At 44.7% G+C, this 71,762-nt stretch overlaps 3 protein-coding genes across 3 annotated transcripts; 1 reads left to right on the forward strand and 2 right to left on the reverse strand.

Annotated features, from left to right (window-relative positions):
- Nucleotides 1-2,450: 2,450 nt before the first annotated feature.
- S100A11 (S100 calcium binding protein A11) lies at nt 2,451-9,912 on the reverse strand. Its single transcript, XM_089483299.1, has 3 exons — nt 9,775-9,912; nt 3,726-3,884; nt 2,451-2,780 (listed from the first exon to the last, which is right to left on the reverse strand). The coding sequence occupies exons 1-3, from the start codon at nt 9,775-9,777 to the stop codon at nt 2,628-2,630; spliced, it is 315 nt and encodes a 104-aa protein (XP_089339425.1). The 5' UTR covers nt 9,778-9,912; the 3' UTR covers nt 2,451-2,627.
- A 4,911-nt stretch (nt 9,913-14,823) lies between these two features.
- On the reverse strand, nt 14,824-21,013 carry LOC149301834 (uncharacterized). The gene is made up of 3 exons (XM_089483595.1): nt 20,876-21,013; nt 19,342-20,343; nt 14,824-15,225 (listed from the first exon to the last, which is right to left on the reverse strand). The coding sequence occupies exons 1-3, from the start codon at nt 21,011-21,013 to the stop codon at nt 14,824-14,826; spliced, it is 1,542 nt and encodes a 513-aa protein (XP_089339721.1).
- Nucleotides 21,014-35,279: 14,266 nt separating this feature from the next.
- LOC149301835 (uncharacterized) lies at nt 35,280-46,358 on the forward strand. The gene is made up of 3 exons (XM_089483596.1): nt 35,280-35,417; nt 36,376-37,047; nt 46,146-46,358. The coding sequence occupies exons 1-3, from the start codon at nt 35,280-35,282 to the stop codon at nt 46,356-46,358; spliced, it is 1,023 nt and encodes a 340-aa protein (XP_089339722.1).
- Nucleotides 46,359-71,762: the final 25,404 nt, after the last annotated feature.

Genomic DNA, 71,762 nt, shown 5'->3' on the forward strand with positions numbered 1-71,762 from the left:
TTTGTGCGTTTCAGGGTGTGATTTTTTTGTGCTTTGTTTTCTGTGGTTCCTGGCTGTGATTCTTCGGCCGACTGGGACTGGGATTGTTTCAGCTGTTAATCCTGTTTCTAAGCTCAAGGAAGGATGAGCCCACCCATCAAAGGCAGGTGGAACTGCCTTGGCTTGTTCTGCCTCATATTTCAAGGAATACGACAACAGGAGGGAAGAAGACGGAGAATAAAAACCCTCTGTGGATATCAAAATCCATGGGTGCTCAAGTCCCATTATATTATATTAGCGGTGGTTCCCAACGTATGGGTCGGGACCCCTTTGGGGGTCGAACGACCCTTTCACAGGAGTCGCCTAAGACTGTCGGAAAACACATATTTGCATGTAGCAATGAAAATAATTTTATGGTTGGGGGTCACCACAACATGAGGAACTGTATTAAAGGGTCGCGGCATTAGGAAGGTTGAGAACCACTGTTATATCGCGAAACGGTGTCCCTTGGATAAAATGGCAAAATCAAGGTTTGCTTTTGGGATTTTTAAAAATATACGCTTGCCCCTTAGAACTTGCAGGGGATTGTTCCGGACCCCCACGCGAGTTCCAAAACTCGCACATATTCAAGCCCCATAGATTTGAATGGGATGCGTGAATGCAGGGCATGAGCCAGAGGCATGCGCCCCATTGAGGTTAATGACAGTCGCCCCTCCGTGGATTTTCAAGTCCACAGATCTCAAGGCTTGGAGGGGCGACTGCATTTTCAAATGAATGATGGTTGAATCCGTTGATGCAGAATCCGTCGATACAGAGAGCTGACTGTACTGTATCCCAATAAACTATCTCCATGACATCGGTGGAGAACATGCGACACACGAGGTGTGGTTGGGTTGCAGCTCCCATGAGCTCTCACCATGGACTATGCTGGCTAGGGATGATGTGGTTTTATGTATATATGTATATAGATGTATGTTTTAAATTTGTATCCACCTTTCCTACCACTTTGTGGGGAAGTTGTAGCTCAGTGCTTCCTGTATGGGGTCAGAATAGATGGCCTCTAAGCCCCTACCTAACTCTAGGAATCTATAACTTAGAGGCACAGATCAGCAGCATGCATTTATCAGAGCTTTAGGGCAATTCTTCCTACTTAATGGAATCACCCTCCTGTCTTTCTGACCGGCAACTACTTTAAGTTCCTCCTAGCCCCAAATAAATCTCTCATCTTGTTTGCTCAAGGATCAAACAGCTGCTGTTTGATCTTGTAACCAGTGAGCTTTCTTTCTTTCTTTCTTTCTTTCTTTCTTTCTTTCTTTCTTTTGACTGAGCTTTAAGCAAACATCTTAAAACTGGATTTTAAATCATTAAATATGACGCAAACTTAACAAAAATTGGTAGGGCTGGAAATCTTCTCCAGCTTTTTAAAATCCTTCAGGTGGGTTTAACTACAAACCTCATCAGCATGGGAGTGGTGAGGATGATGGGAGTTGTAGCCCATCACATTGGAAGGGTATGGGCTGGCTAAGAGGTTGGATCCGGTTAAATTCTGGCTGGGTCGCTGTAACCTCAGTGCCAGGGCTTTTTGTTCCTGTGGTTTTTGCCTAAGGATTCCTGTTTGCCTTTCGAGGAAAGCTAAGGGCTGGACACTTTATATACTTACTGCTTTTATTACAATATTTATAGCATGCCCTTTATCTGAAGATCTCAGGGAGGCTTGCGGTAAAGTCAATGCAAAACTTGCACAATATGAGAAATGTGTTACAGTGGGCCCTTGGCATTTGCTGGGGTTCGGTTCTAGGATCCTCCAATGGATTACCTCTTAACCTTCTCTTCTCCAGGCTAAACATATCCAGCTCCCTAAGTCTCTCCTCATGGGGCTTCATGGTTTCCAGACCCTTCACCATTTTAGTTGCCCTCCCTTGGACATGTTCCAGCCTTTCAATATGCGTTTTGAATTGTGGTGCCCAAAACTGGACACAGCCTTCCAGGTAAGGCCTGACCAAAGCAGAATAGAGTGGCACTATTACTTCCCTTGATCTAGACACTATACTTCTATCGATGCAGCCTAGAATCGCCTTGGCCTTGTTAGCTGCTGCATCGCACTGTTGACTCATGTTCAACTTGTGGTCTACTAGGACTCCTAGATCCCATTCACATGTCTTTGCATTAAACCAGGTGTCCCTCATGTTATATGTAAGCATTTCATTGCTCCGCCCTAAGTGTAGTACCTTACATTTCTCCGTGCTGCAATTCATTTTGTTAGTTTTGGCCCAGCTTTCTTATCTATTAAAGTCATTTTGAATTTTGATCCTATCCTCTGGAGTATTAGCTCCTAGTTTGGTGCCATCTGCAAATTTGATAAACAAGGCTCTTCTATTCCTTCATCCAAATCATTGATATTAGCCTAGATTGCTTCTGCCTTTTACCATGGTTTTGCACAACCTGAAGATCCATTCACAAGAAGCAAAGGGTTCTTTTTTGTTCAAAGTAGATTGATTTTATTGAGAAAAGGAAATAGAGAAGATGGCGGCCAGTGCACTCGCCTTTAACGCCAGCTGCAGCATGTACTTGGCGTCAGATGCGGCGGCGCATTTTGGAATGTTTGCAAGAAAGTTGGTCGCTGCTCGGAAAAGACCAAGTTGTGGCTTCTAGGGTTTGGTTGGAGATGACAGCGCATGACTGTGACAGGCTTGTGCAAGCCCCCCGATGAGGTTCAAGAATTCCCCAAAGTCAATTTTTCCATCGCTGTTTATGTCGAGTTTCTTCATCATGCGGTCGACGACGCCGGGGTCCTTCTGGTTCTGAAAGGCATCAGAGAGAGTTATTTGCACAGTTTGCAACAGTTAAGGTTGGTTTGTGGTCTTTGTGTATGTGTGGTTTTTGTTTGGATGACATTGCTCAGAATCCCCAGCTATAGCATGGCCAGGAATGGAGAACCTTTGGACCCTCAGATTTTTTTGGACTAACATCCCCATGCTTCCTTTGAATTAACTGGGATGGCAGGGCTGTTTTTGCCCAAACCTTAATAGTGATGCCATTAAGCATTGTGCATTAAACACCAAGAGCCAGTGTGGCATAGGCCTTTATCACACGAGGGACTTACCGCGCTGGAATCGTGGCCCAAATGCTTCAGAAACACGGAGGTGGGATTGCTGGTTGCGCTTCTGAAGCGTCACTGAAGCGCATCCCACTCTTCTCCCATCGACAAATCGTTCGTGGAGAAGCCATTTTTTGAATAACAGAAGAACCTGTTGTTACAGAAATGGCTTCTCTGTAAACTATTTGTCGATGGGAGAAGAGCGGGATGTGCTTCAGTGACGCTTCAGAAGCGTGACCGGCAATCCCACCTCCGCACTTCTGAAGGGTTTAGGCCACAAATTAGTTGCCATCCCTTCTGCAGTTGCCCACCCTCATTTGAACCCAGGAGATAACGCTAACGGTCAAGGATGATGGGAGTTGTAGTCCAACTACAAAGACCCCCCCCTCCCAGCCACAGCTCACTTTTGTCACCATCATCAGTGTTCCTTGAACTTAACAAACCATAAGGCCAAAACAAAAGCATTAAAATCCATTATAAAACGCATTATCCATGCTTTAAACAAAATTGCGTGGTTCTTAACGGCTAGCACGAAAAATTTTGCTACTTTTTAAATCGTCTAATAAAATATTTAAAAACCAATTCCAAGATCTTCCTATTATTATCTTTTTTTAAAAAAAGGCAATATGGCTTGATCTCACAAACTCACTTTTGTGAAAGAGGCCAGCTCTGTGTTCATGAAGGTAATGAATTCCTGCTTGGAGAGGGAAGTGGCGTTTCCGTCGCGGCCGGCATAGCGATGGAAAACGGCCATCAGTGACTCGATGCAGCGCTCTGTCTCCGTGGGTCCGGCGGTGTATCGCGATGACTGGAAGGACAAAAGGCAGGTCCTCATTCTCCTTCTTGTAAAGATCACCATGGACAAGTTTTACATTGACTGCAGTTACATGAATCCCCCATTCTGTGATTCCCAGGAACCATTTACAACAGGTAGCAAACTTTTGAGCTAGTGTGGCATAGTGGTTTAAGTGTTGGACTATAACTCTGGAGACCAGGGTTCGATTCCCAGCTTGGCCATGAAACCCACTGAAGGCAAACCTGTGAACGACTCGTGCCAAGAAAAATCCCATCAAAGGTCCGCCGTAAGTTGGAAATGACTTGAAGGCACACACAACAACCACAACAGACAATATTTAATAGTTAAATAAGGGCAGAGGACATGGATGGAGAACTGATGGAAACATTAATCATAATTGAATGAATTCCACCTTTCTTCCAAAGCAAGCAAACGGGATGCTCATTGATCCACAGAGTTTGGAAAGGTGATATTTAAAAAAGTAATGTTCCAAATATTAATTACCCTCCAAGTTGCAACTACCTTTTAAAACAATTTGGCTTGAACAGGTTTAAATGATCCTGGTTCCCACTTGAACCGAATCGCTGAAGCAATTCGGAGAGGGGGGGGGCACGCTTTAGACCCATTTAACCCCGTCTTTTTGATGCTGATTTCCCCCCGCATCTTTTTGGATAAATCAATTCTGCACAAGTGTGAACCAGATGCGGATTGGAATTGATTTTAATTTGCCCTTTGGCCGGCTGGAGTGGGTCCATTTTGTATCGATTTGTTTGTCAATGTGAACCACAAGTGGGTTGTTTTATTTTCTTTTGCAGCAAGAAAATGCGATCAGGGTAAATGTAGTGAGAACCATGCTCTGCTGCTGAACCCGATCCATTATTTGGATTGCAAAGCGATTTATTTGTAAGTGGGAATGAGGCCTCTGACAGCAACTCCCATCTGCCCCAATGAGCTTGTGGCCCATTGCCCAGCAGGATGGGGAGTGTAATTGCCAAAAGCATAGGAAGAAAAGGGATTTGGGGGGAAAAGTAGGCTGATGCCACCCTCTTGTGGCCAAGCTGGGAAATGAAGGCAGAAGATTTGGGTGGAGGACTCCAGGGAGGGTGGATCTGATTTTGGGAACTGGCCCAGCTCCGGACCTTTGCCAAGAGGAACTGTGTGAACCAGCCTGTTTGCTTGGTGGAAAGGAATGAGCTCAGGCTGTAGGAGGAGGGGAGAGCAGGGTGTGTCTGCTTCACAGGAGCAGCGGCTCAGTAATATCCTATTTTCACCTCTCTTTGGGCTTTGCAGATGCATCTGATCTGGGTTTAAGTCTGAATGCTAAAGGAGCTAACCAAGATGTTGGCACTCGCTCTCCAGAACCAGGTTCTGCACCCCTTGGGATGGCGGTGGGTTTTGTTATGTGCCTTCAAATTTATTTGCCAACTTATTGCAACCCTAAGGCAACCCTAACACTGGGATCAGCCTCCCAGTGTTAGGGTTGCCTTAGGGTTGCAATAAGTGTGTGACATGCCCAAGCTCACATGGCCAAGTGGGGAATCAAACCATGATCTCCAAAGCCATAGCCCAATATCCAAACCACTACACCCTGCTGGCCTCTTTGGGATAATGTCTTTAAAGTTCACACTAAAACCCGGAACAGATTGACTGTCCTTCTGACCTGGGAGCCACTAGGTCCACCTCCATTTTGCCTGAACAGAGGTAAAGGAAATGGAGGACAGAAGAGGAATGATCTGCACGGGGCCTCCTCTCTTGTCATCATATGTCAAAACTGCAGAAGGAAGAACGTCCCAGAGACCAATGGCTATGACTGACTCCAGTGCTTCCATGATAATGAAAAAGTTGACATTCAACCAGGGCCACCAAAGATATTTGGTGACGTCTCCCACTCAGTAGCGTACGAGTAGATTGGACATCCAGGATGGATCATTTTTTAACAGCCCTCTTTCTTCAAAAGCCAGTGGCCGCTGGTAGAAATGGGTGGCTCATGCTGAACCACATCCTTTCTGGGTTGGCCAGAGCTGATGGCCGGGTGGGAAAGAAAGGAGATTCACTTTCTGGCATGGCTAGCAGAGCCACCAGACATGGAAGGTAGTCCAGTCACATCTGCACACAGGTGAAATCCCTTTCTAAGGTGTCACCCGGTATAATCCGCACCCATCGCACCTCCCTAGTGACTCTCCTGCTGCAACTATCCTGTTCTAAGCACAATTGGACTGGCAGTAATGTTTGACTCTGATACTTGGGATGAGGATGCTGGGAGATTTGGGATGCATCAAAGGAAGACCTTCACATAGCATCAAATGGTGGAGAGAGAGATGGCCCTTGACTTGAGGCAGCATTAAAAGCAGGGGAAGGATTTGGCACATTGTTTTTTGTAGGTTTTTCAGGCTATGTGGCCATGTTCCAGACGAGTTTATTCCTGATGTTTCGCCAGAATCTATGGCTGGCATCTTCAGAGAAGTGAGAATACGCATTCTCTAAAGATGCCAGCCACAGATGCTGGTGAAACGCCAGGAAGAAACTCTTCTAGAACATGGCCACATAGTCCGAAAAACCCACCAAAAACTATGGATGCCAGCCATGAACGCCTTCGGCTTCACATTTGGCACATTTATGCACTTCTCTTGCCATTTGCCCAAGAGGGCACACAGCCCTCCCGATTTTGTTGGACTTCAAATACCAGAAGCCTGGGGAGGGTGAACAAACTCTAGGTCTTGCCATTGCAAAATGTCCGTTCATAGAGGAACTCCCCTGCAAGAAGAAGGAACTCACACCCATATCAGTCCTCCCCTGTTTTCTCCACCTGAGGAAATGCACATAGCTAAAATAACTTGGCCTTTTTTGGCTGTGAATTGACGTCAGGGGAAACCGGAACACCACTTCTCCTTGAGATGTTCATAATCCAGTATTTCTGGTGGCTGAGGGGGATCTTTTAGGTATCTATGTAGAAACACTATGCCTCTCCTACTGCAAAAATCACTCCTTCCCAGCAGCTGAAATTGTTTGGTTCAGGATCAGAGGAATCTGAGAATCACATACCTTCCAGCATTCCCAGTTTGGAAGGGACAAAATCCTCTGCCATCCCACTTTTCCAACTGCCTTCAAAATGTCCCGGTTTCTCACTCTTCCTCCCACTTTCCCCTTTTGTCTGCAGCTTGCTTCCATTTCTGCAAGCTGAGCTCAAAGAGGAAAAGTCATGCACAGCTAACAGATTAAGCTTCGCAACATGCAGCAGTTCTTATCAGGAACACTATATAAACCATAGCTTATCATACTAAGTAAAGCGAAGGTCGTGCAAAATGCCGCTTAGTTTCAAGCTGGGCTGTTGTAGGGTCAACAAACTACACTTGTAATTTACATTGACCACTGCACTATGATTACAGAGTAGCATTATATATAACTTTCTACATAACCGTGAGGCTTAAGACTATTGCTATATCAGGATTGTGACTGAAAAGTCAGTTGCACTCATTAAACTTAGCAAGGGAGAGAAGAAGATAGCATGGGATCTTGCCCTTCCCTGTAGGCTCAGGCAAAAGCAAACTGCTGCACCCTCTTCTAGTTTGTCTATTCTTTCTCACTGGTAACTTTTGCCATCTTGACCACACTATGATGGGGTTTAGGGAATGAAAGATTGCTTGGGACTGCCAAGTCAGGACTGTTGGAAAGCACATTGCAATGTCAGGGTGGGTCAGATTAGCTGACCTTTGGATATCCCTCCAAACACTACAATTTGGCAGACACTTGACACACACATACACACATGCATGCAAAATGTTAGTGCACTGTTGGATACCTATCTAGACAGATATTCAACAAATGAGGCTTGTTGGTCTGGAAGGTCAACACAGTGATGGGACAGGCAGTACTTTTCTGACTTTATGCAATGGCAAGCTCTCCTCTCCCCATCTGTGCCACTTTAGCTTAGCATGGCAAGCAGAAGTCCAATAGGTACAATCTTCCTCTCCTTGCAGTGTCTTCTCACATCAGGGAAGGCTTGACCTGTTGAATTTCAGCCAGAATGGCAAGCCTCCTTCTCCATATGCTTTCCCAGCCTGTTGCAGTGGTTCCCAAACTCTGGTCCTCCAGGTGTTTTGAACGTCGTCTCAGAAGCCCCAGTAGTCAGGAATTCTGGGAACTAAATTCCAAAGCGCCTTGGGAACCACTGTGGGGTTGTGTTCCCCTCCCGTAACTTCCCACCGCCGTTATTCTGCCATGCATAGAGGTATGCAAGTTAGCACATTATGCGCTTAAGGTGTGCCCAAAGGACCACACCCTTTGGCAGACACCTCTTGCGATATGTGGCTCTCACACCATGCTTGGATGGTCCTGAAAGCTCAAAAGTGGCGCAGTGGTTTGAGCGATTGAAGACCAGGGTTCGAATCCTGGCTCAGCCATGGAAACGATTTGAAGGCACACAACAAAACCAACAACCTTTGTTAAATAGGATTCTGACTACAAAGCAGTCCCAGTGATTTTTGGTTTGAGTCGTAGCTATTTTTGCTCTGAGACAGGGAAGGCTTGCATCTCCATGTGCCAAGTTTGGCCACATAAGAGGAAACAAATTTCTCCAAACAGTGCAGAGTGGGTTTTAGGGTTGCCAAAACGAACATTGAAGAGGGCTTCTCTCCATTTAATGGTTGCATGGGACTGGGAATCACAGCAGGGGCTACTTGTTACCTAGTTGCATGGCAAGCAACACCTGCAGAAATCCCTTCTTCTACACAACCATTAAAGGAACAGGAGCCAACATCAGTTTTCACTCTGGCATCACCAACGCAGCCCTGAATTTGTTGTTGTGTGTGCCTTCAAGTCATTTCCAACTTGTTGCGACCCTAAAGTGGAACCTATCATGGGGTTTTCTTGGCAAGATTGGTTCAGAGGAGCTTTGCCTTGCAGCCATGAATGGCCTTGACTTTTTAGAAAAGGATTTACCATGCATTTTGTGAGTTTTTTGGGCTGTGTGGCCATGTTCTAGAAGAGTTTATTCCTGACATTTCACCACATCTGTGGCTGGCATTTTCAGAGAAGGTTATACATGATTCTCTGAAGATGCCAGCCACAGATGCTGGTGAAACGTCAGGAATAAACTCTTCTAGAACATGGTCTCATAGTCTGAAAAACCCACAAAAAACTATGGATGCGGGCCATGCAAGCCTTCGACTTCATATTTACCATGCCTTTCCATGCGTCCTCCCTTTATGGCTGTCCCATTTTGCTGTTACTATTGGTGAGCATGCAGGAAGCATGCACTTTTCTATTCTTCTCTTTCAGAGCAAAAGTGAATTTCCTTTTGGGACTATAACTCATTCTTCCACAGAGACCAGGCCAACCTTCTCTGTATTGTAAAAAGAAGGAACGTGGGGGTGAATTTGGGACAACAACTCCCAGAATCCCCCAAGCAGTAAGTCTATCAGCTAGGGTCAGTTATGGGAATCTGAAAGGTCACTTTGTTGGAAAGTGGTTCTTCTTCTTTCAGAAGAAAAGACAAGGCAGTTCTTACTAAAAAGACACAATGTAAAAGGTAAAGCGGGGAGGAGGGAAAAGGAAAAAGAAGGAAACATAACACCAGTTATGGCTTAGGAAGGAAACACTGAATGAGGCCCATGCGGTGACATCCCACTCCTCCTTTACAAACCTTCTCTCCATCTCATAACTTGGCGGAGGAAATGATTGCAACCTTGGCAAGGTTACTCCCACTTTCCTGCCAAAAATTGCTTCTAGTTTTCCACCAAATGAAACTTTTTTTCAAGAAATAAAAATAACCCCAAACACTTTGGCTCCTGTTTTCTCCAAGAAGAAACCCAGAAGGAGGAGGAGAACCTCGCCCTGCGCATGACGGTGCCTGGTTTCGTGGTCCCACAGAGTGCCACCCACCCAAGACGGGCGTTTGACTTACCATGGCTGCGAAGGGGGAGAGATGACGATGATGTGGACCAGAAACTTGGCTGGAGAGTGGCGAGGCTGGTTGTTTCTTGCTCTGAACAACGATGGATCTGATGCGCAATGGGAGGTGCTCGCCCTTCCCCTCCCCGGCCGACGCCTCGCCCTCCCTCTTCCTTTAGAGACACACAGCTTCTCGGTTGAGCAACGGCTTTGTAACGGCGAACCTAGACATGCCTGTTGGGAGGGTTTGTTGCTCCACCTTACTCATGCGCTCAGGAATGTGCTGGAAAGAGAGGGGGGATTAGAGAGTTTATTTTTCTTCTCTTATCAGCGCCGGATTTGTGCACAAACCAAAGGGATGCACCGCAGGGCCTGGCACTGTGTTTCAAAATTGTTTCTGGGTGACTTCAAGTTGTTTCGGACTTATGGAGACCCTATGGATGAGAGACCTCCAAGGTGTCTTTAAACCATTCCGCTCAGGTCTTGCAAATTCAGGACCGTGGATCCATCTGGAATGAGGAGAGCCAGCATGGCATAGTGTTTCACAGCCGGCCGAAGGGCAAATTTAAATCAATATCGATCTGCATCTGGTTCACACTTGCGCAGAATCGATTTATCCAAAGAGACGTGGAAAAAAATCAGCATCAAAAGATGTGGGTTAAATGGGCCTAGTGCATGGTCCCCCTCTTTGAATCGCTTCACCGATTTGGTTCAAGTGGGAACCAGGGTCATTTGACCTGGTTCAAACTGATGTGAACCAGATGCGGATCCGGTTTAAAAGGTAGTGGGAATCAGGTAGTGGGCATCAAACCATGGTCCTCCAGGTGTTTTGGACTTCAGCTCCCAGAAGCCTTAGCCATCTTGGCCAGTGGTCTGGGATTCTGGGAGCCAAAGTCCAAAACATCTGGAAGACCAGAGTTTGGGAACCACTGCTGTAGTGGAAGGTCCCACATTGAGCTGGAGGTTGGATTTGATGCCCAACGGAGCCCCTTCCCAGACTATCGTTCTATGAAGACCCATGAAAACAGAAGACTCAGGACTAGGTCCTGAGATCCAGCAACCCTAGTCAGAGAAAGGCAAAAACAAATCTCCTCTGAGTAAATCCTGCCAATAGAACCCCATGATAGGATTGCCATTAAGTCAGCCTTGTTTTGGAGGCTCACAACAGAAGGGACAGATGTCCTCATTGCTTCTTTCCCCATCCGCTCTGCAATTCAGCTGCTCCGCTTGCAAAAGATGCTTGTGTTACAAAGGGGAGAAGTATTGCAAGAGCAGGAAGGCCTATGGAAACTTCCCCAGTTGGGTAAAAAATTTCAGCATGCTTGCTAGCGGTCAACCAAATCTCCTGGGTGCATGATTTTAGATGTAGTTGGTAAACAGATGCAATTGTTGGATGAGTCTGCTAGCTGCTCATATTCTGGCTTCATATGAGATTTAGCCATTCAGTTCTTCTTACATCCCGAACTTCATAAAAATCACAAGGTGGATGTCAATCAGAATAAAAAGGACACAACCTTTTATGCATTTTGGAGAGGCCTGTGGCTAGAATCATAGAGTTGGAAGAGACCACAAAGGCCATCCAGTCTAATCCCCTGCCATGCAGGAACTCTCAATCAAAGCATAACCAACAGATCGCCCTCCAAGGAAGGAGACTCCACTACACTCCGAGGGAATGTGTTCCACTGTCGAACAGCCCTTACTGTCTGGAAGTTCCTCCTAATGTTGAGGTGGAATCTCTTTCCTATAGCTTGCACCCATTGTTCGGTGTCCTTTTCTCTGCAGCAGCAGAAAACAAGGTTGCTCCATCCTCAATATGACACCCCTTCAAATATTTCAACAGGGATATCATGTCATAAGTCTGAAACGACTTGAAGGCACACAACACACACAAGGGGAGACCTATGTCACAGAGGACAGTGGAGGAAACCGATCTCTCCCATTGAAAGAATAGAGCCATAAGTTCAAAATCTCATTATGATCTTTCTTTGCAATGCAATGAGGACTAGAATCTTGTCGCTTTTTCTGCAAGAAGCAGAGATATGGTTTGTTGCACGAAGGCAGATCATGCGGGGATGTTTTCCAAAGTGTGATACGAGTCACAAAATTGGAATAAGGTTGGGAAGAATAAACTCTGCACCTGTGGTTGCTGGAGAGTTTCCAGGGTATTGTGGAAAAAAATAATAATGGGGAGTGCCTAGAGACTGGGAAAAGAGAGACTCACATCCTGTGGCAGAGGCACACAACAGAGCATTGCAGATCGACACCAGAAACTAGGTGGGGAGGCATAGAAGAGCACATTGTGATACTTAAGAGCAGCTAAACTGAGCAAAGAAGAGGCGGGTGGAAAGCGAGGGAAGCCTTGCTTTTGTGTTCCTCTGGTTATTTGTGTTTTCCATTCCATGGAGACAGGTTCTGACTCACTCGGACAAAGCACACACATTACACACACATACACAATCCCTTGGACAAATTCCCCCATGACTCACACAATGAAGCATTTCCTCCGGGCGACAAACTTAATTTTCTGCAACGGTGAGCTGGTATACTCTCTGCTGTCACCTGGTGGCAGAGGGACACGTTCCTGTCTCAAAGGCTGCATCCGCACTGCAGAATTTAATGCAGTTTGATACTGCTTTAACCACCCTGATGATGGCTCTGTGCTATGGAATTCTGGGACTGGGGGTTTTGTGAGTTGTTTCACCTTGGTGAACTCTGGAGAACAGATGGTTAAGAGGTGACATGATAGCCCTGTTTAAATATTTGAAGGGATGTCATATTGAGGAGGGAGCAAGCTTGTTTTCTGCTGCTCCAGAGAATAGGACAGAGCAATGGATGTAAGCTACACAAAAAGAGATTCCACCTCAACATTAGGAGGATCTTCCTGGCAGTAAGAGCTGTTCAACATTGGAAGATGCTTCCTAGGAGAGCGATGGAGTCTCCTTCTTTGGAGGTCTTTAAACTCCTTTGTATGATAAACTGCTATGCCTCTGTTCATGGACCCAAACAGGGCATGTTTTCCTTTCCTTACTCTACAGTTCTCTGATTTTACCAGGGAGAGCGTACAACAGAAACGAAGACAAAGAACGAAACTGAGATATGAAATGAATCAGTCCAGAGCAATTTATTGAGAATCATCATGAAAAGAAGGAAGATCTAAACTAGCACCATTCGATTATGATCCACGCACCCCTTGTAGTCCAGGGCTTCTTTGAAAGATCTTGAATAGCAAGCATTGAAAAACAGATGGTTGCCCGCTTCGTGTTTTGATGGCCGCCAAATCCAACCCAAAGGCAAGAGTAGAATCTCTCATTCAGACGTGGGAGAAACTTTGGCTTTAATTCCACCGATGGCGACCTTTGTAACCCAGTCGGAGCTGTTTGTTGATTTAAAGAAGTGGATGCATCATCTACGTTTAGAGCGGATTTATTGCTTGCAGGAGTTTAAGTTGGTTAGAAAAGCAAATTATTCGATTAAATGCTAATAAATTTGCCAAGCGTACAAAGAAGGGAAAAAGAAGAACACACATTTTGGGTTGCATTTGTTTTGTTAGGTGGCTCATATCTGCAATAATTCAGCTAGTGGTCCTTATATCACAAGGTGGGAAACGTGGTCTTCCAGATCTTGTTGGAAAGTAAACTCCATCATCCCTCACCGTTGTCTATGATGGCGTGTGCTGATACCACTTTGGATGCCATGGACCCACTCTATAGGTTCTTGGGATCCGTAGCTTTATGAGATACTTAGAATTATCTCCCAGATTGCTCTAGTGCCTTCCCAAACTATAAATCCAAGGGCTTTACAGGATAGACCCATGGCTGTTTCAAAGCGCTGTAACTGTATAACGTGAAAGAGACCATAGTCTGGGTGAGGAATGGGAAACTGCATATCTCCTAACCACAGCTCCCATCGTATTTGACCATTGGTTGCACTGGCTAGAACTGAAGGGACCTGTAGTCTAACAATACGAGGGAGAGGTATCTGAGTAGTTCTAGTCTAGGGGTGCATCTGCACTGTAGACAGAAAGCAGTTTGACACCACTCTAACTGTCATGGCTCCATGCTACAGAATGCTGGGATTTGCAGTTTTGTGAGGCACCAGCACCCTTTGGCAGAGAAGGCTGAAGACTGTGTGAAACTAGATATCCCACAATTCGATAGGCTGGAGCTCCAGCGCTTAAGGTGATGTCAAACTGCATTTTTTCCTACAGTGTGGATGCACCCTAGGTCTGCCACCTCCTTTTTGTTCCTCCAGTTATGGCAGATTGAGAGCTGATAAAAGTTACTTTCTGAACCACAACCCCCAGAATCCCCTAGGCAGCATGCCCATCGGACATAGCACCTGAGTATTCTGGGAGTTGTAGTCTAACAAGTAATATTTCGAAACACTGGAGAGAAGCCAACCTCACTTGGCTTTCTTAAATTTTAACTCCATAGACACTTACTCCAGAGCAAGCCTTTTTGGAAGTAATGGGGCTTACTCCAGCATCAGCATGCAAAGGATTGCAGTAAAGTGTAAATTATTCCTACCCAAAACCTATGAGCACCTGTTTTCTTTTTACAGTTAAGACCTTTCAGTGCCCAGGCATGATTCTTAGCGTATTACATATGAGAAAGGGCTGTTTTTAGATCTGATTAAAAGAACCGATTAGAAGAAATCCCACAGCTCCCTAGACACTAAAGCAAGGTCAGGCAAAGTAACAGCCCCTTCAGTGTTGCTGGACTCCAACTCCCAGCATCCATCACTCATGGCTGTGCTAAGTAGGGCTTTTGCACTGATCTAGTGCGAAAGAACTGATCTGAATGAAAGAACTGATTGAAAAAATACTCAATAGGATCGTAGACAACTTAAGGTTCCTAGCCTTTGGTTCTCCAGATGATTTGGACCACAGCTCCCATAATCCTTGACTGTTGCCTAAGTTGTCTGGGTGCTGAAGTGGAAAACAAGTTGAGGACCAATGATTAGGAACCACTGATCTAAAAGAAAAGGCTGTTGTCAAGGTGGACAGAAGGACATGGAGATGGTCGAGGATCTGGGGTCTGGATTTGGCTCCCTCCTGGACTACCTATGGTTCCTCCACCTTCTTCTGAGCCAGTAGGTATTCATAGAGTGGGTTGCACACAGGAGGAACTTTTTCACACAAAAAACTTGGCTTCTCTTGGGAGGCATCAAGAGATTCAGGGATCTTCTCAGCTCCATGTTGTGGTCCTTCTGTATCAGGCTGGTTCTCCTCCTCTTCGTCCAACAGCGGCTGAGGTTCTCTGGCCCTTGGACTGCCTCCATTGCCCTCCTCCAACTCCGTTGGTACAGGATGGTCACCATCTCCTTCCTGGGTTATGTCCTGGGCTTCTGGCTTCTCTTGTGTGCCAGATTGTTCCTGAGCATGTTCTCTCTCTACGGGTTGAGATGCTTCAGGCTCACCTCCCGCTCTGGCATCTTGTGCTGTGCTTTGCTGGTCTTTAGGGATCTGTGGGTCACGGGACAAGGAGGAAATGGTCTTACCTTCAGTGGCCCCAAACTCTTGTTCCCGCTGCATCCTTGATTCCCCTTTCTGGGGCTCAGTAGGTTGACGTAGTTGTGGTCGGCTTCTCTCAGACTTTCTGAGTTCTGGGCCACACAGACATGGACTTCCTCTTGTAGCTTGTCTCCACGGAGGCATGGATGCAGGTGACTGGCGTTGCTCTCCCTCACTTTGTTCAGGCTTCTTTGCGTGTGTTCCCCTCCTTTCCCCTTCTCTGCGGCGATCCTCCCTTGACTTAGGTGGTCCCTGTCCTCTTAGTAGACCTTCTTCATCTCCTTTCTCTTCTGGCTCCTGTCTTTTGGGTTCATCACGAATGCGTGTGATCTCACCTTCTTGCGGGACGTGGCCAGACTGAGATGCTTGCTGACCTTGTCTCTTCTGAATACTGATCCTAGATACAGACTCAGGTGGTATCTCCTGGGTTTTTCCCTCCTCAGCAACATGTACTTCAGCGTCACTGGACTGGGTTTGTGTTGGTTGGTCAGTGGACCTCTGTTCTGTGGTGGGTGATTGGGACAGCCTCTGATATTCACCATCCCTTGAGTCAACCATGTGTGTCTGGGTTGGCTGCCTCTGGCCACCTTCTCTTGTAATACTGTCATGCTTCTCATGCTCTCTTGGGCTTACCTCATATGGTGCTGTTGCCCTCTGGTCGATATCTTGAGTGTTAGGGTCACGCGATAGATTTCTCCTCTGCTGTTCTCTTGGAGCAATGCCACGTGACTCAGTTTCCCTTGGTTTGCCCTCACTTGCATCAGTTCCACCTCTTTGGGTTTGTCTCTGCTCCCTCTCTCTTGGTTCAGAGTTACGTGATGGTACTTGCCTATGATGTTCAATGTTTCTTGGGTCCACATGACGTGTCTGTGTTGGATTTTGATCGCCGTCCCTTATGGAAGCCTCGTGTGATTGGGTTTGCCTCCAGTCTTCTCCAGGCCTTGGGTCAACCTCAGGTCTCTGGGTTCTCCTTTGGTCAGCATCTCTAGCATGAGCTGTTCTCCTCAGCTGTTTTCCATCTGTTTGGTCACTCTCATGTATCTCCCTTCTCCTGTGTTCAATATCTGTAACATCAGTGTCTTTTGAAGAACTTCTCTGCTGCTGTTCACCATCCTGTAAGCCACCCTCACGTATCTGGGTTCCCCTATGGTTAACAAGTCTAGCACCAATGTTGCGTGAAGGTGTTCTCCTTTCTTGTTCATCTCCTCTTGGGACAATGTAATTTGACTTGGCTTCCCCTTGTTCACCATCCCTTGGATTAGCATCAGGTGCTTGGGTTTCCCTTTGCTCTCTAGCCCTTTGTTCAGAGTCTTGTAATTGAGCCTGTCTATGTTGTTCAGTATCTCTTGGGTCATCTTCATGTGTCTGGGTTTGTCTGTGGTCAACATCCCTAGCATGTGTGTCATATGAAGGTATTCTCCTCTGCTCTTCACCATCCCTTGGGTCAATTTCATATGTCTGAGTTCTTTTCCTGTCAACTTGTCTACCTTCAATGCCATGTGAAGTGGTCCGTCTCTGCTGACCATCATCTGTTGCATCAATGTCATGCATCAGTGTTCTTCTCTGGTCAAGATCTCTAGCCAAAGTCGCATGTGAAGCAGTTCTCCTCTGCTGCTCACCATCTCTTGGGTCCTGCCCATATATTTGGCTTCTTCTTTGGTCAGTATCTCTACCATCACGTAAGGAAGTTCTTGTCTGTTGCTGTCTTTGGTCAATATCATATGTTATTGGTTGTCTCTCAGTATCAATATCTCTGGCATAAATGTCACGTGAATGGGTTCGTCTCTGCTGTTCACCATTCCTTGGGTCCATCTCATATGTCTGAGTTCTTCTGTGGTCAACATCTCTACCCTCAGTATCATGTGAAGGGGTTCTCCTGTCTTGATCACCACTCCTTGGGTCAATATCACGTGACCTTGGCTGCCTTGGATCAATATCTCTAGCATAACTGTCATGTGTAGGGGCTCTCCTCTGATGTTCACCATCTCTTTGGTCAGCCTCATGAGTTCTTCTCTCATCAACATCTCTAGCATTAATATCAGGTGAAGATGATCTCCTCTGTTGTTCACCATCTCTTGGGTCAGTGTCACGTACCAAGTTTCGTCTTTGGCCAATATCTCTGTCCTTGACGTTGATGTCCCTCAGCCGTCCATCATCTCTTGGATCAGCTTGATATTCCTGGGTTATCCTCTGGTCAATGTCTCTAGTGTAATTGTCTTGTAAAGGGATCTGCCTTTGCTGTTTATTATCTCTTTGTTCAACATCATGGGTATAAGTTCTTCTCTGGTCAACATCTTCAGCATGGTTGTCATGTGAAGGGGATCTGTAGTCTTGTTCAGTATCTTGTTCAATATTATGTGTCTCCATTCTCCTTCGGTCAATATTCCTACCCTCAACATCAGTTGGATGGGATCTCCTTTGGTGCTCCCTATCTCTTGGGTCCAGCTCATGCATCCTGCTTTGTCTCTCTTTGATATCTCTGTCATAAGTGTCACGTGAAGAGGTTTGTCTCTCCTCTTTAGCATCTCTTTGGTCAACATCTTGGGTGTGAGTTCTTATCTGGTCAACTTCTCTAACGTAAGGGGATCGGTTGTGTTGTTCAGCATCTCTTAGTCCAATGTCTTGTGTCTGCATCCTTCTCTCGTCAACATTTCTTCTCTCAGCATCATGCAAAGGGGTCCGTCTTCTCTCTTCTCCATGCCTTGGATTAACATCATATATCCTTGGTTGCTTCTGGTTAATATCTCTATCATAAGGATCATATGAAACAGACCTCCTCTGTTGATCACCATCTCTTGGGTCAAACTCATGTGTTTGGGCTCTTCTCTGGTCAACATCTTTATCTTCTATGTTATGAGAAGAAAATCTCCTTTCCTGTTGGCCATCTCTTGGGTCCAGAGACTTTGACTGCCTCTGGCCAATATCTCTAGTATGAGTGTCATGTGAAAAAGATCTCCTTTGCTCCTCACTCCTCCTTTGGTCAAAATCATGTATCTGTGTTTGTCTCTGGTCAAAATCTCTGTACATGGTATTGGTTCTCCTCTGCTGTTCACCATCTCTTGCATCGACCTGATGCCTCAGGGTTTGTGTTTGGTCAACATTTCTAGAAAAAGTATCACGGAGGGGAGCTGTCCTCTTCTGATCACTATCTTGTGAGTCAACTTCACATGCTTGGCTTCTCCTCTGCGCAACATCTCCAGTACAAGTGTCATATGGAGAGGATCTCCTTTCCTGTTCATCATCTCCGGGGTCAACATTGCGCCTTTGTTTTGGCCTTTGGTCAATATCATCAGCATAAGTGTCAAGTTCAGGAGATCTCTGCAGCTCACCATATCTTGGGGCAACCTCATGTTCTTGCCTCTGGACGCCACCTCTTGCCTCATTATCCCATGAATGCTTTAGCCTCCTGTCACTGTCCCTTTGTTGCAAAGACCGGTCACTTTGTTGGCTCTCCTGATAATGATCTCTTGAAAGTCCATCTGAGGCATAGGACCTGTCTTGCTCTGTCATTCTGGTTTGTGGCTCTGTTTGTTGAGGTCTCTCCCTGTCATAGTGGTCAATCTGTTCAGGACGTCTCCTATCACTTTCTCTTGGTTCAGGATCACGTAGCTGGAGTCCTTTCCTTTCACTCTCTCTTTTCCAGGATTCTTGTTCATAATATTGCTCTCTTCCCTTATCGTCCTCTTGTCTGTGTATCAGAGGCCTGTTGCGGTTACGTTGAGTAGATTCAGACTCAAGGGGCTGGGTCCTCTTCCTTTCATTTTCTTCCTCTTGAGGGCCAGCCTGAGGGTACTGCTGTCTTCCAAAATCATCCCGGTCATGCCACTGGGGTCTTCTTCTCCTCTCACTGTCTCTGGTTTCAGACTCATAAGAATTGAGATGTCTCCTCTCACTATCTGTGGGTTCAGGTTCATATGGACGGAGCCTGCTCCGTTCTCTCTCTCTGTGCTCTGAAGCATATGGCCATTGATCGTCCTCTACTTGTGTTCTTATTGGCTGGGATGTATAAGATCTGTCCCATCCATCTTGGTCAGTAAAGTGGGATCTCCTCCTTTCGGCTTCTCTTACTTGAGGCTCATTTTGTTGATTTGCTTTATGTTCAGCCTCTCGAGCTTGATGTGCACTTTGCTGCTGGCCTGTCCTCCTTTGCTCTCTCCATTCAGAATCATTAGTTCTGGCTCTCTCTCTGGTTTCAGTCTTGTGGCTCTGGGTTCCCCTCTGCTCCCATTCTGGATCAGCTATCTGAGGTCTTCTCTTATCTTCTCTGGGCAATGAGTCATATTCATCCAGTGGTTCACGGTTACGAATTTGGTCCAGTTGCTCATCAGCCTTGCCACCTCGAATATCCTGGGACCTGACTCCATGTTGAGTTTCCAAGTCTTTGGCATAATCTCCCCTCCTTCTATTTCTTACTTCTTGGTGTTGTCTTTCATCACCTTCCCAGGATTGAGGATCGTGGGATGGATGCTGTCTTTCTTTTTCATTTCTTGGGAAAAGATCTTGTGACTGGTGTTGATGGTCTTCTTCAGCTGGTGGTTCCCTGTGTCTTACTTGATGATATCTTGCTTCAGTCCTTTGTGGCTCAAAATCATGGGCCTCCTGATGTGTATTTGGGGCTTGTTGTTCATACTCATATGTTTGGCCATCTTCCAGTTCCTGGGGCTCATGGGATGGACGGTCTCTCTCATGATGATCTTGAGCTTGGTGGCTCCTGTCATCCATTTGTGCTATAGGCTCACGCAGATGCCTCCTCTCTTGGCTTCGTTCAGTAGCTTCATTTGGATGAAAGTATGTCTGGCGAGAATCTTCTCTCTCACGGATGTTTCTTTCTTTCCTTGCCTCATCCCAAACCTGGAGATTGTCCCTTTCATGTCTCTGTGGTTCGCCTCTATGTGGAGCTTTGCCAGCTTCTTCTCTCTGAAGGAGGCCTTCTCTTGGCTTCAGTTGGCTGTAGCAAGCCTTGGCTACTTTGAACATGAGGAGAAGGTACTCGTTGAAGTCCACCAAACCGTCTCCATTGGTGTCTAGCATCTGGAATGTCAGCTCAACCGTCTTGGGGTCACGAGGGTTCTGAAAAAGTCACAGAGAAAAGGAACCAATGTATTTAATAAACACACTGGACTGACAGTGTGGGTGCTTCTCTACTGTAGAAACAATGCACATCGGTCCCAATTCACTTCAGTCCCATTGCACATCAGTCCCTTTGCTGGGTCTACTATGTTGTTACATGACAGCAGCCCTCTACTGGATACAGACGTTGAGCATCTTTGCAATTCTATTTCCCATAGATACAAGTCCACTTATGTGTAAGCAACATCCCAAGAACATTATGACCATTAATATTCCCTCAATGCCCTCTAGTGGACATGGAGGCATGTTGTTGTGCATTCCTAGGCCCTTAGTGAGCATCTTGATTCCAAAATAGTTTGATTTTTGTTATACCTGGGAGCCGGTCCTCATTCCTTAGAGATCATTTCTGGGCATTTTGGACCATTTGTGACCCCTGCATGTATCCCACAGGTTGTATTTTACTTACTCTTGACCTAACCAAACCATGACCCCTATCCTTAGCAACCTATGTCCCCTGCTGGCTCCTGCTCACCTCTATGACCTGGGCAAACTCCTTCCGGATGAGCCTCTTCATCTCCCTCCTGTTCAGGGTGGAGCTGTCTCCGTGCCGCTTGGCATACTTGTAAAAGACCCCGATGATGGTGCACACGCTGTCCAGAAGGTAAGGCATCTTCACGTTTCCTTTCTGCTGGGATTAGGGAGAGAAAAGCTTGCAGTGGGTGCAGGGTTCAAGTTTCTAAGGCTGTAGCATTGAAGAAAGGGTTGGGATTTTTTTGAGGCCAGGGGACCCCATTGACTTTTCAGGAGACCTTGAATAGCTACCTCTCAGCTGTGCATGAGGACAGTGTCCACTTGTGAAGGGAAGAGACAAAAATTGGAGGGCAGGGTTTGGACATCAGTCACTACAAAAGAAGGCCTGTGTTGTGCTTGGGACATATGTCTTAGTGAATGGTCTTACATGAGTGCAATGGTCTCGCTAGGACTGGTCTTCTGCTTGGGACTTATGTATTAGTGAATGGTCTTTTATGAGTGCAGTGGTCTCACTAGGATTAGAATCATAGAAGCATAGAAACATAGAGTCGGAAGAGACCATAAGGCCGTCCAGTCCAACCTATTGCCATGGGTTGGTGTCACCCCAGTGCAGAAACCCATTTCCCTTCCCATTCTGGCCTTGTCCTGTTCAGATGATGCATGACTCAAACTTCGGTGCAAGAGGTCTGGGCGAGGTCTGGCATAACTGGGATATAACCACCTTAACAGGCATTAAAATAACCTACCTTTTACCTTGGATCTTTCAGGAAGATCTGGAGTGCTATGTTCCCACTCCACAGTGGCTGTCTTGAGCTTCCTGGTGTGTCTGCCGCCGCCATGGGTCACTATGGTCAGAACAAGATGGGCAGCTATGTGGCCTTAGCTGGGCATATTCTTCTGACCTCAGAAGTGAGTGACCAGCAGCGGTGGCAAATATACCAGGTGGCTCAGCAAGATGCATATGAGACGGCTGTGTTGGTGTGGAAATTGAGGGTCAGGTAATGGCTAACCCTGGAATATCCTGACCTGGGCAGACAGGGCCTCAACCATGCAGCCTTTACCTGCTCTAGATAGTTATATCAGTCTGATACCACTTTAAATGGCATGCCAATGCAATGCACCGAACCTAAGCAATGAAGCCCAACAAACTGAAAAAGCCTGGGGGAACCAATATGTCTCTCTTTGTTGTCTAAAACTCCATAGCATGGCATGACATAAAAGTAGGGATGAAGTACAAGGACAAACCTTTCTCACTGTTAACAAACTGTAAGGCCAAACAACGGCAACATGACAACGACAAAACCAACCGAAACACCGCAACAGTTATATACAGCTTATATGCCGATACGCAAAAGTGTGAGCGCTCCATATTGGAAAGTAAGAGCGAACCGTTTTCAAAACAGTGGATCAATAAATAAAACAGTGGGGTATAATTAAATGCAAATAAACACATTTTAAATACAGCTGAATCAAATGTGTTTAAAAGATAAAATATTTGACCTATATATATGTTATAAAATATAAAAGATATATAAAAAAGATATATTGAAATACATATTAAAACTGTACAACTGTATTACTAGTAAGCAGACTTTTGATATCCCTCTTAATCCTGTCTATTATTCCCATTTAGCACCTCATATAATTTTGACCTTAAATTATTAATGGTTATGGAACATGGCCCTTTGAGTTTTGGCTGCAGAAGAAAAGACCTTTGCATCCTTCTCCGTTACCTTTTTCCCCCTGGTATACACTACCAAATATATTAGATACTATTCTAAAGCTCTACCTGAGAACTTGCTTAAAAGAGGTGTTAAGTAGTCTTAATCTGCCATCTTTATAAAATGTACAGAAAAGGAGTATATAGGATAAAGATTCTACTCGTCCCTCCTTGCAAATGCATATGCAATCCTTATACTCAGTTCGCTGGAAACGTCCCTCCAATACGTTGGAATCTGGCTTTGCGGAACACCATCCTATATTGAGAAATTGTTCGATTTTGGAGATAATTTGCACCCCTGTTTGAGTTAAACCCCAAACCGAAACTAATAGGGGAACAAATGGTGTTTGCAGCAGGAGTAGGGTATTGGATGTCAATATCTTTTCTCCATCGAGCAAGGATCCGCTTTGCCTTAGGCCCATCAAACGTGCGGAGAAAGTTATCTGAGAGACCTAATTGCTTGGTTTTGTCTTTCATGGCTTTAAAACAGGTGAATAGTATAAGTCAGAAGATAAAAGATCATACGCATAGTATGCTCAAAAGAAAATGGAAAAACCTGTATCTCTACTGGGTGTATGGTATAGAGGATAATGTGCAGGGGGATAGCAAATTACTTCTCCCATTGTGAAGTCGAAGGCTTTCATGGCCGGTATCCATAGTTTTTTGTGGGCTTTTCAGGCGATGTGACCATGTTCTAGAAGAGTTTATTCCTGCATCTAACTCTCTTCCATGCCAGCATCTGTGGCTGGCATCTTCAGAGAATGCTGGCATGGAGGAGAGTTGGATATATAGGGTCACACAGTGTGTGTGTGTGTGTGTATGTGTGTGTGTGTGTGTGTATGTGTGTGTATATATATATATATATATATATATATATATATATATATATCCAACTCTCTTCCATGCCAGCATCCTCTGAAGATGCCAAAGCCACAGATGCTGTCGAAACGTCAGCAATAAACTCTTCTAGAACATGACCACAGGGTCTAAAAAACCCACCCCAAATACTTCTCTCATTCATTATCCTTCATTCCTTAATTGTGAAGACTCTTACAGGTCCCTTCTATGGCTGCATCCCCATTGCAGAAACAAACTGTGATGAGGAAACGCCGCTTTAACTGAATGCTATGGGATCCTGGGGCCTGTAGTTTGTTGTGGCACCAGAGCTCTCCGACAGATAAGGCTAAATGTCTCATAAAACTAGTATCCCCGAATTCCATAGCATGGTGTCAAACTGGATTCTTTCTGCAGCCTTTACCTTCAGTGTTGCCCTCAGTGTAGCTTCCTTTCATCTTCGTTGAAACCTAGAAACCTCCAAATGACTTAGCCTTGGAGTTGGCAACCTGGAGATCTCTAGATGTGGTGGACTACATGTCACATCATCCCTAACCATTGGCCATGTGGGCTGGACGCTAAAACTGATAGTCCAAAACATCTGCCTGGAACCAAGTTGCCCATCCATGTCTGATCCTGCAAACTCTCAGTCGTTGCATTGTCCTGTTTGGGTCCATTTCCCATCCTTGCCCTACCCTTTCTGCAACAGAGCCACATCTCAGTTTCTCAGCAACCCAGTAATGTGAAGTTTCGACTCACCCAGGTCAGCAAATTCAACTAGTCACCAGCTTCAGAGAAGGCAGGTTGGGGAATATCAGGTAATGGGTCCCTTTTTATAGAGTCCGTAATTGGGCCATGGAAGTCAACACCCTCCTGGATGACGGTTTGATTCATCTCCAGCCCAACCCAGACCAGCCTGTTACACCTTTGTCTCCTCCAAAACGGGTTGTTTTGCTTCTTTTCTGTCTACCGTCACCCCTTTTACCTCCTTCTTCTTTTTTTTTTAAAGAAAGCCCCAAAATAACACAAATGGCTCTGTGGCAACTATGAGAGAACAACAGCGTCACACCTTCCTCGGTTAGTTCTGGGGCTAAGCGTTGTTGTTGTTTTATTCACTGGCAAACAAGGAAGGGACACGGCACATCAAAAGGATGGTCCCATCAAAGTCGGAGAGAACGTTTTATAATGATGGGTTCTGGATGAAAGAGGCTAAGTTAAGAACCAAGGTTTCGGAACGGATGGACGTTCCACTTGGTTGAATGTTTTCTGGTCATCGTCAACTGCTTGTGTTGGATGAAAATAGTCTCCATAGTGAAGTCGAAGGCTTTCATGGCCGGCATCCATAGTTTTTTGTGGGTTTTTCGGGCTCTGTGGCCATGTTCTAGAAGAGTTTATTCCTGACGTTTCGCCCGCATCTGTGGCTGGCATCTTCAGAGCCTCCATACATGCTCCAACCTGGATACCAGTGCCTACATGTTCAGGACCAGTACATCTTGAGATGGAACTGGCCACAATTCTAGACCTCCAAAAGATTTCATTTGATACCCAAGGCAAATAAGCTTATCGCACGGCACTCAAAGGAATGGGCATGGAATAGAACAGAATGAAATGGGGGAAAATGTGTGTTGTCACGCAGGGGAATGCCATCGATGTCTCGGGGGTCCCCAAGCTATTCCCCAGCCCTTCCATGGCCACCTATTTTAAAGGATGTTTTTGAACTGTTCTTCAAAATTGGTTGCCAGGAACATCTGGGAAATGGTTGAGGAATGGTTGGGGAATGGCTGGGGAATGGCTTGGGGACTCGCGGTGGCATCGGCGGCGTTCTCCTGTGCGGTAAACACACGCTTTCCGTTCCGTTCCCATTCCTCCAAGTGCCGTGCGATAAGCTTATAAGACTTGGAAAGACAACTATGAAGGAACTAGATAGGATTCCCCAAATAAAAAAGGTATTTTGCTGAATACCAATGTTGGGATCATCTGTGTGCTGCAATATTTCTGATTTCTATGTAGGGTTGTGAAAGCTGGACAGTGAAGACAGTGGGAGAGATCTATGGATAGCTTTTGGTGGGCTTCCAAACAAGATGAATGATGGGTTTTAGAGCAAATCATGCCTCAACTCTCCCTAGAAGCCAGGATGACTAGACTGAGGCTATCATACTCTGACTATATCATGAGACTATATCACTACAAAAGATAGTAATGTTTAGTAAAGTGGAAGGCAGTAGGAAAAGAAGAAGAGCACATTCCTGGTGGATAGACACAATAAAAAAAGCCACGCTCTTGAGCTTGCAATTGGGTTTTTGATGACAGGGTGTTTTGGAAGTCTCTTGCCATAGGTCCACCATGAATCGAAGGAGATCTGATGGCGACTAAGAACGGCAGCAAAAACCAAAGACTGAAACACATCACTCCTAAAAGCTAAACTTTGGCCGCATTCCCACTTACAAATAAATTGATTTGCAATGCAAATCAATGGATTGGTTCGGCAGCAGAGCATGGTTCACACTACATTTGCCCCGATCGCACTTTCTTGATGCAAAATAAAATTAAATGACCCACTTGTGGTTCACGTTCACGAATGAATAGGTTCAAAATGAACCTGCTCTCCAGCCGGTCGAAGGGCAAATTTAAATCGATTCCGATCCACATCTGGTTCACACATCTGGTTCCAAAAAGGCACAGGGAAAAATGGATCTAGTGCATGCCCCCCCTCCGAATTGCTTCAGCGATTTGGTTCAAGTGTGAACCAGGGTCATTTAAACCAGTTCAAACCCATTTGCGATCTGGTTTAAAAGGTAGTGGGAATGAGGCCTTTGTTATCGGTAAATCGATGGTCTAATGCTGTTGATACGCTAAATATCTACCAGAGGTTCAGGGCTCAAGTGATGTTGCTGTTTAGCAAAATGGAGTAAGCAGGGGATGCTAGTAGAGCCAATAAGAATATTGGCTAAGTTAAATGGGGGATGTTCGAAGCTCTTTCAGGATCATCTTTTGTAAAAAGTATCATGGCTATTATATATATATATATATATATATATATATATATATATAAAAATGTTGCATGTCGGGGTAAAAAAATGCAAAGGCTGAGATTAGGACACAATCCGGGGGCTGAAGCAAAAACGTGGAGTTCGAATAATTATGGGTGAATATTATTCCATATCAGATTTCCAATCTCTGGCTCCCAGCGAAGCTCTTGCGAGACGTCGGTTGTGCAAGCCACCGACCATTATTCATTTGTCTGAAATAAAAATAATCTTTCCTTTAACAGAAATGATATGGTGCCTAAATACACCCCACCCTTAGGCTAATAATACCTCTTTTGTGGTGGTAATTTCATGTTAGATATGGGCTAGCAAGCAAGCAAGGAAGAAAGGATAGGGGAATGTGTGATATATGACATGGGAGGGAACCATGGAGCCCTCCAGACATTGAACTGCAACTCTCAGCATTCCTGTGTTGGCTAGGGATGCTGGGAACGCCAGTGAACAACATATGGGGTCTTTACAATTTCTACTGTTAGCCGGTGGTGATCTATTAGATGTCCCTCAATAACAACAGTCGGAGCTGATTTGAGCCTGATCAGGTCTTCATATAGTTCATAGAATCATAGAATCATAGAGTTGGAAGAGACCACAGGGGCCATCCAGTCCAATCCCCTGCCATGCAGGAAATCCCAATCAAAGCATCCCTGACAGATGGCCATCCAGCCTCTGCTTGAAGACCTCCAAGGAAGGAGATTCCACTACACTCCGAGGGAGTTTGTTCCACTGTCAAACAGCCCTGACTGTCAGGAAGTTCCTCCTAATGTTGAGGTGGAATCTCTTCTGTAGCTTGCATCCATTGCTCTACATCCTATTCTCTGGAGCAGCAGAAAACAAGCTTGCTCCCTCCTCAATATGACATCCCTTCAAATATTTAAACAGTGCTATCATATCACCTCTTAACCATCTCTTCTCCAGGCTGAACATCCCCAGCTCCCGAAGTCGTTCCTCATAGGGCATGGTTTCCAGACCCTTCACCATTTTAGTCGCCGTCCTCCGTTGTCTTTAGAGGCCTGGAGTTAGTTCTTCCAAGTAATAATGCAGACTCTTTCTCTTTCAGGCCTTGTTTGGCTCAAAGATAGTGACCTCTGGAAAACCTGGGGGAAATGCCATTCCCAACCAATGCAGGCTATGATTCAAGATGAACGTTGAAGGTGAGTCAGAATTCCCACATAATTTCTTGGCTTCCATGTCAAAGTGAGAAGGATATCTCTAGTTAGGTTGGTTGTAGGCCAATATTTGGTCAATGGGGAGATCTCCAGCCTTGTGAGGGGTGTTCTTCTCCATGCATTAGGCTGATCAGGTCTCTTTGCTCAAAATTCGAAGTGGCCATGAAAGCCACTAGTCAGTGGGACCTTCTTGTCTCCTCAAGACAAGGTGAGGATTGCAAATCCGTCAGTCGCAGGGAGGAAACATCAGAGTTCCCTGGAAACTACAGAGCAAACGATTGAGCTTTTAAAATTCGCATTAGTCCAAGTCTGATGCAGATTGGGATGTGCACCAAATGTGTTCTGATGGTGCCAGATTTGGAGGGATTTATTTTTAATGCCTAGGCCTCATTTCCACTTACAGATAAATCGGTGTGTGATCCGAATAGATGGATCGATTCGACTTCAGAGTGTGGTTCCCACTACATTTGCCCTGATTGCATATTCTGTCATTTTCTGGCATCGAAATAACCCGCTTGCAGTTCGCATTCATGAATGAATTGATTCGAAATGATATGTTTCCAGCCGGCCGAAGAGAAATTTGAATCAATTCTGATCTGCTTGCGTTGAATCAATTTTGTTGAAAAAGACGTGGGGAAAAATCGGCATCAAAAAGACGCGGGTTAGATGGGTCTGGCACATGGCCCCCCTCGCCAAATCGCTTCAGTGAATTGATTTAAGTGGGAACCAGGGTCATTTGAAACGGTTCCAACTGAATTGCAATCCGGTTTAAAAGGTAGTGGGAATGAGGCCCTTGTGTAGATAACCTCCAGGACTTTATCCGAGGAGATGATCTCTTATATCCAAAGTAGATTCACATAGAGAACCAGCATGGCATTGCGGTTTGGTTTTGGACTATGATGCTGGAGACCAGGGTTCGATTCTCTACTTGGCCATGAAGTCTATTGAAGTCTCTCATCTTCAGGGGAATGCAATGGCAAACCTCTTCTGAACAAATCTTACCAAGAAAACCCCATGATCAGTTCACCTTAGGGTTGCCATAAGTTGGAAACAACTTGAAGGCATACAACGGCCTCATTCCCACTTACAGATAAATTGGTGTGCAATCCAAATTGATGGATCGATTCAACAGCGGAGCGTGGTTCCCGCTACATTTGCCCCGACTGCATTGTTTACTTCTAAAAGAATCCACTTGTAGTTCATATTCATGCATGAATCGATTCAAAGTGGACTTACTCCAGCCGGCCGAAGGGCAAATTTAAATCTGCAGCTGGTTCACACTTGCGCGAAATCGATTTATTGAAAAAGATGCGGAAAAACATCAACGTCAAAAAGATGTGGGTTAAATGGGTCTGGTGCATGGCCCTCTTTCCAAATCGCTTCAGCAATTTGGTTTAAGTGGAAGCCAGGGTCATTTGAATCGGTTCAAACTGATTTGTGATCCGGTTTAAAAGGTAGTGGGAATCAGGTCAATAACAACAACAACAAATAAAAACCAGGTAGTTTCAAATGCACCCCAATGCAGAAGCCTCCAGCTGTGATTGCAGATGTCCTGGTAGCTTCTCTGAGCTTCAGTCTCCCATAGGATTGTTCTTCCACCCCTTTGGGGTCATTCTGCAGCTGTTTCTCAGAAGATTTCCCCCTTCTCCCCGGGGTCCCTACCCTGTTTATGCAAGATCTCCCCAGTGACGCCTTGCTGTCTTTTTGTCGCCTGCCAAAAAAAGGACGTGAGTAACCATGGCCTGCATACACCTGTTTTATTCTCCTCTCCTCTGCAGAGCTAATTACATCTTTTAATGCTCTGGTAATGATATCTTAAGCGATCCGGCTGTTAAATCGGGATCAACCTTTTTATTCTCAAAAATAAGAACATGTCAGTGCTGACAAGACAAAAGGACCCATTCTTACTAGGCAAGGCGATATAGTTGTCCCTGTAAGAAAATAGCACCTTAGTCCTGGAAATACCCCTCGGATGATCGTCCGTGTCTAATGTCCTTCTTTTTGGGTATTTCAGCAAAATCGCTGGAGTTTTGTGATGGCTGTCTGACGATAAAGACAAGTGTCCTCTAATTCCAGGTTCGATACGCATCACACCCAGCCTTGGAAAAAGACACCAACAGTTGTGTGATATGAAGTTGAAGGCTTTCATGGTCGGCATTACATAGTTTTTTGGTGGGTTGTTCGGGCAATATGTGGCCATGTTCTGGAAGAGTCTATTCCTGACGTTTCGCTGGCATCCATGGCTGGCATGTTCAGAGAATGCTGGCATGGAAGAGAGTGGGGCCACACAATATATATACCCTGCATACTTCCATGCCAGCATTTTCTGAAGATGCCAGCCACAGATGCCGGCGAAATGTCAGGAATAAACCCTTCTAGAAATGGCCACAGAGCCTGAAAAACACACAAGAAACTTTAGTTGTGTAATAGGTTTAAGGGCTATGCTTTCATGGTGGTCTTCATGCAAAGATACTAGCATTAGTTTCCAGGTTTCAGCCCAAGAAACAGGCAACAGAGGAAAGATTTTGACCAAGGCACCTTGAGGGAAGTAAATATTGAACTATTTTGTTCTTGCTTGAAAGGACAGTTAATCCTTTCATGCAAAAAAGGTTGATCCCGATTTAACCGTCCTTTTATGCAGGACCAAAATTCCTCCTCTGTAGAAAATAAATGTTGTTGCGCATAGCGGCACAGTATTTCGCTGCTATTTGCACATCTGGAGGTGTTTAGAGGAAATTATTCTATGGAAAGATCCATGCATGTTTTTGTGTGTTGCTTTTTTCAAGAGACTCGTTATTTCCATGCCAAAAACATATGCATTTCTAGGCATATTATATTATATTATATTATATTATATTATATTATATGTGCCTCAAAATGCATATGTTTTATAATAAATTAAGGTAAGTTGTCTACGTTCCCACGCTTTTGAGAGTAAGCTACAATTAGTTACAGCAAAAATGTATAACAATTATAAAGTATACAACTCATAAAACATACATACGTATATGTGGGTACATAACATATATCAGATTCGTGACTGAAAAGGTTTACGATTAAGTCCCAAAGGTCAGGCCGCACCTGGAATATTGTGTCCAGTTCTGGGCACCACTATTCAAAAAGGATGTTGATAAACTGGAGCCATGTGTCCAAAGGAGAGCGACTAAAATGTTGAAGGGTCTGGAAGAAACTAAGTCCTATGAGGAACGACTTAGGGAGCTGGGTATGTTTAGCCTGGAGAAGAGAAGGTTAAGAGGTGATATGATAGCCCTGTTTAAATACTTGAAGGGATGTTATATTGAGGAGGGAACAAGCTTGTTTTCTGCTGCTCCAGAGAAAAGGACCTGCAACAATGGATGCAAGCTCCAGGAAAAGAGATTCCAGCTCAACATTAGGAGGAACCTCCTGAGAGTAAGGGTTGTTCGACAGTGGAACACACTCCTTCCTCGGAGTGTAGTGGAGTCTCCTTCCTTGGAGGTCTTTAAACAGCGGCTGGATGGCCATCTGTCTGGGATGCTTTGATTGTGATTTCCTGCATGGCAGAATGGGGTTGGACTGGATGGCCCTTGCGGTCTCTTCCAACGCTACGATTCTTTGATTCTAAGATTAAAACGAGAATAATTAAAATCACTTCATAAGTTTTGATGATGATGATGATGGTGACAAGATATACTGATTCAGAGAATACTATCTTGGGACAATGAGGTTATTGTGGTCAATAGTTGATAGACTGATGAACCCCAATGTGACTGAATGTCTTTGAAATTAGGATTTCAGGGTACAATGAATATGACCAATGTTTCTCCAAGAACCCGTATCATCTCTGGTTGCCCCACATTCCTTGTACCCTCAATAGAGGCAAAATTATACCCTTAGTTCATGAAATAGTAACTACGTGCCGCGACCACAGTCTCTCCTGTTCAAACCCTAAACTAGCATGAAATTCCCACCCCAGGAGAGTTATTATTAGTTGAAGGGTGTAGGCAGTCATTTGTATTCTGCACCATTTATCTTCAAGGTAAGGTTTTATCATCATCATTATTTTTTTAAAAGGAGGGAATATTAGTTATAAATCTTCATACCCTTAGACAGTCCAGAACTCTCAAGGGCTCCATTGACATCCATTTCAGTTCCCGACTTTTTGGGTTGCTTTGACTTCAGTTAATAATAATAATAATAATAATAATAATAATTGTACAGTCTGCCCTTCTCTTATGGGGGGGACCCCCTCGCGTAAGAGAAAAAATGCGGATGCTCAAGCCCCATTCAAATGGATAGGACTTGTGCCCGAGGCGGCATGGCAGTGGTGCACAGGGCGCACGCCACTGGAGCATGCCCCATTCATGTGAATGGGATGTGCCACCCGTTGCGCCCCGCGTGGCTTTGAGCATATGCTCGAAGCCGCATATAGTGCACCCGTGTATAACGCGGGCGCACTGTATTTATATTTCCCCGCCTCTCCTTGCGCATCGAGGTGGAGTTACAACCCAATAAAACCATATAAATACAATCAATAAAGTGCAATACATCCAATCCAATACATCACATCAACTATAATAATGTCAGATAAAAGCTAACTTACCATAACTCTACGATTCTATGATTCTATGATTCTATAATGCGACAGTTTTATAACAGTAGGATTGCACAGAATCATCGTCAAGGATTAATGGATGGATATCCTAAACAGGGTCGAATGGATAGGCCTGCCTTAGTTTATGACCAACAAAGGACCTTATCTCATGAGGCATTTACTGCGCTGGAATTGTGGCCCAAACGCTTCAGAAGCGCAGAGATGGGATTGCCGGTCACTGAAGCGCGTCCTGCTCTTCTCCTGTCGACAAATAGTTTGCGGAGCAGCCATTTCTGCAATAATGGGATTTCCCGTTATTACAAAAATGGCTGCTCCATGAAAACTTTGACGACAGAAGAACAGCAAAATGCCTCAATAACGTTTGGGAAGCGCGGCCAGCGATCCCACCTCCGTGCTTCTGAAGCACCACAATCCCAGCGCGGTAAGTGCCTTGTGTGATAAGGTCCTAGGTCTCAAAGGTGCTACAAGATCCCTTTGGACATTGGTTTTTGCAGACTAACACAGTTATGGCTTTGAATTATACTGGTCCCAGTACGGATAGCCCTTTGCTCATCAGTGACAATGGCCATATGGGCATAAAATACACATTTCCCCACCAGCGACTTAACCTAAGAGCTCGCCAAAGAAGGTGGGAGCCCATGAGATCTTTCAGTTGCCTCATGGCGACCAGTGCTATTTCTGAACTCACAAATATGACAGATAAGAGAAACAGGTTTCTAGGTTTAGTAAGAACAGGAGGATACAGAAAAGGAAGACCTGTCCTTTCGGAGGAGATGAAGACACAACAAGGGCCACCCTTGTCAGGAGACACATCACCCGAGGAGTGCGTCATGGACCACTCTTATAATTACGAAGCGTATAAAAAGAGACCAGCTCTATCGCCTTCTCCATCTTGCTTCTCCAAAGCCCTGAAAACACTTGTTTTGACCAACCTGGGTGAGTCTCAGAAAACTTTCCTAGGGCTGCGTAGTTTGCAAGGCGGGTGCAAATTTAGTGAGTTGCTGTAGAGTTTTGGAAAGGATCCCATCTTCTGTATGCATCAAGATGGGAGAGTGATGTTATGGAAATGGTGCATAGATAGAAAATGCAGCTGCATTGTTTCAGAGACTGCAGGAGTCTAGTGAAGGAAAAGCTAAAGTGATTGGAATTTGCGGTGAAAGGGAGCATGACAGATATTTATATCTATATAGTTGCAAATGATATGGAAAGAAGGAGATTGCTTTCTACCTCTATTCAAGATGTAGCCATATTAGTCTGTACTATCAGTATGTAGAGAGATCTTGAGACTAACCAAAGAAAGAAGTTCAAGACTAACTCTTTGAGACTAACTAAAGAAAGATCTTGTAGCACCTTTGAGACTAACTAAAGAAAGAAGTTGGTAGCATGCGCTTTCATAGACTTAAGTCTATGAAAGCTCATGCTACCAACTTCTTTCTTAGTCTCAAAGATACTACAAGATGTTTCTGCTGCTCATGTTGGTCTAAAGTCAAGTTAGACATCTAACATCTGATCAGACTAGATGATAAGCTTAGTGTACTATTTTTCTTTTTAGAAAGATGGTTCCACAAATGGTGAAAGGTACATTTTATGCAGTGCATGCTTTTCCTCACCTACATAACTTGCATTTGGCATGCTTTGTTTTGGGATTGGTTATCCGAAGCTTAGCGCATGCTTTGTTTGCAAGTCTGATAGCTGAGAAATGCACCTCTGTGAGGAGAGTGCATAGTTTATAGGAAAATGGAATCATCCTTAGGATAATGGATTCCTCTTTATGTTTGGGTTGACTCTGATATTCAGAGTTATGAGACAAAATTGGTTGGCAGTGGTTTATGCCTAAGTTCTTCAACAAGAGTCACCAGAGTTTGGATAAAACATGTTGCCCAAGGAAGGTTCAACTGGAAGGTATTTTGCACCCTGATTTTTGAGTCCCATCTGAACCCAACAACAGCTTAGCGATCACAACTTACTAAATACATTTTGAATAGGGTGGGTTTGGGAGACCAGAGATTGGAAAGGTTATATTTTTGGATGACAGTTCCCCAAATCCGTCAGTTGCCATATTGGCTGGGGGCAGGATTCTGGGAGTTGTAGTCCAAAGAATTAACCTTTTCAGTTTCTAACAGAGAAAAATCAGGGGAATAGAGAAGGTATGGCAAACCAGACTTGGAACCTTTGGACTGCAATTCCCAGAATCTAAGGCCCAGAAGAGAAGGGCCTTTGCGGCACCCTCATCACATGCGAAGGTTGCCTGGTGGGTGGAGCACCCACATGCCTGGCAACCCTTGCACATGCCGAGGACACCGCAGCTGCGGCGCACCCATCAGACAGGGCGCACAACAGTGACGTTGCAGCTGTGTCGCTTCCATACGGGACGGTGCAGCTGCAATGTCACCGTGCCATCTCTGGCACTTTGTGGCATTGCAGTGGCGCCACAAAAAGGAGCTGCTTCCGGGAGCTCTTTTTTTGCTCCGCAGTAGTTCCGCACAATTTGGTTGCTGCAGCGCTCCTGCGGAGCAAAGAGAGGCGCCAGGGAGGCACCTCATTTTGACGGTCTGTACCCCGCCACAGCCTCCCAACGTAACTTTTCCAAGCTCTAGCACAAAGAACTGAGGGGAAGGAGGAGCAAAGGCAAATGCATGAAAGCAAAAAATGGGGAGCGAACTATTAACTCACATCCAGTCTGGGATGTGGCATGCAAAATGTCCTCCTCTCGTTCAACATAAAAAATGCACATCATAGCAGACATCCTTTTAAGAAAGAGATTTCTTTTCTTGCATGTGTAAGACAGGGAATGCTCTTTTTAAGATGGTATTAGATGAAGAATGCCATCCCAGGTAAAACAGGAATGCCTCTTCGTCCTTATTATCCATCACCCATAGTTGTTATCGCATGCAGAGGGAACGGTTCTAGATCTGCCACCCAATGGATCTCTGCTCCCATCGGGCACAATGTTGTTGGTGGGTGAGACTTAAAATATTACGCTAAGCCTGTACTAATGTCAGCGTTTTCTCTTTAAAAAAAGTTAGAGGAGGATATCCTAGAAGATGCCTTACCTTCTGGACAGCATCTGCACCATCATCGGTGTCTTCTATAAGTATGCTCAGCCCCATGGAGGCAACTTTACATTGAAAAGGAGGGAGATGAAGCACCTCATCCAGAAGGAGTTTGCAGAAGTCATCAAGGTGAGTAGGACCCTGTGATAGAAGATGACCTACTAAGAGTGGGGCTCTCAAGCATAATAATAATAATAATAATAATAATAATAATAATAATAATTGTATTTAATAGTTATTTTTAGTGTGAGCTGCTTCGATCGTTTGGAGAAATGGGATAATAATAATAATAATAATAATAATAATAATAATAATTTATATCCCACGTCTCCAAACGATTGAAGCGGCTTACCCTAAAAACATCCATACAATACAATAACAGCTTGTTTCATTATATCCCAACCCCCCTCCCTAACTCTCCCATCCACAATAAAATACATTTACATTATTGGACACTCGTTAAAACCATTATTAGAATGGGGCGAGGAAATTTTTAGGGCAATTGTCCAATGAATAAATGTGGGTTCCTAGAAGTTCATCTGAATCTGGAAAGGCCCACAGGATGGAAGAGATATATCTTGACTGCCTTTTTAAAGCCATCAAGCCTAGTAAGACTTCGAATCTCTTTCGGCAATCCAATTGCATATATATATACAGTGTGCCTGCGTCATACGCAGGCGCGCTTTACACGGACTTGAGCTTACGTGCTCAAGCCGCAGGGCGCACGCGGGGCGGAAGGGGCGGCGCGTCCCATTCAATGGAATGGGCACGTGTGCCCGTTGTGCCCCACGCACCACGGCATTGCCGTGCCGCCATGCATGAGCCCCATTGTTTCCAATGGGGCTTGAGCATAGGCAGAATTCGCCTTACGCAGAGGGATCCGGAACGGATCCCCACGTAAGGCGAGGGCCGACTGTACCATTAATAATACCATTAATACCATTAATAATACTAATCATGGAGATGAGAAAGAACATGTGGCTTGGGTTACTGTGAATTAGGTGATGCTGAGGGCAGAAAACAGCAGCTTACGCCAAAAGAAAAGGAAAGGTTAACTTCTTTTCCTCATGACTTTCTCCTCTTCCAGAACCCTCATGACCCCCGGACAATTGAACTGATGTTCCAGATGTTGGACAGCAATGGAGATGGTTTGGTGGACTTCAGTGAGTACCTGCTTCTCATTTTCAAAGTGGCCAAGGCCTGCTATAGTCACCTGAAGCCAAGAGAAGGCCTCCTTAAGAAAGAAGAAACTGGCGCAGCTCTGCGTGGAAGGGACCCACAGAGGGATGAAAGGGACCACCATCAAGAAAGAAACATCCGTGAGAGAGGAGGTTCGGACCAGATGTACCTTCACCCAACTTCAGCTCCTGTGCAAAGATCAGAGAGGAGAGATTACCATCTACATGAGCCTGTTGCCCAAGTGGATCAGAGGAGCCACCAGCTTCACAATCTTGAGAGAAGAGCTCCTCGCGGAGGAGATCGCCTATCTCATGAACATCAGAAATGGGAAGATGAATACGTGGGCCAAACGCAGTACGGACGGCAGACGGAGGTAAAGACTCACCAGCAGACTCGCGATTTTGGACCCCGAAAGGATGATGTAAGCCACCGTCAGATAAAAGAGCGACAACCTGCCATTGGAGAGGACCATCAATACCGGTCACCAAATCTTCTTCAAGGACGTAATACGGATGAGCACCAGAATCAGGGTCCTAATGGTGACCCTATAGATGCATATGACACGTTGTCGAGAGGACAGGTGAGAAGACCTCAGTTACCCAATCCAGAATGGGAGCAGAGGAGAACCCAGAGAATTGAGGCTGAACGCAGAGACAGGAACAGATCTAATGATCATGAATGGAGAGGGGAAGAGAGGACAGGTCAAGAGCAAAGAGCATCTCTGTCTAGAGAGGCTGGACACAGAGAAGACCAAAGAGATGAGCCTGAAAGGAGAAGATCTGGCTTTCCTGACCAAGATAGGTGGGGCAGATCTTATACTTCCAACCCAATAAGAAGAGCAGAAGTGGATGACCATCAAGGGTCATATGCATCAGAGCACAAAGATAGAGAGGAGAGGAGGCTCCATCCATCTGAACCTGAACCCATGAATAGCAAGAGGAGAACTCCTCAACCCTATGAGTCTGGGACCACAGAAGATGAGAAGATAAGACCCCAACATCATCAGGATGAAGAAAGTGAAAGGAGGAGACCTCATCCACGTGAGTCAGAATCTGTTCAACCTGAATACAGAAGACCTATGATACGTGGACAAGAGGACCATCAGAGAAGAGAACAATATTATGAACCAGAATCCCAGGAAAGAGCGAGTCCAAGGAGAAGCGGTCATGAATTTGAACCCAGACAAGGTGAAACAGAGATTACTGAAGCAGAGGAGGAAGTTCGGAGAAGGCAGTACCATCACAGTCCTGAACGTCCAGAGAGAGATTTGGTACAAAGGAGATCTCTAGCATGTGAGCCAACATGGAGGAAAGATATTCAAGGGAAACAGCAATGCTATGAACCTAGGTCTTGGGGACAGGAGAACGAAAGGACCAGGAGGCCTCAAATGCATGATGCAGAACCCAGGGAAGGTGAAAGAAGAAGGCCTCAAATGGCCAACCTCAGACAGGATGAGAAGGAGAGGTCCATAAACCTCCTGAACAGAACATCACATCAAGATAGGTCTCATTCATCTGAAGACAGTTCAAGAAGGATGAATCAAAGTAGAGAGCAGACTTATGGGTTTGGCCCCAGAGAAGACAGGAGGAGAACACATCAGTTGAATGACCCTTCATACAGAGATGGTGAGCAGCGCAAACAAGCGTATGGTGTACCTGAAGCCCTAGAGAGAGAACATCAGATGAGGGCCAGGCCTCATGTCTCTGAATGCGGAGGGACTGAACCAAGTGGGCTTCGGCGGTGTTATCCTGAAACAAGAGAACAGGAGATCAAGAGCCATCTGTACCACAGATATGCAATCTAGAACCCAGAATGACAATGCAAGGGTATCCAAGACACATTCACACAGGCTGGAATCATGTTGCTTAGTCCTAACTAGAATAGACCATTTGAATCAATTGTTGAATGGTGAGTTAAAGATCCATTAAATGGATCCAATGGGTATACTCTGATTGGGACTAACAATAGGATTTGCTGTATGTACTCAGCTATATGTAGACCTCATGTATAAGTCGAGGGCAGGTTTTGGGGCCAAAATGATGGATTTTGATACGACCCATGGATAAGTCAGACGTAAAACTTAGGGGCATGCAAGAAAGGACGAAGCAAAGGAAAATAATGCCAAAGAGCTTGCAAAATTGCAGCATGACTAACCATTTTTGCTTACCTTAAAGGCTTAAATGCTATCTGCACAGAGAAAGCCATTTCCACCCGCCAATAAAGAATTCATCTTGAACTAAGAAAAGTCATCAAGAACTGTACAATTTCTTTGCAAATTGTGTGTGTATGTAATGGCAAAATTGCTTATTCTTGCCTTTGAGAACGAAACTGAAAAGAAGATATACCTTGCTACTCATGCGTCTCAGTTAGAACGGCAAGCTTTAATTCTTTAGAATCAATCGATCGATCAATCGGTTTTAAATTAAGCTAAATAATTTTGATGATTCATTTCTGTTATACATATGGCATATGCATTGTGATATATGGGATTTGTATATATGCATTGGGATATATGGGATTTGTGGGTGGGAAAGGACACTTCTTGGTTATGTAAGGTTATTTTGGGTACTGCTGTGTTTCTTGTTTATCTCCCATTAAGACTAACACAAATAAAGATATCCATTCCTTTAAACAGCTTGCGGTACTTTCTGTTCATTACAGAGTTGGTTATTTAAATATTGGAGCCATTGTGCTGCAGTGGACTACAACTCCAGGAGACCAGGGTTCAAATCCCCATTTGGCCATGGAAACCCATTGGGTGACCTTAGGCAAGTCACACTCTCTCAGCTTCAAGGGAAGGCAATGGCCAATCCCCTTGGGATAAATCTGGGCAAGGAAACTCTCTGATAGGTCCACCTTCGGATCCTTATTAGTTGGAGATGACTTGAAGGCACACAGCGACTTTCTAGATATACTTTCAGTATCACACATCAATTCTATAACTTAGTGTAGCTAATCAATGGATTGGTTTTAATATCGACAGTTAAAGGGTGAGTGCTTTAGACCAAGAGCAGGAACAGATTGTGAAGTCGAAGGCTTTCATGGCCGGTATCCATAGTTTTTGGTAGGTTTTTCGGGATCTGGACCATGTTCTAGAAGAGTTTGTTCCTGACGTTTCGCCAGCATCTGTGGCTGGCATTTCAGAGAATGCTGGCATGGGAGAGAGTGGGGGTCACACAATATATATGCCCCACTCACTTCCATGCCAGCATTCTCTGCAGATGCCAGCCACAGATGCTGGTGAAACATCAGGAATAAACTCTTCCAGAATATGGCCACAGAGCCCCCAAAACCCACAAAAGAACAAGAACGGATTCATTGTCCCATAGACCTGGAAGGCATCACTTACTAGTCCACTCTCTGTATGTGCATCTCTTTCTCTCTGGGATGGCGATGGCATTATTTTGCAAACTGCGGTTCCATGGCTTTCAAGCACCATCTTGTGGTTGCTGAATTTTGTGCAGCAAAAGACGATCCGTGACAAACAGAAGCCGATTGTCACAGAATCAAGGGCATGCATGGGATGTTTTTTTCTTCCAGGCGCATGAAGGGGCAAAGCTTTATAGGAGCCTAACTACCAGCATACAAATTCTCAACATAAAGTCTACATTTGACGTTTTGTAGAGGGTTGCCATCCCTCCTGATTCATGCCCAGCAGAACCTGTTACATCAGGGGTGAGATTCATAGTCGGAGGATCTTCATTGCTCTTGCATCTTTGTGTTGGTTTAGCTGTAAAGGAGGAACTGGAGCAAATCTTAGGAGATTGACTGTAGGGATGCAATTCTCCACTAAGCTTTGTCTCAAAGGAAGCATCAGATAATTTGAGCAAGTTTCTTCCCATTGGGGGAAGGTCTGAAAACCAGGTAGTTTTCATGGCCGATTCTCAGTTTGGGGCCTATTCTGTGCAAAATCCATATGCAGTTGAAGTCGAAGGCTTTCATGGCCAGCATCCATAGTTTTTTGTGGGTTTTTCAGGTTCTGGGGCCATGTTCTAGAAGGGTTTATTCCTAACGTTTCGCCAGCATCTGTCACTGGCATCTTCAGAGAATGCCGGCATGGAAGAGAGTTGGATATGTAGGGTCACACAGTATATATATACTCCACTTTCTTCCATGCCAGCATTCTCTGAAGATGCCAGCCACAGATGCTGGCGAAACGTCAGGAATAAACTCTTCTAGAACATGGCCACAGAGCCTGGAAAACCCACAAAAAGCTATCATACAAGGTTGTTTTGCACAGAAAGCATCTTGTCAATATCCCTCTGAAATTGTGGTGCCCAGAATTGGACACAGAATTATTCCAAGTAAGGTCTAACCAAAGCAGAATATATTGGCACTATTACTTTCCTCTATCTAGACACTATACTTCTATTGATGCAGCTTTCCCTAAAGTTTTTGACAAAGTCCTCCATGATATACTGGTAAAATGGAGGCTGTATGCTGCAGATTTTAGGTGGATTTGTAGCTGACTTGCAAACCAAACCCAAAGTGTTCATCAATGGCTGCTTTTCATCCTGGAGAGAATTGTTTATTGGGTTGTCTTGGGCCCAGGGTACTTCAACACACTTATAAATGATGGGTGAAGAAATAGATGTCATGCTCTTCAAAGTTGCAAGTGACACTTTTTGTTGTTGACTGAGTGGACATTGTACAAACACCTTCCTTAAGTGGACACTATTATCCATTGAATTGCAGTGGATTTCCAACAGGGTCAGAAAATACCCCGGAGTAATTTTTAATCCATATGGTCCAAGGGATCATTAAGTAGCCATATGTGGCCTACAGGCTACACTGTCCACCTCGCCTTAAAGATGTGGCTTGGATCAGGTGGAAAAGAACCATAATTGGGGCGTAGCTTGGGATCATCAGATGCATCTCCTTAGGACATCTTCCCTATCATTAAGAGAGAATCCAGAACTTCATGAGATGAAAGGTTATCTCCTTTGCATGCTCAAAATAGCCCAGGTGTTGACTCAAAGCCCAATGTTGAAATGGACCATGAGGTCCCTCCTGCTCTTTAATAGACATTGTTCATGGATTTAATGAGAACTGCTGGTGACAGATGGATACGGTGCACACCTTTTGGATAATTGGGCTTTCTGGTGGAAGCTCAATTATGGACATTGTTCATCTCCGGAGACCCAGCTTCCTACTTTATTGATCCACAGGGAGAGGTGGGAAATATAAATAAAAACTATTATTATTATTATTATTATTATTATTATTATTATTATTATTCCCATCTTATAACAACCATCTCTTACAAAGATTAACAATATACTGGGAACAAAATTCCAAATGGTACCAGAGCTTTATCTCCTAAATATGGTTGGCCCTTCTTATACGCGGATTTCTTATACACGGATCCAACCATCCGCGGTTTGAAAATGTTCCAAAAAAGTATAAATTTCAAAGATCAAACCTTGATTTTCCATCTTTTATAAGGGACACCATTTTGCTTTGTTATTATATTTAATGGGACTTGAGCATCCACGGATTTTGTTATCCATGGAGGGTCCTAGAACCAAACCCCAGCGGATAACAAGGGTCTGCTGTATAACAAATAAAATCTTAGCTCACAAGGCAAAAAAACAACATTGGAAAATGATACTGTATATGATTTCCCTGATATTTTCAGGGAAGAGGTCTACCATTTCTGGTTGCTCTTCCATAGAATCATAGAATCATAGAGTTGGAGGAGACCGCAAGGGCCATACAGTCTGACCCCATTCTGCCATGCAGGAAATCCAAATCAAAGCATCCCCGACAGATGGCCACCCAGCCTCTATTTAAAGACCTCTAAGGAAGGAGACTCTGGGCACCAAAGCTTCAAAAAGCTTAGAGACAACCAGTGTGATGCGCCATATCCCCTAAATTGGTTTGACACCTTCGGATCACATAAAGTTGGGACTAAAACCCGATCCAAAACACTATTGACATTAAAGCCATTAGTCGCCCCTGCTTCATAGAATCATAGAACCATAGAATCATAGAGTTGGAAGAGACCCCAAGGGCCATCCAGTCCAACCCCATTCTGCCATGCAGGAACTCTCAGTGAAAGCATCCCTGACAGATAGCCATCCAGCCTTTGTTTAAAGACCTCCAAAGGAGGAGACGCTGCCACTCTCCAAGAAGGTGTCTTCTACTGTTGAATGTCTCTCACTCTCAGGAAGTTCCTCCCAATGTTGAACTGGAATCTCTTTTTCTGGAGCTTGCATCCATTGTCCTGGGTCCTGTTCTCTGGAGCAGCAGAAAACAAGCTTGCTCCCTCCTCAATATGACATAACTTCAAGTACTTAAACAGGGCCATCATATCACCTCTTAACCTTCTCTTCTCCAGGCTAAACACCCCCAGCTCCCTGAGTCTTTCCTCATAGGGCTTCCTGGATTCCAGACCCTTCACCATTTTAGTCGCCCTCCTTTGGACACATGGCTCCAGTTTTTCAACATCCTTTTTGAATTGTGGTGCCCAGAACTGGACACAATATTCCAGATGGGGACTGACCAAAGCAGAACAGAGTGGTGCTATTTCTTCCCTTGATCTAGACACTATACATCTATTGATGTAGCCTAAAATCGCATTGGCCTTGTTAGCTGCCGCATCACACAGGACCCGAAACAATGGATACAAGCTACAGGAAAAGAGATTCCAGCTCAACATTAGGAGGAACTTCCTGACAGTAAGGGCTGTTCGACAGTGGAACAAACTCCCTTGGAGTGTAGTGGAGTCTCCTTCTTTGGAGATCTTTAAGCAGAGGCTGGATGGCCATCTGTCAATGGGGATGCTTTGATTGAGAGTTCCTGCATGGCAAAAGGGGGTCGGACGGGATCAGGGCCCTTGTGGTCTCTTCCAACTCTACGATTCTACGATTCTATGATTCTGTCCCAGAGGACAGACTTTAAAGGCTCTGTTCCAGATGATTGCTGATGGATTTCATGGAACAGTCCTGGTGACATTGCTCCAGATTTTATCCCGGCCTCTGAACCCGTTTTGGAGACTTGGCTTCAACACATAGGATAGCTCCTCTTTTATAATTTTTAAAACAACCCCAGAATATCTGATAGTGTGACAACAGTGTAGTGTAGATGCTCATTCAGTCTGAACTTCTCCAAGGCAGTCGATGCTTCTGAGCTGATTCATCTTGGTGTGTGGCAACATCTCCTTTGGTTCCTGGGAACAAGGAGGTTTTCAAGAAGAGCGGGTTTTCTACTCTGAATACAGCGTCTGGTGACACTTAGCACATGGTTTGATCATGCTGTTGACTAACTTTGAAAGGACAATGATTGGGTACCCATGGCTGCTATTAAGGGTGAATAGATCAAGCTGTTTCTGACCTGTATGTGTTTCGCATGTGATCGTGACGGGGCACAATTTTCCATTTGCATTTATGAAAGAATCAGCTGGGATTAATATGAAGATTGTCGAAGAAGGAAAAATTCATGAAATGTAGAGATAAAATCCCAATGCAATTGTGAACTAAGTGTAGTTACAGAAGAGATGTGTGTTTTGTTAGTTACTGATGATAATGGATATGTAAGTATGTAGTAATGTAAGTGATGTTTTATGTAATTTTTAATTAAGACTTATGGAAATTAATAAAAAAATATTTTAAAGAAATTTCTTCCTGGCAAGATTTCTCCCGAAATATTTTTCCATTGCCTTCTTCTCAGGCTGAGAAAGTGGGACTTGGTCATGGTCACCCAATGGGTTTCTGTGGTTGAGGGAGGATTTGAACCCTGGTCTCTGACAGTCGCATAGCTTCAGCCTCAAAGGATGGCAATGGCAAACCTGCTCTGAAGAAACGTGCCAAGAGAGCCCCATGATAGATTCGCCTTAGGGTTGCCATAAGCCAGAAATGACTTGAAGGCACATGACAACAGCAGCGCTACAGGACATAAGTGCCATTAGTGTCACGGAGAACATTCTTCTCCGATGAGAAGAACGATGATGCTTCAGCCCACCATCAGGGTACCACTTTTGGTCTCCTCTCACTTGGGACATATCTACCACCAGGAATGATGGGTCTTTGGCGATGACACTAACAAGGACTCTAAGACCCATCATTCCTGGTGGCAGATATGTCCCAAGTGAGAGGAGACCAAAAATGGTACCCTGATGGTGGGCTGACGCATCATCGTTCTTCTCATCGGAGAAGAATGTTCTTCCTTATGACACTTATGGAGAATTTGGGGCAGGGCAGATGTGAAATCTCAATGAGCTCAATTAAGCAATTAACAGCAAAGCAATTAACAGCCGCACAGGATCAGTTGCACTCTTGTCCTCCGGAAATGAGGCTTTAGGAAATGATATAAAAAGCAGCCGGGAGCTCCTGGCTCCTCAATCCATCCGGCGGACTTGTCTCCTCACTTGGCTCCATCTTGTGAATTTGGGTAAGTCTCTTGGATATTTTGTCTGATGCGCTGCCAGCCACCAAGGCTTTCTCTCTCTCTCTCTTGGTTTTTCCCTTTTTGGGTTCATAGGAGAGGTTCGGTGTCATCTCCAGAGGCTGGCATCTTGGGGGAAATCTTATGTTGCAACTCTTGGCGTTTTGCATCAAAGCAGCCCCAGGTGCTTTAAAGAAGGACCTCATGAAAGCAGTAGCCTGTTTATGGTTATTCGTGTTGCTTGGACATAGGGTTTAATTATTATTTAATTAATGCATATCCCAGCTTTCTTCCAATATGGGACACAAAGCAACTCATGATATGAATTTTGAAAAAAATACAGTTTTAATAAATTGCAGTTAGGAAAGGGTAAGCTGGAGTTACACATCCCTAACAAATTTATATTTACAATCTCTATGCATTCAATAGTGTAGGGGCTGTTAAAGTCCCCCAATCCTGATTTACCAGGCAGCAGTTGCTATGAGTGACAGGGATCTACTCCCCTTCCAGAAGTGATCTACTGTGTGGGGAGGATTTGTGACAGGGATCCTGCTTCTGATTGTAATATCACCAGTGGCAAATGGCAGTCTGCTCTGTCTGACGGACGAAAGAACAGACCTCTGTTGCTTGCAATAGCTGCTGCTTAGTAAGTCAAGATTGGGGGACTGGGCAAGTAGATGCTACTTCAATATGTAACTAAGGTGGTTACATAACTAAGCATCTGATCTAGAATCTTATTATTGGTTTAACATTCAGGATTCACTTTTTCTGGGACTAGGTATTACAGCTCCCAGAATCTCCCACACTTTGATCATAATGCAAAGGCTTTACAGGCAGGAAAAATTCATCCAAGGCCTCATTCCCACTTACAAATAAATCGGTATTTGATCCAAACCGATGGATCAATTCGACAGCAGAGCGTGGTTCCCACTACATTTGCCCCGATCACATTTTTTCCCTCTAAAGCAAGCCACTTGTGGTTTACATTCATGCATGAATCGATTCAAAATGGACCCGCTCCAGCCCAGCCGAAGGGCAAATTTGAATAGATTCCGATCCGCATCTGGTTCACACTTGCGCAGAATCGATTTATCCCAAAAGACGCAGGTTAAATAGGTCTAGCGCATGCCCCTCCCTCTCCGAATCGCTTCAGCGAATCGGTTCAAGTGGGAACCAGGGTCATTTGAACCAGTTCAACCTGATTTGCAATCCGGTTTAAAAGGTAGTGGGAATGAGGCCTAAATGGACTTCCCCCTTTCTACTCGTATCTCAACATCTTTTTTTATTCAACAGGTTTCTTCACTCACTTCAAGAACCATGTCTCAGCAGTGCAAGCAAGGTTGCAAGGCACCCCCCTGCGTCACCAAGTGTCCCCCCAAAACCACCCAATGCTGTCCTCCACAGACGGTGGTGAAGTGTCCCCCCAAAACCACCCAATGCTGTCCACCGCAGACCGTGGTGAAGTGTCCCCCCAAATGCAAGCAACCTCCCAAGGGATGCTGTTGACGCACCTCTCTGGCAATTGGAAATGGAACATGGATGGAATGTCTTGTCATCGCCTAGACCTTGTTGATGCTGCTGGTCCTTCCTTCTTCTCGTCTTCTTCCGGAACCATTAAAACCCTCTTTTGTCATCCTGCCCTCTCTAGTCACTAGAACATCATTGTTGACTGACTATCTAAATCTCCATCTCTGAACACCAACGTTCCTCTCTGTTGGGTTGTGAAACAGCGTTGTGACCGATTTGATTATCTAATGATCTATCTAACTCTCATGCCAATAAACTTAATTGCTTCCCAGCAACAATAGATAGTTGTTTTGCTTTTGATAACCTTCTTCTCTTTCCTTTGTGGGCAGCAGGGACCTAGGTTCAAACTGTACACAGGCACTCTATACGGAGACGATATTGATATTTCTGAAAGAGAATTGGAATCTCTTTTGGCTCCTCTATATGTCCACAATGCCCCCATCTCTTCCTACTTGTAGTAATATCAGGATGTGCGGGTGGAAGTTTCCATTTCTCCCCATCAACTTGGCTGGCACCTTGAATGTTTCACCGCCAGCATTTTGGGGATCATGAGAAATATAATTTCCCCAGGGCGCCCAAATTGTCAACAGGGACACCCGATGTCATGTTCCAAGGCTCCTTTATGCCAGTGATGTTGTTGAGCATGTTGTGCTCTCTCTTACAAAAACTCACAGACCTAGACAGACCTAAACGCTCCAAGTTACTCCATTTCCACATCACTCTAAGCTAGTCCTGCCCAAGCTCCCACCAAAGTTTTCTCATAATTCTCTCCATTTAATAACTGGGGCCAGTGTAGTATAGGTTAGATACATGAATAAGGAGCCCTTACCTCTATATAAAGGGTGAGCCCATGGTCCACATGGGGTTCTGGTGCCACTTTTGTGCCCTTCTTTGATCCTCCAAGATATCGCCCACCCCAAATACCCTTTGGGGGACATGGTGGCCATTTCCACCATAATTCAACTCCAAGACATAATCCACTCCTAATACCCTTTGGGGGACATGGTGGCCATTTCCACCACAATTCAACTCCAAGACATAATCCACTCCTAATACCCTTTGGGGGACATGGTGGCCATTTCCACCACGTTTCCACCACATTTCAAATGGTGGCCCAAGAAAAGGAACAGAGAGAGATTAGGAATTGATTTCCATTCATGTCTTGTTGCCTAAGGCCCTGGGACCTTAAAAACATAGCAAAAACAAATAGAGGGCATTTGGGGGGTACATTTTCTTATTTGGGGGGGGGTACAATGGGTATGGGCCTCTTGGAGTGGGGTGATAACACAGCTCCCTAGCTTTCCACAGTTGCCTAACCCAACTTTATATGTCGGGAAGCTATAGCTCATCACCTGAGCTCTTAGAATGATGAGAGTTGATGTTGGGCAACCTATGGCGGGCCAGTGGTAGTCCATCTCTGGTAGACTGAAAAACGCATGTCTCTTAAAACAGAGAGATGTGTCATGAGACTATAGCTTCTCATCTGATCTCTTGGGATGATGAGAGCTGATGTTGAGCAGCCTATGGAGGGCCATAGGTTGCCCATCTATGGTGGACTGAAGAACGCATGTCTCTTAAAACAGAGAGATGGTCGTGTGCGTTCAGCTCCCTGGCCTAGCTGCCAATGTGTTTTCCATCTTGCTCTGTCAGCTTGGCTGCCTTCCCAGGGTTGTTGTGACAAGGCTATTGCCTTTTAAACTTTTTAGTTAATTGAATTGAATTGAATTTTAATTTAACAGTTAAGCTAATTTAATTATTGGTTCCTCCCTGAGCTCAAGGGAAAATACATGTGAAATCGAATACATGGAAAATACATGGTTCTCTTCTACCCCACTTTACTCTTTCAATGGCCACCCTATGAGATGGGTCAGGATGACAAAGAATGAGTGGTCCAAGGTTGAGCAGGACTAGAACCCGGATCTCCCAATGTTCAGGACTCTGATTGCTAGTCCTTGTATTCTCTACTCAGAACCATCTTGGAGGAAAAGTAGGCTGTGAAGGCATTTGGTGTATATTTGAACAGCCTTGTTAGCCTGAGGTTAGAATTAATTAAAACTTAGCTCACCAGAAACGTGTTATTTGGCTCCCAGTTGATGCAATTGTGGCTTTCTTGAAATGACAAGTCGGTAATTAAAGTAAAGCACGTTATTGATCCACCCTTTTCAGTCTTGACCAACATGCCTGGGATTGGGATGGCTTTGGTGCGCCATGCTATGGAACACGTCCTTTAAGTGATTCTGGCCTCAGTTGTATTGATTCGACTCATCCAAAGGAGAACCATTGATTCAGTTGTTGGACAGCGAATCAACATGAAGATAGGTAACATTGATTATTCATGCTTCTTGGGAAGTAGACCAAGTCTATGGATGCTTATGCTACTACGTCTTTTGCTCAGTCATCTGCTGAGTTGGGCAAAGCTTTGTATAGTTACTCCTATGGATGTTGTTGTTCTTGTTCTTCATTGACATCAAGTCAACTTCAACATAGGGCAACCTTATGAACTGGAGACCTCCAAGTTTCGCTGCTATCAACAATTCCACTCAGGTCTTGCAGACGCAAGGCCATGGTTTCCTTGACTGAGTCTATCCCTCTGATCAATCAATCAATCAGTCAATCATCAATCAATATTGCCTTCCACCTCCCAAGCATCATAGTCTTTTCTAATGATCTAATGGGCGATTTCATGCCAAGATTTGTCCAGAGGAAGTTTCCCATTGCCTTCCCTTGAGGATGAGAGAGTGTCACCTGCCCTTGGTCACCCAATGGATTTTCATGGCCGAGCCGGGAATCGAACCCTGGTCTCCAGAGTCACAGTGCGATGCTCAAACCACTACGTCACACTGTCTCTCACCAAACTACTAATCCCAGGATCCCACAGTATGGAATCATATAGTGCCATGTGCCCACTATGCTCAAACCACTATGCCCCATTTTAAAACAACCCTTGGGATCTTTACTCTTCATATTGCAAACTCTTGTCCCTGAGACAACAGATCAGCAGAGGGAGCTCCTGCCTTGCTATCAGTTGCTATTGCTATCAATGGCCAAAGGGAGGAATTGCAGCTCCTAGATATGAAAACTCGTAAAAGATAATGCTGTGGGTCACGATTTTGTATAATATAAGGTTTATAGTTTAATTGAGATGGCGATGAGATTAAATTACAGAGTGATATGAGTAAAAGGATCTAGAGGAGAAAATATATAGATACATGTATGTATGTATGTATGTATGTACAGTCATCCCTCCCTATTCACTGATTTTTTATCCACGGATTCAAGCATCCACGGCTTGAAAATATTACAAAAAAGTACAAATTCCTAATAGCAAACCTTGATTTCCCATTTTATATAAGGGACACCGTTTTCCTTTGCCATTATATTTAATGGGACTTGAGCATCCACGGATTTTGTTATCCACGGAGGGGATCCTGGGACCAAACCCCAGCGGATAGCAAGGGCCCCACTGTATTAAGAGAGAATCTTAAACCTTGAGAAATGTAGAATATGGTACAAAGAGATATAATTAAATTTGGAAAGTCAGTATATATATATATAGATAGAGAGAGAGAGAGAGAATGTTTTATGTGAAATATTCAGGATAAAGGAGAGGACGTCATTTTATGTTCTTTAGAAATGTTTGTGTATATATGTCCCGGAAAAGTGTATGTATTGTTTTAATTGTTTTAATTCCAGGGCCTGTGTGATAAACTACAGTGGACCCTTGTTATCCGCTGGGGTTTGGTCCCAGGATCCCCCGTGGGTAACAAAATCCGTGGATGCTCAAGTCCCATTAAATATAATGGCATAGCAAAATGGTGACCCTTATAAAAAAAATGGAAAATCAAGATTTGATATTTGATATTTGTACTTTTTTGGAACATTTTCAAACTGTGGATGCTTGGATCTGTGTATTAAAAAATCCGCTTATAAGGAGGGCCGACTGTACATTGTCTGACTCTGTAGGAAGCTGCTACTCTAGTAGCTGAGCCGCAGAGTAATAGGTCTTTAAACAGAGGCTGGATGGCCATCTCTCAGGGATGCTTTGATTGAGAGTTCCTGCATGACAGAATGGGGTTGGACTGGATGGCTCTTGGGGTCTCTTCCAACTCTATGATTCTAATACAGTGCCCTTTTCTCTTGCCTAAAGCTCAGCTCCCACCCTGAAATAACTGGAGAGTTGCACCCTTTTCGCTTGTCTGTAGATGATTCATGAAAAACTGGAGACTCGAGTCCAAGCCCTGGATCAGAAGATCCAGCGATGCTGTTGCCCATCCTTGCAGGTAAGGCCTTCTTTTCTCGTCTACCTCTTTCAAAGCTTTGGGCAAATGTCACTCTCCATTTGGATAGACATCAGAGCATTAAGGTCTCACCTGTGCCTCCGAGTCAACCTGAATCGGTAAAGTAGCAACAGCTTTGTGGATGCGCAGGGAAATTACGGCAGCAGGACTTTCTGCTGAGTTGCAACATGTTTCTTAACCACCCGAACCTGCTCCCTGAACCCTTTCATTAATGGATTATCTGGCGAATGCCTCTCAATGGCCACGTTTCAGGCAGAGGCGGATTAGAGGTTCCTTCTCCTGCGCCCGAAAACAATTGTAATACGAACGAAACCTGGCTGTCTTTGGTTTCGTGTCATGAAGATGGATCGTGGAGCTTTCTCCTCGAGGGAAACATGGTTGTTTTACATCTTCAAAGCAAAGCAAAACAGCTGTCTTAGCAGGCCTGGGCAAGAGGTTTTGGAAAGTAGGGTCTTGCCTGCACAATTGAAATGTTCCTCGTTCCATTTGAATAGACCGCAATTCGGCTGCATGTGATTTGGAGGAATTCAGGCACATTTGTGTCTCCTTGAAAAACTCCATAAACGCAGCAGAAAAAGGATTTAACGCAGTGGTTCTCAACCTTCCTAATGCCGCGACCCTTTAGTTCCTCATGTTGTGGTGACCCTCAACCATGAAATTATTTTCATCTCGGTTCCTAAGATCGTCAGAAATATGTGTTTCCCGATGGTCTTAGGAGACCCCGGTGAAAGGGTCGTCCGAACCCCAAACGGCTCTCGACCCACAGGTTGAGAACCACTCATTTAACCGGTTTTACCAGAGTATCTCTGAGGACTCGCATTATCAGATTTGGGACTGTCTGTCTGCTTTGAATGGATTCACATGGATTCCCATAGCTGTGCATTTTCGGCAGAGGGAGAGTGAATCAATGCAAATTTGCACGCATTGATGCCAATGTGCGAAAACCCACAGCAATCCACACAATGCGCTTGTGTATAAACTAGCCCTAATAACACGATTCCTAGACATCCGCACTAATGCTTCCAGATCTTGGGGCTTGGTCCTTAGTTTCCAGAACATTGCCTCTATTAAATGGATCTGATAACATCAAAAGATCCACCAAACGGCGATATCTTTATTGGGACAACCAAAATGCACAGTATACATGTTGGAAGCTTATTGTGCACTTTTGGTTGGCCCTAAAAAGGCATTGCCATTTGGTGGATTTGTGATGTTATTGGGTTTGCTATATGGCCAACACGACTCCCCCTGAATGTTTTCTATTAAGTACTGTATACACCCGACTATAAGTCGATCTCATGTATAAGTTGAGGGCAGGTTTTGGGGCCAAAATGACAGATTTTGATACGACCCGTGGATAAGTCAAGGGCAAAACTTAGGGGCATGCAATGAAGGATGTGAAGGTTGAAGCAAAGGAAAACAATGCCTAAGAGCTTACAACATTTTGGCAGGCATAACTGTGGTTATAGTAAAGGCTGGATGGATGAGAGAATAGAAGGCGGTCAGTGCTTCCAGGGCAGATTAAACTCTTGCCTTTCACTATATATATGGATAAGTCGACTCAGGTTTTTGGGGTCAATTTTTCAACCTAACTTTCTAGACTTATACATGAGTATATGCAGTAGATCAAACGTCTTTAGGTTTTCATGCTGGAATGGATGAATGAGAATTTAATGGGTCCCTTTTAGTCCATTAAAACAGAAACTCATGGGAAGATGGCTGGCGTTCCTACCAACCCAGGTCTCTGAATTTATTCATTGGCTTTCCCTTCTGCAGGCTAAGCATTCCCTATCAACAAGTCCTTAATGAAACGAGACAAAGCAGCCAGAGCCATAAAACCCCAACAATGGCAAAAGGAGACATCACCAACCTGTCGCAATGGGAGACACTTTTATTGTTGCCCCATAGGCACAGACGAGACGCTCCACGGCCCTTGCACAAGGCAGCTTGCGCTAAGCAGCAAAAGGAATAAACACCGCTGAGATGGCATTGCTGGAGCATGTCTTCGCTTGTAGTTTGGTGGTGATGAAGATCTCCAGACGGCGATAAGAGATCAGTCGCAGCGGGATTCTGAAATGTTGCCATTGCCATCCTTTGAAGCTGAGAGAGTGTCATTTGCGCAATGGGTTTCTGTGGCCAAACTGGGATTCGGACCCTGATCTCTATGTTTCGAGTCCAATGCTCAAGCCACTGCACCAAGATGGCTCTCAAGGAAAATGTAGGACTTTCCAACACGAAAGCTAAAAACCCGCTTATATAAATATAAACCCATTACATATGGTTTATTTACAGCAGTGGTTCTCAACCTTCCTAATGTTGCTACTTTTTAACACAGTTCCTCATGTTGCGGTGACCCCCCAACCATAAAATTATTACTATAATAATATAAAATATGTGTTTCCCATTGAAAGGGTCATTCGATTGCCAAGTCAAGAACTGCTGTTTTACAGCTATGTTACACATATTGTATTTTATTATGTGCTCAGCCGTATTTTTCGGAAGAACCTTTGTTAACATGCCTTGTTGTCTAGCAATAAACCGAATCCACCTTTAAATTACTGCTTTCATTTGTCTATTGTGCTGAAATTAAGGGGGAAAAACCTCTTTCAGCATTGTGTCCTCAAGCAGTGCATTGCCTAACATGTTTGCTCTCCTTTTCCCCTCCGAGAAACAAACACACCCTGAGCTCTGGGTGCGAGTCTTGTCGGCTCCTGGCCCTAGATAGAAAGAACTTTAGAAGGAAGAATGCAACCGTTTGGGCTAAAAAAATTAAACCCACTCCCCCAAAATTGCCTACTCCGCTTCCTAAGAACTAGACAAAAATCACACAAGACCACAAATAAATATTGGGCAGATTTATTTAAGTGGAAGGCTAGCTAAAGATGGGTCAAGTGCACAAAATATTATGGCAAGCGTACAGACATACAGTAAATAGAAGCCATACATACAGTCGCAGATACATAGAGGGACAGTATATAGATATAAATATACGGCAGGAAAGTATTTCTTCCATTTGCTTTTAATAAATTAACCCTCATTTATTACCATTTTTAAAAAAAAGGAATGAAAAGATCTTGAGATTTAGATAAAAGTCAAGCACAAAATTACCAAGTTTCCCCATTCCTAGAAAGGATGAACTTTAAAGGAGTTTCCCAAGGTGCTGAGGCGATTTTGGAAACCGAACCCAGTGCCTTGGGTAGTTCTATTAAAGCTCAGGCTAAACCCCAGATTAAATTTACTATCCCACGGATGTAGAAGCCACCAGTCACCGCGATATAGAAGTCGTTTCGTTCTCCTTGAATCCTACCGTTTGTCCCGACTAGACGTCTCGAGTCGCCGCTCCTGAATTTTGCACCGGAGAGGCAATTCTTTGTTGCTTTTCTCCTCAAAAAACACAACAAATCATTTTAACAGTTTTCTTCCTGCTAGAAAAAAAGTCTTCTCTGAAACCAAACCGATTCACAATTTGGGATTTAATCTGTGCAAATTTCACATGGGCTGGTTTTGTGCGGAAAACAACCTTTGATGGGTTGGAGACAACCCTTTCTGTACAAAAAAAATACTCTTTTTACACAGAAATACGGTTTTCCAAACAGAAAAACATATATGCAGAAATATTTTTAATGTGCGGAAATATTTTATCTCTCCGCAGAAGAAAGCTGTTTCCTGCACAGAAAAAGGCTGTTTTCTGTGCAAATTTTCCCTGTGTAAATTTTGCACAGAATAAATCCCAAACCACAAAGATCCTTTTCAGTCCAGGATTCTTCTCATCAGGGTTTTTTAAATGTGTGGGAAGCAGCTTTTTATGTGCGGAAAACAGTATCTTCGCGTAGAAACGTTTTCTGTGCAGAAAATGCTTGTTGCTGCCGAAACAAAAATCATGCGCACATTTTGCACAGAATATATCGGAAGCTGTGAAAATTCTTGTCGGTTCAGAATTCTTCTTCTCAGAGGCCTGTTTCCCACTGTCTTTTAAACTGGATCGCGAATCGATTTGAATCAATTCAAATGACCCTGGTTCCCACTTGAATAGATTCGCTGAAGCAATTCGGAGAAGGGGGCCCATGCGCCAGACCCATTTAACCCACATCTTTTTGACGCTGATGTTCTCCGCATCTTTTTTGATAAATCAATTCTGCGCAAGTGTGAACCAGATGCGGATTGAAATCGATTTAAATTTGCCTTTCGGCCAGCTGGAGCATGTCCATTTTTAATCAATTCATACATGAATGTGAACCGCAAGTGGGTTATTTTAAAGAGGGAAAATGCGATCAGCGCAAATGTAGTCGGAACCATGCTCCGCTGTCGAATAGATCCATCGATTCAGATCAAAAACCGCGTTTTTTGTAAGTGGGAATGAGGCCAGAGTTTCTTGAACCTAAACAAGGTTTTTTAAAATGTATTCCCAAATATTCTTCCCATCTCTAGTTTGCTTTACTTGGGACAAACTAATAGGATCCAGGCCATAACATGTTAAGTGGTAGAAGATTGGCTGCTCCTCTCATGGAAAGTGAGGAGTATAGGATGGCACAAAGATAGATTCTCTCTCTTCTTCGCATTCCCCGCCATCTACTGGGCCTGGTTTCACTGTGATGGTGCCACATGGATCCAAGCTCACGACAGAGCCTGGCATCACATAGCTCAGCACTGGTTCTCGATGTGGGGCCACGGGTTCCTCGGAGCATTCGGCGGCATACAGGGTCACACAAGGAGAGTTGGGTGTCTCCACGATTTCAGCGGAACATGGCTGTGCAACAGTTGGAAGGGGCTGGGTTGACCTACATGAGGTGGGAGATGATACCTCCATGGAAGGACAGGAGCATGATTCTTCATGGACAACGTTGCAGAAGGACACACATGGTGAGGCACACACATTCATGGTTTCAGTGGGGCATGAATGCGCACAGATGGGTGGAGGAAGACAAGGTTGGGTGGACTGGTAAGACATATCGCAGGCTGACCCACATGAAGATCCTCCCGAACATGGAACTGCGCAGCTGTCATTGCACTGGGAGACACATGATGAGGAGCAGGTATCCTGAGTCGAACACTGTGGCACACTAATAGGAGGAGGCATGCAGGGCTGTCTAGACTGGTAAGCCATTGCTGGTTGGTGTCGGATGCTGGAAAGGAATAGGAGAGATAAACACAACAGCCGCACAGATACACACCCCAAGAGCGATTACGCTTAATGATTATAATCACTAGCCTAGCAGTGCTGTGCATAAAGGCAATTTGCAAGATCTAACCACTGCTCAGGACTTTGGGATGAGAGAGAGCCACCTGTAATTGACCAGAAATGGTTGCAGGGGAGCTCCTGGGCACTTTGGCAAGAAGGTTGATCCCAGTTGCTTTGAAAGAAGCTGGAAAAGTAAGTGATGGAAACAACACGGGGCGGATCACGTTTGGAACACTGTGGCTGCCAAAAATGAGGAAAGAAGAAATCTTGCTACAAGGTGTCAGATGGGCAAAGATTACAATTTAAAGACATCCCTGCCACGCAAAAATACACAACTACAGCTCTCCTGAAAGATGCCCATCCAGACTCTATTGACAGACCACCAAGGAAGGAGAGCTTTCAAGGGAGTCCATTCCACTGACAAACAGCTCTTAGGCCTCATTCCCACTTACAGATAAATTGGTGTGCAATCCGAATCGATGGATTGATTCGACATCGGATTGTGGTTTACACTACACTTGCATATTCTGTCCTTTTCTGTCGCCAAAATAACCCACTTGTGGTTCTCATTCACAAATGAATCGATTCAAAATGATTCGGTTCCAGCCAGCTGAAGGGGAAATTTGAATAGATTCTGATCCGCTTTGTGGTCCACACTTGCGCTGAATCGATTTATCGAAAAAGAAGCGGAAAAAATCAGCATCAAAAAGATGCGGGTTAAATGGGTCTGGAGCATGACTCCCGTCTTGGAATCACTTCAGCGATTTGGATCGTTTGAACTGGTTCAAACCGATTCATGATCAGATTTAAAAGGTAGTGGGAATGAGGCCTGTCCCTAATGTTTCCATGTTATTTTTGCCCCTGGTATCAAATTTTCTGTTAGTCATGCTGCTTTGTTCATTGTGGTACACCTGTTGTTGTGGTTGCATGCCTTCAAGTCTTTTCTGAGTTATGGCCAACCCGGGGCAAACCCAAACACAGGGTTCTCTTGGCATGGTTTATTCAGACTGGGTTTGCCCTTGCCCTTCTTTGAGGCTGAGAGAGTGGGACTTGCCCAAAATCATCTAGTGGGTTTTAATAGCTGAGTGGAGATTTGAATCCTGGGCCACATTCCCACTTAAAGATAAATCGGAGTGCGATCTCAATCGATGGATCGATTAGATAGGGGAGAGTGGTTCCCACTATATTTGCCCCGTTCACATTTTTTCCCTGTAGAATAACCCACTTGTGGTTCACATTCATGAATGAATCAATTCAAAATGGACCCGCTCCAGCTGGCCGAAGGGAAAATTTAAATCAGTTCTGATCCGCATCTGGTTCACACCTGAGCGGAATCGATTCATCGAAAAAGACATGGAAAACATCAGCGTCAAAAAGACGCGGGTTAATTGGGTCTAGCGCATGGCCTCCCTCTTGGAATTGCTTCAAGTGATTTGGTTTGAACTGGTCATTTTTACTGGTTCAAATTGATTTATGATCTGGTTTAAAAGGTAGTGGGAATGAGGCCCTGGTCTCCAATAGTTCCTATCCAACATTATACTGGTTTTGCTGGTATACAAGTACTCAAGACAATTCCCTCCTTTCCTCCTCTGTGAAAACTTGCAACAGAGGCACTCATCTCAGATTCTTTAAGATATCTGACACTTCTAGGCTTGCATTTCAGAGTCATTCTTGGAAAAAATAAATACCACCCCACTTTTCCCCTCTAGTAAGCTTCCAAAAAAAGCAACACGGGACTTACCCAAGCTTCCCGGTCCTGGCGAGAGACAGCAAAGCAGTGCAAGGGGTTGTTAAAAGGCGTGGTGAGCAGGGAGCTCTGTTTTATACAGAAGGTGTAGGAAATGAGATGGAGTTCCTTCATCTGCCAGGATCTCCCTGAAATCTTCTCCGCCTACACCTTAATTAATGGATTAGATCAGCTGAGCGTTCGCTGTGGCAGAATCTCAGGTTCAGGTGATAAAACCGTTCCTGCGAATTGGGATGCCTGACCCGGTCTGTGACAGCAGCAGTTTAGGAATGAGGATTCGACCCAACTAGTTTGTCGCCAATGCGTATGATTTCAACAGGCCGCTGCCACCCAAGCGCCACATTTGACGACAAGACAGGAATTTCTGGAGGTTGGCGTGATGATTTAGGGCTTTGTTCTGGTTGACCTTCCCTTGGTTGGTTTGGTGGACCATGTTCTTGATGGTTGAGATGGACGCCTGCATCCCAAATATCAGGAAAGATTTGTTAAAGAGGGCTGACTGTAATAATAATTACAGTGCAAGGGGTGACAAGTGAGATCTAGGAGCACCTTTGAGACTAACTGAAAGAAAGAAGTTGCCGGCAAAGCGTTTGTAGATACTGATTCTACAGATTAACAAAGCCGTATTTCTCATGGTGATGGTGCCACATGGATTCAAGGTTCAAATATAAGTAAGTGAAAGTTCAAGTATAAGTACAACACTATCCATTTAAAAAGCCTTCTGCAGCAAACTGTCAACATGCGAAGGCCAGATTAAACCAAAAAGTCTTCTGCAGCTGTTGGAAGGAGAACAGAAAGGTGGCCAACATAGTTTTCCATGGGATGCAATTCATAGTCTGGGAGCAGCCACCAAGAAGGTTCTCCCCTGTGTCCTCACCAGATAAGCCTGAGATACTGTTGGGGGCAAGAAACATAGAATCATAGAGTTAGAAGAGACCTCAAGGGCCATCAAGTCCAAACCCCTGCCATGCATGAACTCAGAATCAAAGCATCCCCGACAGATAGCCATCCAGCCTCTGTTTAAAGACCACTAAAGAAGGAGACTCCATCACCCTCCTTTTAAATTTTTCCTTGAGATGGAGGAAGATGGTAGTTGTAATCCAACACACCTGAAAGGGCCCAATGAGTCAGAAATCTGTTTGCGACATTCTGCCTGGGTCCTAGAATCTTAGAGTTTGGAGGGTACCCCAAAAGTCATCTAATCCAACCCCCTTCCATGTAGAAATACACAGTTGAAGCATTCCTGAAAGATGCCCATCCATAGAATCATAGAGATGGAGGGGACCACAAAGGCCACCTTGTCAATGGTTCTGTGGATGGACGTAGATTCATAGTTGGACGAGATCCCAGGGACCATCCAGTCCAACCTTATTTTGTCATGCAGGAGCATGGTATCAAAGCACCCCCGACAGATGGCCATCCAGCTTCTGTTTAAAGAACGCCAAAGGAGGAGACTCCATCACTCTCTGGTGGAGTGCATTCCACTGTCAAATAGCTCTTACTGTCAGGAGGTTCTTCCTAATGTTGAGGTGGAATCTCTTTTCCTGTAGTTTGCATATATTCCTCCATGTCCTAGTCTCTGGAATAGCAGAAAACAAGCTTACTCCCTCCTCAATATGAGGATGAAAAGAAGAAAACCCTCCCCAAAGATATTAAAACTTGGGTAGCCTCATGGAAGGAGATATGGTGAGGGTGGTGGGACCAGTGGCCATGCATCAATCAGGAACCACATGAGTTGGGCTTCAGATTCCTCATGCATTCACCTAGCTCAAATTGTGTGCCAAAAAAAGAGCTCGCAGAGGTTATTTTTGGGGGATCATTATTTAGTCTGGTTGGGAAGTTGGTAAGGTCAAATATTTAGGCCAATGCCTGAGTGTGCTCTCCCCCCTCTGTTAGTAGCTGGTGATTTGGCACAAGTTCTTTTATTGTTTAACTGTATTGTTTTAAAATTTGCATTGTATGTGTGATATTTATTGTTGTTAACCACCCTGATGTTTCGAAGGGCGGTATATAAATAAAGCTTTTATTTATTTTATTATTTATTATGCCTAAATCCTAGTGGTTAGTCCAAGCTAGAGAGGACTTTGGTTAATAAACATTGCTTAACTACTTGGTTGTATAGTAGAGTATAAGGTGTCAGGAGGGAGGATAAAATGGAGTAGTGGAGAGGATGTTGACTGATGAAATGTTTGAGGAGATTTGCATAAGGCTGGTGAATGACAATTGGTGAATGTCAGTGAGACTCTTGGATCTTGTATTAGATAGACTGTGGGTATGAATAAGAGTACGAGTGGTCTGTGTGCAAGTTTGTGTGGAAGATTTAGGGTTAAGAATCAGCCAGGATTAGGAATAAATGAGTGGTTTTTAATAGTCTGAGGGGCTCAACGGACATGCCCCTTTCAGCTCTGAAAGCAGCCTGCGGCAACCACACACCACAACCTGAGCATGGAGCAAAAAGAAGCCCCCAAAAGGGGCTTCTTGGGGGCTTCTTTTTGCACTGTAGAAGGGGCACCATAACCACCGCAGCATGGCATTATGACACTCCTTGTGTGCAGCACTGTTTGGGCACTGTGCTCGAGGGGCATCATTGTGGTGTGCCCTGTATAAATGGGTGCATGCCAAGATGGTGCCCCAGAAGGGCTTGGTACGCAGTCAGGCCGGCACAAAATGCTGGCCTGTACTGACTCTGAGTTAGCTAGAGTGGGAGAGTGTATTTGTGGTGTTTTCAATGTACAGTGGGTCCTTAGTACCACAGTGCTTTGGTTATGGGACCCACCCACCCCCAATGGATGCTCCAATCCAGTTATTCACAATGATGTAGCAAAACAGTGCTGTTGTTACTGTGTGCCTTCAAGTCATTTCCAACTTATGGCAATTCCAAGGTGAACCCATCACAGGGTTTGCGTGGCAAGTTTCATTCAGATAGGGGTCTGCCATGGCCATTCTCGGAGGCTGAGAGGGTGTGCTTTGCCCAGGGTTCACTCCCTGGGTCTTCATCACCAAGTTTGGGTTCAAACCCTGGTCCCCAGAGTCATAGTCCAACATTAAAACCAGTAATTTGGAAAGTATAACATTTTAAATTTGAATTTTACCTGAAAACCCCATGGCCTTTCTTTTCTCCTCCGACTGAGCTTCACCCCATTCACCTCATCTCTTCTGCTTAGCTCCAGCATTTCAGAGGGATGCAGGCCAACACCACAACCCATTTTTGCCCAAAGGCAGATATTTGGGGAGCAGTGAGGTCAACCCCAGATTTGGGTGTCAACTGAGCCATCCTGCACTCCTAGTGATGTTCCTGTGAGATGCCTGCTCTGATCTCACCAGAAGTGATGGTTATGGCTTACATGGCTGCATGACAAGCAACGCCTTCTGAAATGTGTATGTCTACACAATCATTAAAAGTACAGGACCTGTCTCCAACTTTTAGTCTGGCAACCCTTGTTGGGAGGCTATGGGAGAGGACCTTTTCAATATATTATCAGAGGCCTACATTGCATTGGTTAGCTCTACAATGAGTGTAAAGAACCTGGCTGCTCAGTTCTGAGGTCCATGCAACATCTGAGAAGAAAAATGTCAAGACACAACAATCGGTTGCCTTTATATTTGCGTTTATTGACTATCTAACATGGAAGCTTTGGGGGAAAGGGTTGAGAGATGTGCCACAACCAAGCTACAGAGAGAGTCTTCTCTTCTTCTCAAACAGGTATCATCTACCTGGTGGATTGCAGTTCACATGTGGTTGGTAGACAACAACAAGAAGAATGGAGAAGATGGAGCAGCAGGACATTTTGAAGAGCAAAGAGAAGAATTCACCCCTGTGGAGTTCAAGAGGAAGCTTGAGGAGAGGTTGGATGTGCCATATATCTGCTTCATTCGTTCCAGATCTGAAGACCGTTTCATGGTGGAATTTAGCACTTCTTCACATTGCATTGACCCATGTTGATGGAAGAACAGGCTGTCACACAGCCTTGATCATTGCACACGGTGACACAGGGGTTCCCACATTTGGTGACACAGGTCTTCACACCCTTCACACCGCCACAGGAATCAGTGTACACCATGGTGCCTGAAGACCCACATTTGGTGGCACCCATGCCAAAGCCTTGAGAAGCACATGGGGTGACGCTGATGGAACCACATCCATCCTGACAGACGGTAGCGCAACTGCCGGAAGAGCTGCACACCTTGGCGCATGAACCTCCAGTTGGTGCTTGGATTGGTTCCACACAAACGGAGCTTCCGGGGGATGCACAGACGGTTGCGCAGGATCCTCCACTTTGGGTCACAGAGACACCCCCACAGGGATCCTGGCATACGGTCACACCTTGAGACTGCTGTGGTGTGACACAGACAGTACCACACTGGTCCTGGCACACCGTAGCACACTGGCCTTGGCACACCGTAGCACACTGGCCCTGGCCTTGCCGCTGGCCTTGGCTAACGCAAACGGAACCACCGGGGGTGGCACAAACAGTGGCACAGGTACCCCGGTTCTGGGTTGGGTATGGGGTCACACAGACAGAACCAGAGGAATTGTAGCAAACCCTGGCACAGTGGCATCGCTGTGGTGTGACACAGACAGAGCCGCATTGGCCTCCAGAGGTGCCACATTGGCCCCCGGATGCACCATACTGGCCTTGACCGGGCGTCACACACACGGAGCCACTAGGGGTGGCACACACGGTTGCGCAGGCTGAACCGGATGAATCTGCACAGGGACCTTGGGAGGGGGTGACGCAGACAGTGTTTCCTGGTCCGGCACAGACGGTGGTTTTCTTCACACAAGTGGGAGGAGGCAGGCAGGGTTGCTTGCACTGGTAAGACATCTTGTGGGTTTTTGGGTTTGCTGTTCTGCAAGAGAAAGAAGCGGAGCACTCTTAGAATCATTGAACCATAGAGTTGGAAGAAACCACAAGGGCCATCCAGTCCAACCCCCAGCCATGCAGGAACTCTCAATCTTAGTAGGGGTGGAAAGAATATTCTCAGTTATTTATTCCCCAAGGTTGAGAAATGGGGTTCCCAATGGTCGGGAAACCCTGTTGGGAAGAATAACTGGGCAGCAAGAGTTTTGCACAGTGTAAGATTTTGGGGACAACAAAAGTTAGCCCCCAAAATGTTTCTCAAGTATAAGGAAACCCTTTCAAGAGCCTTGGTGGTTCAGGTCTTATTCTGTGCCAAATTTGCACATGGATTTTTTTTTATATAGTAGAAAATAGAATTTGCATCTATTGTTTTTTGCACAGAAAAATGCTGCTGTTTTCTGCGGGGAAAAAGAAACGCAGAAATTTTGCACAGAATAAGTCTTGCATTGTGAATAGTCTTCAAAAGGTGTAGCTTTTAAAGGGGTTTCTTTTTGCAGCAGGAAGCAAATTGCTAAACTTACTCTTTACCTTTGAGAATGACGTTAGTGAAAAAATTACACCTTATTATAAATTAATCCCACAAGGATGTGAAAAACAGCATTGAACGACTGTGCATATACACTCGTCTTTCCACATTTGCGGCGCTGACTTTTGCGGCTATGATTATTCTCAGATTTGATTAATATGTTCTCTCTAGGAATATCTAGGTCCTCCGGCGCAACTCTATGGTCAAGTTTAACCAAAAGTGGCACTGAAGGACCTAGAGATACCTAGAGAGAACACCCCACTAGGCCTTTGCAGCTCCTCCAGCGCAATTTTATGGTCAACGTCTGGCAGATGTTGACCATGGAGTTGCACTGGAAGTCCTAGAGATTCCTAGAGAGGTGTTCTCCCAGATAAAAACACAATGTTTTTGTTATTTTCCCACATTCACGGGGGTCCTGTGCCCCTAACCACAGCGAATGTGACCCACCAGAATCTAAATAAATGAATGGCTTGAAAAATGGATACTACACTGGGGCCATTATGCAGAGAAGACCTCTAAAACAGTACTTCCCAAACTCTGGCCCTCCAAATGTTTGGGACTTTAGCTCCCAGAATTCCTTACTATTCGCCATGCTGGCAGGGTCTTCTGGGAGCTGGAGTCCCAAATGTCTGGAGGACTAAAAGACTGAGAAGCGCTGCTCTAAAACACGGGGTCATTGGGCTTCAGGGAGATTTGGACACATTAATCCCACTTATTTGTACTTGCTGCTATTGATAGTCTACTTCTGATGTTGCACCTACATGAATTCATGCCATCAAGGTGGAAGCTGGCAACCCATGTTTGAATGAAGCCACTTAAGCCTCCACCAAAGCAAGCCCTGATGATATCTCCACCATCAGACTGTCTTACTCCACCTCTTCCATGCCATCTCTTTCCTTTTTTTCCCTTTTGACCTTGCCTTTCCTCCAGGCATCTCTCATCTGCAGCAATCTGTTGTGTTCTCCATCCACCCATGTTTCCAAACCAATCCTCTTCCCTGATTTCTTCCCTCTAATTCCCTTCTGTTGTCTAAGCAATTGCTTCCTCCAAAATGAGGGTAGAGAAAGCACCCGAAGGTGACAGCTCAGACAGAATGGACAACATCGTGTCGGGTTCTTCGTGTCTGTCGCAAACTACCCCTGAAGCCATGGAGGGAGATTAAGACCTAGAGTACTACCAATTTTCTCCCCAAATAGGGAGGGAAGAACCCAACCGCCAAGGAATATGGTAATAAGCAACCAGTTGGGTGGTTAGCCACGAGAGATATCTTGCAAATGCAAGAGATGGATTCTACGTAAGAGATAAGATGCAAAGGTTCAGAGAGTTACTTACAGCGGTGGCTGGAGGCAGTTGGAAGATCCAAGAGATCAAGCCGAGTTTGGAGGACACCTCGACCTGCCGTCGCTTTTATATGGTTTTCCAGAGGCAAATCCCGGGAAATGCCTGAGGGTAATGAGACGCATGTTGTTAGGAGAACCAAGGCCTGCCCCACCTAATCATCACAAAGGTGCTGACTCTCCTCATGACTTTGCATAGCATCTCCTCCTAGTGCCAACACAAAGGCCTCCACCACAATGACAAACTTGGGTCATGTGCCGCTGAACCCGTGTGTAGGCCTGCCATCTAACCGATCGGATCATTATAATGAAGATTTGGCCTAATTTGCTTTTAATGACATGAAATGGGGATGCGTGGATTTGTTTGGTCACGGATGTGTTTGTGCTGTCATCCGTTCTCGAGGCCCTCCATCCTGCGAAACCATCCTCTGTAGATTCCTCGACTTTCCCTTTGAATCGCCGACTTCTGATTTATCATGACTGCAAACTCAAAGGTTGCCCGTTCATCCTGTGAGCGTAAATATTAATAATGATAAGGCTCGGCGAGGATTCATATCCTCATAAGGATATTTGTCATCCTAAGATCAGGCTGTGTAGTAACTGCTATTGCAATACCCATTTTGTGTATGCGAGGATGTGATCTCCTTGTGGATTTTGTATAATGAGAATGAGGATGGATTAAAGGATAGAGTCTTGAAAGTTATTACTTCTCTTTTCCAGGCTGAACGTCCCCAGCTCCCTAAGTCGTTCCTCATAGGGCATGGTTTCCAGACCCTTCACCATTTTAGTCACCCTCATTTGGACACATGGGTCCAGTTTCTCAATGTCCTTTATGAATTGTTTTGCCCAGAACTGGACACAGTATTCCAGGTGGGGCCTGACCAAAGCAGAACACAGTGGCACTATTACTTCCCTTGATCTAGACACTATACTTCTATTGATGCAGCCTAAAATCGCATTGGCCTTGTTAGCTGCCGCATCGCACTGTTGTCTCATGTTCAGTTTATGGTCTACTTAGACTCCTAGTTCCTTTCACATGTAGTTTCATTCAGCCAGGTGTCTTCCAATTTCTTGATGACACTGTTTGTTCCAGTATTTGCTCCAAGGTACGGGAACTCTTCCGTTTCCATTTTCCCTTATCCATTTGCTCATTATGTAAGATGAATCCTTGTAGATCTTCTATGGCCCTTATGATTTGTTTTCTTGTTTCAACATTAAGCCTAGCTTGGCACTTTCCTCCTTGACCTTCCTCAGTAATTGCTCCAGGTCTTTGTTAGTTTCTGGTTTTTTGACCTCATTCCCACTATTTTTTAAACCAGATTGTGATTCGAACTGGTTCAAACGACCCTGTTTCCCACATAATCCGAATCGCTGAAGCTATTCTGAGAGAGGGACCATGCTCCAGACCCATTTAACCAACTTCATTATGATGCTGATTTTTTCAGCTTCTTTTTCGATTAATCGATTCTGCGCAAGTGTGAACCACAAGCAGATCAGAATCGATTCAAATTCCCCCTTTGGCCAGCTGGAACCGAATCACTTCGAATCGATTCATTTGTGGATAGCAACCACAAGTGGGTTATTTTGATGCCAGTGCAGTGTAAACCACGATCTGATGTCCAATCGATCCATCAATCTGGATCGCGCACCGATTTATCTGTAAGTGGGAATGGGGCCTTTGTTAGTTTGTCTGCTTATCTAAGGTTGTTAGATACAACCTTGGACATACTGGGCAGGGCTAATCCCCCTCTTTAGTAACTGAGAGGTAACTAACATCATGATTGTAACACACAGTAAGGGGAACCTATACTTCCTTGGCAACGTAATTGCAACCATTTTAGTTCCTGAAGTGAGCTGGACTTCTGTCACCAAGCAGATGGGTTTTGGAGTCCTTGTTATCATTGCAACCAAAGTTTGAGTGCTGTCCAGTGGAAGGTAAACTCCCAATGGAAGGCAGACTCCCAAAGGTTGTTCTTGGCCTTTGTATCTTTCCCCAGCCTCCAACTGCAAAGCAAATATTTTTTCCTTACAAGGCCACTAATACAAGTTGAGTCTTTCATGCCGCATTTATTTATGAGTGAGGAAATAATGCGATGATAGATGTTATAAAAATAAATGAAGACTTAAGTAGAAAATTATATAGGAATATATATATATATATATATATATATAGAGAGAGAGAGAGAGAGAGACAGTATGATGCAATGGTTTGAGTATTGGACCAGGCCTCTGAAAGTCGGCAGAGTTAGCATCTTAACCGCTAAGCCACTGCTAAGCCAGGGTTTGAATCCCTTCTCAGGCCAGGAAACCCACTGAGTGATTTTGGGCAAGACACACTCTCTCAGCCTCAGAGAAAGGCAATGGCAAACCTCTACTGAAATCTTTCCTAAGAGACATCATGGTATAGCTGGTTATATCTGAATAAAGTTGGCCAAGGAAACTGACTGAAAGGGTTTCCTATCTCTCTCTCTCTCTCTCTCGCTAGCTATCTTGGGACCCAGCGTGATGTAAGGTTTTGAGTATTGGACTGGGACTCCAGGAGAACAGGGTTTGAACATGGTTTGAACCACTTAACAGGGGAACCCCCTGGGTGGCCCTGGACAAATCACACTGTCTCAGCCTCATAGCAAGGCAATGGAAAGCCTCCTACGAAATAATCTGGTGATGAAAACTCTGTAATTGGACGGACATAAAATGGAGTAACAATCATATGCATTAAATGGAAATGGAGGTGCAAATCCAACTCTAGACTAACCAGTGGCAACTGGTCTTTCCAAAAGCTTGAAACAGTTATTTTTTGGGGACTACAAATACCAGAATCCCCCTAGTGGATCTTGTTATTCTCAGAGCTTAGAAAAAGTCTTTTTGGGACTACAACTCCCATAATCCACAATCTGGAACAGGCAGAAACAGCAGAGCATTCTCACTGCTAGGAAAAAGTAGCCCTTGTAAAAATAAATGTAACTTTTCTAACTGCTGAGCAGGATGAATGCTCTGACTCTGCATGAGGTAACTTCCTCTGTGCTAATGGTTGATGAAACCTTGTTGTAACACCTCCGCATCACCCTTTTCATCACCGGTCTCCTTAGATCAGGCACATAATGTGCATAATTACAATCCAGTTTTGTCATGTACCGCCTGGGTGAGCATGTTCCCCCCCCACAAATCTGATAAGAAAGACAGGTGTTGTTGTGTATCTTGTTTCTCTAACCGTAAGGTTGGGTTTAACGGGTGCAGCTGTAAGAGAGTGGGGAAAGGACTCAAAGACGATAACCGGAATCATAATCTGCTAACACAAAAAAATGTCACTGCTAGGCATCACCCAAGGTTCCTTGGGACACATGTTTAGATTGTCTGCCCGCAAATGATTCAATATGATGACATCCTCCAACTATTTAGTTTCACGTCTAACTGAGGGTCTGTTTGCAAGGGCCAAAACACCCCATTCTGGTGTTGTCCTATTTGGACGATCCATGTCCTAAACCTCGGTTCTAGTGTGAACAGTCCAGGTGACATCTGACACGTTCCACACCAGAACTGGGGCATAACTGGTGTTACAGAAACTTAAGGTAAAGGTTTTCCCTTGATGAGATTGCCTAGTCATGTCAGACTGTAGAATAGAATAGAATAGAATAGAATAGAATAGACATTTTATTTTTATCCATCCTCTCCGACAGGATCAAGGGGTGGTGCGCATCTCAATTACTAAACTGAAGAGCTAGTGTTGTCAGAGACAACTCTGTGATCATGTGCCCAGCATGACTGCACAGAACGCTGTTACCTTCCCGTCAAAGTGGTACCTATTTATCTACTTGCACTTTTACATGCTTTCGAACTGCTAGGTTGGCTGAAGCTGGAACTAGCGATGGGAGCTCACTCCGTCACATGGCGCCTGGGCCTCAAACTGCCGATCTTGCAGTCGGCAGAGTTAGCATCTTAACCGCTAAGCCACTGCATGCCACCTTGGTAAATAACTTACTTGGTGTTAAAAAAACTTACCTGTTACTCTGGAGCCCTCTGCTTTCATGCCTTGGCAGCTGTCTGTACAGGCATCCAGGTGAGCTGCCTGGTATGTCCGCCGCTTTTGCGGGGTCAGAATAAGGTGCCCAAAATGTGTGCATCACTGAGTGCCTTGTTCTGACCTCAGACATAAACATCCTTCTGTGGCAGCAGATGCACTGGGAGGCTGAGCATGAAGCCCCTGCAGACAGCTGCCATGATGTGAAGATGAAGGGTCAGGTAATGTGGGGAGGTTGGGGCATTTGCAGGGCTAGGATACACTGCGTTTCCCCTGGAGTATCTTGGCTTCTGCAGACAGGGTTTTGGTAACATCTTCTGGTCCAATGCCCCCAGTTCACCTTAAGAGCCAACAGCAGCATCTAGCAAAGGAGGTCTGTCCAGCTGCGTATTTGAGATGTTTCCAACCTCCTGCAACAAGGAATTGTGAAAGAGATCCTGTTTCTGATTGGTGGGAAGGGGCTGGAAATGTGATCCTTCTTGTGCCCAGATTGGCAGCAGAACAGATCCCTTCTTTCTAATGCAGCTGCTGGCTGCTAAGGTGGGTCGAGGTGGGCATTTACGTTGTCTTAAAGACTACGTAACTGAATACAGAGCAATTACAGATTGATAACTCTAGGTTATGGATCTGTAACTGCAACACAGAATTCCAGACTTTCTATATTAGGGTTGTAAGGGTCATGAGAATGGAGATTGCAGTTAAGAAATCAGAAGACTTGGATTTGGACTTGGAAGGGTGGCTATCAAGGAACTAGACATGATCCTGAAGTGTAAAGACATATAACTGAATACTAAAGTTAGGATTGTCTATCCCATCCTATTTCCGTATGGTTGTGAAGAAAGCAGATAGGAAGAAAATCAACTCATTTGAGATGTGGTGCCGGAGGAGAGTTCTATGGATACTGTGGACTGCTACAAAGACAAGTAAGTGGGTCCAAGAGTAAATCGAACCCGAACTCTCCCTAGAAGCTGTGACGTCTAAACGGAGGTTGTCATCTGCCATCCGGACCATTCTGAAATATTCAGCATCTAATAAACTGCTGTCAACACTGGAGAGGAATGCACTGTGCAGCATACCAGACCGGGAAAAATAATTCAAGGAGGTTAACCGATTGATTATGTTAAATGGACTGAGTCATGGTGGATCAATTCACAAGCCTAGGTGCGTACATTGGGATGGAATTTCAGTCCTCCATCTTAATGCGGGTGAGCATTGGAATGTCTGAAGTATCCAGTATTATCTCCTCGCTCTCCAAATGGACCAATGGAACATGCATGATTCAAGAAATGCATTATCAACATTATGCATAACACCAGAGGACCAGCAGTTCCTTGGACAATGAGTTCCAGCCCAAGGATGTGGTGAATCTGCTTTGGGTCCTATTTGATTACATTTTAATTATTCAATATAAACAGAACAAAGGAAGAAACAAAAGATTCACTCGCATCCTGTTGGTATCTTATACATGAGCATGTTCCCTTATGTGTGCAGTTGTACCTTTTTTGACTGATGTGTTGCATCCGTATTGGGCTGGAGGTTATGCAAGTGGAGTTTCAGTAGTATTGCATATTGTTGAGCATTGCATGTTGTGCATTATTGCCCATTGACTACATGGTTGTGCATGGTTGCACATTGACCGTCAGTTCACAGTGCACATTTGGCGACATAGTGCAACTGAGATGGAACTCTGGGTGCATCTATACTGTAGAAATAATGTACTTTCACACCACTTTTAGTGCCATGGCTCCATCCTACAGAATCCTGGGATAGATAGTTTTTGTGTGGTGCTAGCACTCTTTGCCAGAGTCATCTAAAGACCTTGCATTACTACAAATCCCAGGATTCCATAGGATGGAGCTGTGTATATGTGTGTGTTGTGTGCCTTCAAGTAATTTCTGACACATGGAGACCCTAAGGTCCCCATATCATGGGATTTTCTTGGCAAGATTTGTTCTAAGGAAGAATGTTTGCCATTGCCTTCTTCTGAGGTTAAGATAGAGTGACTTGCCCATGGTCGAATCCTGGTCTCCAGAGTCATAGTCAAACACTACGTTACGACACTTAAAATAGTGTCAAGCCACATTATTTCTACAGTCTAGATGAGTGGTTCCCAAACTTTGGTCTTCCAGGTGTTTTGGGCTCCAACTTCCAGAAGCTGCAGCCAGTTGGGCCAACAGTCAGGAATTGTGAGAGCTGAAAACCAAAATATTTGGAGAACCAAAGTTTGGGAGCCACTGATTTAGATGCACCCTTTAGATATAAAACTATGCTCCATCTATTTGGTGTGGAATCTCAACACACCTTTGTGATAAATATTCAAACCCATACTCTGCATCGCCCACTTAGTTACAAATGCACAACCGAGTAATATCTCCTGGTTGCAGAAAGCGGGGTATGTGTGGAGGGATGAAATGCTGATGCTTTCCTCCGTCCCATGACACCATCCCGCATGATGTCCTAAAGCATCTTGCGCTGGCGTAGTTGTTTATCGCTTATGCCCATTTCCCAACCATCCTGGCATAGGTGGGCCGAGGAAATAGCTGAGCATGAAGAGCTCCAAAGGATACCAGAAGCATGCCAGCGGTCTGATTTCCTAATAACTTCCAGGAAGAGGCGATTGCATTAACGCTCCAGAAAAGCACAAGCCTTTGTTGTGGTTAATTCTATTATTTTTGTTTAGGCGTTGTGTGGCAATAGCACTTACTCATCCTGTTCTTACCATTCCTGACTACTCTGGGACCAGACATGCCAGTTTCTCAGGCCAAATGATAATGGTTGCCTTAGAGAGGCAGATAAAATGGGTCAGTCACAACGTTCGACGGCTAATGAGATATTTCACTGGTCCTTTTCCTCCCTCCAAATCAAAACTCATTGATAGCTGTTTGTGGGTTTTTTGGGTTATGTGGCCTTGTTCTAGAAGAGCTTATTCCTGACATTTTGCCAGCATCTGTGGCTGGCATCTTCAGAGGATGTTCGCCTGGAAGTGAGTGGCATTCTCTGAAGATGCCAGCTCCAGATCACACTGGATTAATTTTGCAGGGTAGATCCAGCCCTGATCCCACACACAAACCATTGTACCATGCTGCCTCTCCAAGATAGAGGACATTTTCCTTTGTCTTCCTCTAAGGCTGAGAGCATGTGTCTTGCCCAACGCCAGCCAACGGCTCTCTATGACTGAGCAGGGATTTGAAATCTGATCTCATAGAGTCCTAGTCCGACACTCAGACCGCCGCACCATGTCGGATTTCATTCTCCGATCAAACATGGCCATAGGAACACAACAACAGGAGGCTGGATTTTTGAAGGAGCCGCAAAGAATATCTTTATTTTGTTATTTGAATACATGTTCGGCAGGGCTAGTACAAAGAAGAAGAGACAGAGAAGATACCAACATCGAGGAGTGTATCAGAGTGTTT

Source organism: Sceloporus occidentalis, unplaced genomic scaffold (assembly GCF_023333645.1).
Source record: "Sceloporus occidentalis isolate IW3139 unplaced genomic scaffold, rSceOcc1.0.p SCAF_20, whole genome shotgun sequence".
NCBI lineage: Eukaryota > Metazoa > Chordata > Lepidosauria > Squamata > Phrynosomatidae > Sceloporus > Sceloporus occidentalis.

Coding starts and splice junctions, on each gene's coding strand:
- LOC149301835 (XM_089483596.1), top strand. CDS start 35,280: ATGCCTTACCTTCTGGACAGCATCTGCACCATCATCGGTGTCTTCTAT. Junction 35,418..36,375: donor AGTTTGCAGAAGTCATCAAG/GTGAGTAGGACC, acceptor CTCCTCTTCCAG/AACCCTCATGACCCCCGGAC. Junction 37,048..46,145: donor ACACGTTGTCGAGAGGACAG/GTGAGAAGACCT, acceptor TTTATTCAACAG/GTTTCTTCACTCACTTCAAG.
- S100A11 (XM_089483299.1), bottom strand. Junction 2,781..3,725: donor AGCTGGCCTCTTTCACAAAA/GTGAGTTTGTGA, acceptor GATGCCTTTCAG/AACCAGAAGGACCCCGGCGT.
- LOC149301834 (XM_089483595.1), bottom strand. CDS start 21,013: ATGCCTTACCTTCTGGACAGCGTGTGCACCATCATCGGGGTCTTTTAC. Junction 20,344..20,875: donor AGTTTGCCCAGGTCATAGAG/GTGAGCAGGAGC, acceptor TGACTTTTTCAG/AACCCTCGTGACCCCAAGAC. Junction 15,226..19,341: donor ATCAACAAAATGAGCCTCAA/GTAAGAGAAGCC, acceptor CGTGACCCACAG/ATCCCTAAAGACCAGCAAAG.